At 42.5% G+C, this 72,089-nt stretch overlaps 1 protein-coding gene across 1 annotated transcript; it reads right to left on the bottom strand.

Annotated features, from left to right (window-relative positions):
• Positions 1–2,553: 2,553 nt before the first annotated feature.
• LOC126204116 (odorant receptor Or2-like) lies at positions 2,554–40,458 on the bottom strand. Its single transcript, XM_049938531.1, has 5 exons — positions 39,641–40,458; positions 19,483–19,582; positions 14,864–14,965; positions 14,372–14,527; positions 2,554–2,653 (listed from the first exon to the last, which is right to left on the bottom strand). Exons 1-5 carry the CDS (start codon positions 40,456–40,458, stop codon positions 2,597–2,599), a joined length of 1,233 nt encoding a protein of 410 aa, XP_049794488.1. The 3' UTR covers positions 2,554–2,596.
• Between the last annotated feature and the right edge of the window lie 31,631 nt (positions 40,459–72,089).

Genomic DNA, 72,089 nt, shown 5'->3' on the forward strand with positions numbered 1-72,089 from the left:
AAGCAGGATATTTTGCTGTTGTACGACAATGCACGGCCACATGTCAGTCAAAAAAACCATGGAAGAGATCACAACATTCGGATGGACAACACTGACCTGGCTCCATGTGATTATCATCTCTTTGGGAAACTGGAAGACTCGCTTCGTGGAACAAGGTTTGAAAATGATGACTCCGTTGTGCACGTTGCCAAACAGTGGCTCCAACATGTTGGTCCAGAAGTTTACCGTGCGGGTATACAGGCGCTGGTTCCAAAATGGCGTAAGGCTGTTGAGAGGGTTGGAGTTATGTAGAGAAATGAAAATATTGTTCCTAAAGGATGTATCTCCACACTGTAAAACTTTCAAACATGTAGCATAAAAGATGGATTTTAAAAAAATAATGTGCATTTCTTTTGGAGTGACCCTTGTACACTTGCTTTTGCCACTGCTAAAGGCAGGTCAAGGAGTGGAAGGAAGAAAACCCGAGACGAAACCTGTGCCGGTATCTCTGCTTCGATTGAATTATCTCCATAGAAGTAGACATGTAAATGTGCATCCGACTCGGTATACCAAGGATAACAAAGCGATATTACATGAAAAAAGAGGTTAAGGTCCGTAAAAGAGTTATACGATACAGCACGGAATGAGCGCGTTATAGCATGTTATCTCCATTTCCAAATGCAGTGAACCATACGATGGTTGTGTCATTTATCACAGCTCACGTGCTAGAAAATATATTGTCGTTTGGGTCAAAGAGACACCTCATTACATAGTCGACGGATAACATCACAGCATCCGCTTGTACCACACTTTTTGAAGGGACTGTGGATGGCGCAAATTAGTTGAGCATCTTACAATCATGGCTAGTACTTCAGTTAAAGGAAAATGGCCTCACACAACGCATTTGGTTGCTGCAAGACGTAGCGCCTCCTCACTATGCTCTTGAAGTGCACGAGTTCCTAAATGAGCATTTTCCACGACGGTGGTTGGTCGTGGTTCATCAGCAACACCAGCTCCCTCGAAATGGCCACCAAGAAATTCTGACGTCACCGTACCTGACAACTCATTATAGGGAGTGATAAGGTGAATGTATCTGCATGTCATTATGTTACAAACGAAGAACTGCGCTGTTCTGTTGAAGATGCTTTTTGCACTATATCGCCGGACGTGCTCAAAAATGTCAAGAAGAACTTGGAGGCATACGGGCATGTGTTTACAGTGTGGTGGAGAACACACTGATATATTGGATACTTAAGACGTAAGTAAGTACTTCTGCAAAAACAAATCAAATCAATTATCATTCGATACTAGGGGGACTTCTGGCACAGCCTGTACTTTTATGGTGGCGCAGTAGAGGAGTGAGAGAAATTCGGAAGGAAATTTAATGATTGAGTTCTATTAGATGACATGACGTGGCACGTTATGTCATAGTTTAAGTTTTAACTGTGATGCGTGGATTTTTCGTCAAATAGCGGTTATATTGCAGCATTGAGTCAAGTCACTGATGGCTGTTTGTATTTTTGGTGGACATCTTATATTGGGGCGCCTGTACATCGACTACGTGTTTGTCAATTTGTATCCAAAGAGTACTTGGCTCTCCTTCTTATATCAGTCCTTATATGAACATGCTCAACACATCAGTCTTCCTAAACGGTATCACAGAATACCAATTAACGAAACGTATAATGAAATATATACCGTTATGGAACTAAGGAAACGCAAAACGACTTTAAATTTATAATCTTAAATACATAGAACTTGACACAATTTACAGACAGGAGTACCAATCTCTACAGCAGAAAATAAATAATTTTACGAAGAACGAAAGCTGCAGTTAATTATTGGACGCATCCGTTGTTTTTGTGAGTGGTCTCTCCCCAATTTAGGAAAGCCAATAATTAGAAAGGAAACAAAGCTACTGAAACAATTTATCTTGCTTCTTGGCCCTTGAATGATATGCTGGTGTGACGATTGCAATTAAAAACAAGAGAATATCTACCGTCTTAAGTGATTCAGGTTGAATTTATACATGATCTACATTTCAAAACATCACAGAGAAAATTAATGGACACTCAAGTATTTACAACAGTTTATTTTAAAATTTCAACATACAGTTGGGCTAGAGAAACGCCCTATAGTGGAAAACGATCTGTTAACACATATCAGCGTACAACTGAATTCAGCATTCCTTCACATTAGAAAAACACACATAAACGTATTACCTACACGAATGTTCACCCATGGAGCAGCAAGAACTTTCAAGAATAGGTCACACTAGATTACTTAAATAATGTACTGATTATCTATATGCAAATTAAATTCATTAGGCATGTGATAAACTTACTTTCTTATTTTATACTTTGTAGTGACACAGCAAACTATCACTTTAAGAGTAGGGATAATTCTCCTTCCTACTGTTGCATTTATGAGCACTACTGTGCTAAGACTTCATCTGCAATTATTTTCATATACAGTTAGTGGAACAGCTTCATGATATTTACAATGGCAAGTACTTTAACGTTTATCGTTGTACATTACGGTAGCGAAACCAATTCAAACTCATGAGGAATATCACTGCTAGAGACTCATTGTTGACATAGTGAGGCACATTTCGCATCTAGCGGTTATTCATTTGGCTGAGTAGTGCGTAGTATGAATAAGAGGCATTCACCAGCTGGAACGGAAAGGAAATAATATTTCAATATACCAGTAATATTACACACTATAAAACTGCTCTCTGAAACTTAAATGTAATTAAACTGGCAATCAGCTAAACGCAGGTTTATGAAGTTATTAATTATAACATACATCCAACTATAGTTTTTAGAATAGAATTATTATTTACATAAATCAACCAGAGCTATATAATTTCAGTAATTTTTTCATATTTTTATTAACCTGGCTAAGTCTTAGGAATGTTTCCCTAATCGCCGAATCTACATATTGGTCCTGAGACACCAACGCCTGCACTGTTGTCTCACCACTGGGAAAGTCATCACAGACAAATCTGACAAGTTTGTGAGGCAGTGTTTGACATCGGTGCTTGTGTCTATTGTCTCTTTATGAGTGCTACACAATCTCATCTACAGCAGCTACGTATTCCCATTCAATTTGAAAACAAATATGCCTGCTTACTGTAAGTATATAGAATAATACTGAATTGGAAATAACACAAACGTAAATCTTTAAGATATTTCATAGGCGATACTACATCGACATTTAATTTCTTCTTAGTACTTACATATTAGTACATATGTTTACTTTTATAATATTTGTCCATACTGAGTGACTACATGCACTTGTAATAACAGAGAACATCAGAGCACGGCAGGCAACATAAGTGATTAGGAAATAATTGATGCAGATCACAGAAATGACGGCAACATCTCTCACGTAAGTGCTGTGAGGCTACTAAATGGAAAACCGAAAAAAACGTAAAATTGTGCGTCTTATTTTTACATTTTTACTTATTTCGTTATAATTTTACATATGAGGCCGGTTTTACAATGATGTAGTCTAGAAAAATTTTGGAAACTTTATTATTACACACAAACCAATAAACGTGAGTCAAAGTGCCAGTTTTGTAAAACTTCTATGTAAAATTTTAATTTGTAAATAGTAGGCACAGAATTCTCTGCCAAAGGTAATAGAGACAGCCTTCTGTGAAACAGGTTAAAGTTATGTTTAGAGTCCGATCACGCCTGGTTTCCATGTCAGAGATGTGGAATTTTTTATAGGATAAAACTGAAATTAGTTTACAACGGGACAGTGTGAATCTGCAGAGAACACTCTGAAGCGAAATGCAAGATCACATAAGTGATTGACGTACAGGAGTTTACGTCGATAGTAGCGCACCAATATGGACGAGAGCGTGTACGTTAGGTTGACGCAGTTTGACATGCATGGTGAGGATATGTGACTTGGTAGGTATTTATTACAAAGAACCAATATGTATCTTTCAAAATCTGCGTTTTCGTGTCCGATAAGATCTTCACGTGGTCAAATAGTTGAGGTCAGCTTAGCGAATGCCCTTGAAGTATGCCTTCGTTAGTGAGTTAAATAATAATTACACAAATAATCAGATATCCTACATGGTATTTTTACTCCTTCTAGACCGAGTCTTCCAATACCGCAGATAATTTGGTATGTGGATTTCTAAGCGGCTGGAATGTCAAGAATGGTTTTTACAGTAATTTAAAGTAACGATAATCTCGTCGGCACAGCGTTGTGTTCCGAGACTTGCACATCGTAGAGCATCTTCAAAGATATCACATTCCATCAGCTGCATATCAACGCAAGAAAGGACAACGAAACATTAACAATGCTTTCCTACTGAATGTTGACGACAGTGGACACAGGGGGAAAAGGGGGAGGGGGAGGGATATAATATCAATTGAGCCAAAAACAAATTAAAATTATTAACGAACTCCCGGTTCCGACCAAGGTTATGTACTAGTTTATATAGTCTGCGTAGCACTACACATGTAAACGGGATTAGGACTTATTTCTTTATTTTAGCCAAGTGTGCAGATCAAGCCGGCCGGTGTGGCCGTGCGGTTCTAGGCGCATCAGTCTGGAACCGCGTGGCCGCTACGGTCGCAGGTTCGAATCCTGCCTCGGGCATGGATGTGTGTGGTGTCCTTAAGTTAGTTAGGTTTAAGTAGTTCTAATTTCTATGGGACTGATGACCTCAGATGTTAAGTCCCACAGTGCTCAGAGCCATTTGAACCATTTTTTTTTTTTGTGCAGATCAATTTCCTCTTTCTGATAAACACTGTTTTACTGATATCTATAAAATGTCCTCTCTACGTGACACTTGTCGAGACTAAAGTCGATGTCTCACTAACTGTGTCACTGAACAACAACGGAGTTTCTATCTTTGTTTTATTAGCATACTATATAGGCCACACCATATTACATCTGTAGTTCGTATGAAGATTAGAACAAATTTATGTGAGTAAATACTGGGCTAGTAGAACTGGTAACACATCATAATTACACTTCATGTTAACGGAAAACAGATACAATCCCTTTAAATTACTAATGAAAAGAAAAACAGTACAAGTAGACGAGATTGTTATGAAGTGAATCTGTAACTCTAATTATGGACATACTACAATGTCAAAAAGGTGAAGTTTGAACAATGCTTAGATATGACACTATCGTCTGACAGACTTTCTTCTCGGAAACATACACTAAGCTATATGCGCAGGTCATGGCCTCTGAAACAGGTTTCTGAAATTATCTCATTTCCGCTGAAATTTCGATTCTGTTTTCGGATCGAATATTTCCTATCTCAAACTGATATACTTATCGTTCTATGTCTTGACTGGAAGTTACATTATTTTCGTGGAAGTAGTTGGATATGATTAGAATTTCCAATGTGAGTATTCACTATTTACCAAAAATTTGTGCAATGAAATGTCTGACAAATAATCAATTTGTATTCACGGTGTTTAGAGCAGCTTTTTGCTTATTCATTCTCGGCGATTGGATCAGTATACCTTCACGCACAACTTTTGTCGCAGACGTGCTGTGACGCACACATACTGAACTCTCCAAAACTGCCTTAGGGTACTTGCTTTTGCTATCTTAACGAATCCAGTATCTCATTATCATTATTGGCAGACAGTGAGTGACTAGCTCAGTGACTAATCTTGAAAGCAGCTGGAAGATTCTCACTGGAAATATCATCGGAAAGAAAGGTACTATTTGTACACATGAAATATAGTGGAACCATGTGTAGTATTGTGAATCGTAATGATGGTATAACCTAATGCTTCCTTGGCGTACATCCAAAGGAAGTTCAAAAACTTATGATTTGACCTCGGTAAATACGTCTTGCTAACACATATTTTCTTGGAAATTTTCAGATTCCTAAGCTCATATTTTTACATTGGATGACAGCGCGAAATTTTTTAGGACGCCTTCCAAACATCAAGGAAACGACTCTTTAGTGCCATCAGAATGTCATGGACGAACAGAGTGATCTGAGTTTATTTTGTCTTCACACAGGTCATGATGTTTAAATAAGAAATTTCTTCCACTATTCTGCGAGGATCACTCCAAAAGAAATGCAAACTATTTTTGTAAAACAACAGTTTTCATTCTGCATGTGTGAAAGTTGTACAATGTGTGGATACATCCTTCCCGCTTGTTTTCAAACTTAGTTCAACCTGTTGCCGTGAGTAACGCCGTCACAGCATGTCTTCAAGATGGCTGCTACACTTGAAGTTCATCATAAGCAACGTGCTGTCATAGAATTCCTGTGCTGTGAAAACGAGACAGTGGGAAACATCCACTCGAGGTTGAAAAAGGTGTATGGAGATGCTGCTGTCGATCGCAGTACAGAAAGTCGGTGGGCAAGCAGCTTGCGTGATGAAAGCGGGCATGGCAAATTCAGGGATTGTCCTCGCAGTGGCAGGCCTCGTACTGCACACACTCCAGACAATGTTCAGAGAGTTTACCAATTGGTGATTGCTGACGGACGCATCACAGTGAACGAATTGTCACGATACGTTGGGATAGAGGAAGTGTTTGCAGAATACTGAAAGTGTTGGCGTTAAAAAGGTTTGTGCCATGTGGGTTCCCAGGATGTTGGCCGTGGCTCACAAAGAAACAAGAAAAACGGTATGCAGTACGAGAATGGTGGAGATGAATTTCTTGGAAGAATTGTGACAGGTGATGAAACATGGATTCATCATTTTTTACCAGAGACGAAGAGGCAATCAAAGGAATGGCATCATGCAAATTCACCCAAGCAAAAAAAAATTCAAAACCACACCTTTTGCTGGAAAAGTTATGGCTACAGTGTTTCCGATGCCGAAGGACTCTTGCTTGTGGACATCATGCCAAGTGGAATCACCATAAATTATGATGCGTATGTGACGACACTGAAGAAACTTCAAGCTCGACTGAGTCGTGTTCTACCATATCGACAAAAGCAGGATGTTTTGCTGTTGCACGACAATACATGGCCATATGTCACTCAAAAAACTATGGAAGCGATCACAAAACTCAGATGAACAACACTGAAACACCCGCTTTACAGTCCTGACCTGGCTCCATGTGACTATCTTCTCTTTTGGAAACTGCAAGATTCTCTTTGTGGAACAAGGTTTGAAGATGATGACTCTCTTGTGCACGCTGCCAAACAGTGGCTCCAACAGTTTGTTCCAGAATTTTACCGTGCGGGTATACAGGCGCTGGTTCCAAGATGGCGTAAGGCACTTGAGAGGGATGGAGTTATGTGGAGAAATGAAAATATTGTCCCTAAAGGATGTATCTTTACACTGTAAAACTATCAAACATGTAGAATAAAATATGGATTTAAAAAAATACTGTACATTTCTTTTGAGTGACCCTCGTACTAGATATTGACGTCAGTGATATACACTTTGCACCTACCTGAATTCTGTTTTTCGGTCATCCCTTTGCCATCCTTCGTTTTGTTGCCATTATGATCTATGACTGGCTGGACTCATGATTCCGATACACTCACAAATTTACAGATGGGTATAGGGCATGTTCCTCTCAGCTCCATTAGGAGTTTCTCACATTGCTCTACTTATACGATTTTACCATTTTTTAGCTTTTGTTCATTAAGTAGTTTTGGTTTCTTTTGATCTGTAATGAAGGTCACTTTTCTTACACAGCAGTTGTCTATCACGGTTGCTGAACCACGGAGGATGTTACTCAGCTTTGTTCAAGATAATTGCCCACTGACGTTGCACATTGTTAGTCGTTGGGTTGACGTTTTCTGCCCGCTTCGCTAGCTCAGTTAGCCAACGCACGCTTATGCAAAGGCACTTGACTCGGAGAGGAGGAGACGTGGCGGTGTTGAGTTCCTGATCACCAGACTTCCCACCAATGTCCTGGATTAAATATCAAACCTCTCAGCAATGTATCCTGTCTGTAACACTGTTGATGGTGATCAGTCAGTCGAATCGGACAGTAAGAAAGCAGGCCCCTTGTTGGTACTCGAGAGGATTCGGCAGTAGCGAAGCGTGGCATTCTTTTTAGCATAGGCTGAGAATAACGAATTTCGAAAAAGAATTTTAAAAAAAATTTGAAATAGGAACACTGCATAAATAATTTAGTTACATTTTTCTAATAAAATTTAAAGTAATACAGGAATTGTTATACATAAAACATAAAAATATTAAACAGTAGAAATAGTAGAAATATAACACATAGTAACTCACCCTTAAATAATTTTTACAAACTAGTTCTATCACCGATAACACGAGAGACGAAATCCAGCAGTTTGGTTGACGATTTCACAGTTCCCTTCTCTGTAGCCAAAATCGTGAAGTTCGAGAGCCTGTCATATGTCATCGTGTTGCGAAGCTACGTTTGAAAGCGTTTTAATGTACTCATGCTTCTTTCGCAACACGCAGTGGCTACTTGAACAGCAACAAACAACGACTGTAATTTCACACATTCATAGAACTTTTTAAATCTATTGTTTATAATGGATTTTAGGAGCTCCTCAGGCTTTAGAAGTTTATCCATACTGCTGTAAGTGTATGCAAGTCCTTCCAGTTTCTCACCGTCAAAGAAACCATGTATTTAAAGTAGTTAGTCTAGTTCACGTATGGGGAAATTGTTTGGCCTACTAAAACCACATGAATTTTTCTGAATTAAAAGTTCTGTAAAATCTGTTTCATGAAAGTCCAGGGATCTAGTTTTCAAGTTTACTACTACTGTATCAATTATTAAGAATGCTATCCTTTCAATGTGTGCATACTTGCCTCTGTTTCGTTATAATTAATATCAGACACTCCTAGTGAATTTATAGGGCTTTATCTTCCACTATGCGTTTCAGAATAATTTCCTCACACCTTACTCTTTCAGCAGCCTCAATACAGTTTTAAATTTCGAGCTTACAGCATCTAATTACCACAGTTTTACTTGCAAGTCGTCAACCAAGATACTTGTATGTTGGAAAATCGAACTGCGCAGCTGCAATAGAAAAAGATTTTGGTCATCCAGTATGCTATTTAGCCCAATTGCTTGATGTAAGGAATAACATCCCAACTTTCACTGTTTATCACAACATTAAATGCTGCTCTCGTATCTGTATATGAATAATGGTTTGTACAACGCATGAATGAAACTTCTACGTTGTTTCACGCAGGCTTTGTATTTTGAATCCCATTTCCCTCAAAAGTTCATTTCGTTCACTGGAACAGCAAAAAAAAAAAAAAAAAATGGTGGGATCCTGGTAGATATGCCACAAAAATTTTTACATGCGTCATTTTTTTACATGTGTAGAGGAGATTCAGCAGATGTGAGTAGCAGTGTATAAACAGAACGTGAGGATATGCACGTTTCGCAGTAGAATGGACATCACGATTTTTCCTGCCATTGCACTGCAGCCATCGTACGTTTGCGATACTAATTTGTTTTTATCAGTATTTAACTGACGCCATCCTCAGTTCTTACAGGCGGCTGGTGGAGGTGTTGAAAGACTCGCTCGCGGAGTGGAAGCATAGGTCGTAGTTGGCAGCATCAGTCCCACAGTTGATAGAGGCCAGTTGGTTTGCAGCTGACGAAGGGTCTCAACCAAAGGCTTCGTCGTTTATGTGATGGCCTTATCTGTCAATTTCTGCACCTGCGTTATCGGTTCGGGATTTGTAGGACTCCCCCTGATAGTTCAGGGGTGCACTACACAAAGGAAGCAGCTACTAGTGTAGCAGAGTAATTGTGGGGTGCACATGGTGTTTTTTTTAGGATGATCGATAGTCTCAGGTTCTCTCATGGACACTCGTCAGTTGATACGCATATAGGGAAATCGGACAGCGCTCTGTGTAACGAGAGTTCGATTGTAAAAAATTTGTCAGTAAACTATCGAAGAATTTGCTACAAAATTCCTGAATTTCCTGCCCTCCAGGGAAGCTCTCAACTTCATTTTATTCTTGAGATTGACAACTGGCTATAGCCCGAAATAAAAAGCTTTGAGATATTTGTAATGTATATCAGAAATACAAGTTAGGCGCCATACGAGGAGGGATAGCCACTTAAGTGGGCGAAGTTTAAACAGATTGTAAATCGTGCTCTGGACAAGTATGTACGAGGTGCATTCAAGTTCTAAGGCCACCGATTTTTTTTCTCCAGACTGGAAAGAGATACACTCCTGGAAATGGAAAGAAGAACACATTGACACCGGTGTGTCAGACCCACCATACTTGCTCCGGACACTGCGAGAGGGCTGTACAAGCAATGATCACACGCACGGCACAGCGGACACGCCAGGAACCGCGGTGTTGGCCGTCGAATGGCGCTAGCTGCGCAGCATTTGTGCACCGCCGCCGTCAGTGTCAGCCAGTTTGCCGTGGCATACGGAGCTCCATCGCAGTCTTTAACACTGGTAGCATGCCGCGACAGCGTGGACGTGAACCGTATGTGCAGTTGACAGTCTTTGAGCGAGGGCGAATAGTGGGCATGCGGGAGGCCGGGTGGACGTACCGCCGAATTGCTCAACATGTGGGGCGTGAGGTCTCCACAGTACATCGATGTTGTCGCCAGTGGTCGGCGGAAGGTGCACGTGCCCGTCGACCTGGGACCGGACCGCAGCGACGCACGGATGCACGCCAAGACCGTAGGATCCTACGCAGTGCCGTAGGGGACCGCACCGCCACTTCCCAGCAAATTAGGGACACTGTTGCTCCTGGGGTATCGGCGAGGACCATTCGCAACCGTCTCCATGAAGCTGGGCTACGGTCCCGCACACCGTTAGGCCGTCTTCCGCTCACGCCCCAACATCGTGCAGCCCGCCTCCAGTGGTGTCGCGACAGGCGTGAATGGAGGGACGAATGGAGACGTGTCGTCTTCAGCGATGAGAGTCGCTTCTGCCTTGGTACCAATGATGGTCGTATGCGTGTTTGGCGCCGTGCAGGTGAGCGCCACAATCAGGACTGCATATGACCGAGGCACACAGGGCCAACACCCGGCATCATGGTGTGGGGAGCGATCTCCTACACTGGCCGTACACCACTGGTGATCGTCGAGGGGACACTGAATAGTGCACGGTACATCCAAACCGTCATCGAACCCATCGTTCTACCATTCCTAGACCGGCAAGGGAACTTGCTGTTCCAACAGGACAATGCACGTCCGCATGTATCCCGTGCCACCCAACGTGCTCTAGAAGGTTAAGTCAACTACCCTGGCCAGCAAGATCTCCGGATCTGTCCCCCATTGAGCATGTTTGGGACTGGATGAAGCGTCGTCTCACGCGGTCTGCACGTCCAGCACGAACGCTGGTCCAATTGAGGCGCCAGGTGGAAATGGCATGGCAAGCCGTTCCACAGGACTACATCCAGCATCTCTACGATCGTCTCCATGGGAGAATAGCAGCCTGCATTGCTGTGAAAGGTGGATATACACTGTACTAGTGCCGACATTGTGCATGCTCTGTTGCCTGTGTCTATGTGCCTGTGGTTCTGTCAGTGTGATCATGTGATGTATCTGACCGCTGGAATGTGTCAATAAAGTTTCCCCTTCCTGGGACAATGAATTCACGGTGTTCTTATTTCAATTTCCAGGAGTGTAGAAACATGCGAATTGTTTTAAAATGAGGCCGCGTTCATTGTCAATACGTCCCAGAGATGGCAGCACCGTATGGCAGATGGAATTTTACCGCCAGCGGCGAGAATGAGAACTGTTTTAAATACTTAAAATGGCGTCGTTTTCCTTACTTGAACAGCGTGCAATCATTCTTTTTTTCTGAATTTGCGTGGTGTGAAACCAATTGAAATTCATCGACAGTTGAAGGAGACATGTGGTGATGGAGTTATGGATGTGTTGAAAGTGCGTTGGTGGGTGTGACAGTTTAATGAAGGCAGAACATTGTGTGACAACAAACCGAAACAACCTCGGGCTCGCACAAGCCGGTCTGACGACATGATCGAAAAAGTGGAGAGAATTGTTTTGGAGGATCGCCGAATGACTGTTGAACAGATCGCCTCCAGGGTTGGCATTTCTGTGGGTTCTGTGCACACAATCCTGCATGACGACCTGAAAATGCGAAAAGTGTCATCCAGGTGGGTGCCACAAATGCTGACGGGCGACCACATGGCTGCCCGTGTGGCATGTTGCCAAGCAATGTTGACGCGCAACGACAGCATGAATGTGAATTTCTTTTCGTTAGTTGTGACAATGGATGAGACGTGGATGCCATTTTTCAATCCAGAAACAAAGCGCCAGCCAGCTCAATGGAAGCACACAGATTCACCGCCACCAAAAAAATTTCGGGTAACCGCCAGTGCTGATAAAATGATGGTGTCCATGTTCTAGGACAGCGAGGGCGTAATCCTTACCCATTTAGTTCCAAAGGGCACTACGGTAACAGGTGCATCCTACGAAAATGTTTTGAAGAACAAATTCCTTCCTGCACTGCAACAGAAACGTCTGGGAAGGGCTGCGCGTGTGCTGTTTCACCATACAACGCACCTGCACATCGAGCTTACGTTACGCAACAGTTTCTCCGTCATAACAACTTTGAAGTGATTCCTCATGCTCCCTACTCACCTGACCTGGCTCCTACTGACTTTTGGCTGTTTCCAACAATGAAAGACACTCTCCGTGGCCGCACATTCACCAGCCGTGCTGCTATTGCCTCAGCGATTTTCCAGTGGTCAAAACAGACTCCTAAAGAAGCCTTCGCCGCTGCCATGGAATCATGGCGTCAGCGTTGTGAAAAATATGTACGTCTGCAGGGCGATTACGTCGAGAAGTAACGCCAGTTTCATCGATTTCGGGTGAGTAGTTAATTAGAAAAAAAATCGGAGGCCTTAGAACTTCAATGCACCTCGTATCTGGTGATTGGATTAAGGAGGAAAGACCCGCCGTGGTTTAATAAAGAAATTCGCAAAATTCTGAGAAAGCCAAGGCTGTTGCAGTCTTGTTTCAAAAGAAAGACGCGCAAATGACAACGGGAGAAGATTAGTAGAGATTCGTGCGCCTGTGAAAAGATCTATGAGCGAAGCATACAACAGCTGTCACCGTCGTACCTTGGCTAAAGGTCTGGCGGAGAAACCGAAAAAATTCTGGTCTTATGTAAAACCTCTAATCGGGTCTACGGCTTTCATCCAATCACTCGGTGACCAGTCTGGTTTGGCGGAAGAAGATAACAAACGGAATTCCGGCATTTTAAATTCGAAGTCTCAGAAATCGTTCACGCAGGAGTATCGTAAAAACGTACCGTCGTTTGACCGTCGCACAGATTCCCATGTGGATGACATAGTTATCAGCATCCCTGGCGTAGGGACACAATTGAAAGAGTTGAAAATAAGTAAGTCCTAGGTCTGGATAGAATCACAGTTCGGGTCTACAAGGAGTACTCTACGTCATCGGCCCCTCTTCGTCAGCCCTTTATCGCGAATCTCTCGATCAGTGCAATGAGCCAAGCGACTGAAAAAAGGTGCAGCTGGAACCTATACGTAAGAGGGCTAAAAGAACGGATCCGCAGAATTACAGATCATTTACCTTAACGTCGGACTGCTGCAGAATTCTAGAGCATACTCTGAGTTCGAATATAATAAATTTCCTAGAGACCGAGAAGGTCATGTTGACGAATCAGCATGGCTTTAGAAAGCATAGCTCGCGCGTAATCCAGCTTGATTTTTCTTACATGATATACTGCAAACTACAGATGAAAAGCAACGGGCAGATTCAATATTTGTAGATTTCCGAAAATATTCGACTCTGTACCCCAATGAAGACTGTCAATAATGGTAAGTACATATGGAATGGGCTCCGAGATATGTGACTGGCTCGAAGACTTCTTAAGTAGTAGAACCCAGTATGTTGTCCTCGACGGCGAATGTTCATCGGAGACAAGGGTAATATAAGAAGTGCCCCAGGCTAGTGTGATAGGACCGTTGCTATTTCTTATATACATAAATGATGTGGCAGACAAAGTGGACAGCAATTTGCAGCTGTTCGCTCATGATGCTGCAGAGTACAGAAAGGTGTGGAAGATAAGTGACTGTAGGTTGATACTAAATGACCTAGACAAAATTTCTATTTGGTATGATGAATGGCAGCTGGCTCTTAATGTAGAAAACATAATATAATGAGGCCGGCCGCTGTAGCCGAGCGGTTCCAGTCACTTCAGTTCAGAACCACGCGACTGCTACGGTCGCAGGTTCGAATCCTGCCTTGGGCATGGATGTGTGTCGTGTCCTTAGGTTAGTTAGGTTTAAGTAGTTCTAAGTTCTAGGCGACTGATGACCTCAGATGTTATGTCCCATAGTGCTCAGAGCCATTTGAACCATTTTGGCCTCAACAAAAACAACATATTGCGGACACCGCTGCTTTATACGAAATGTCACCCTAAATAGCTAATACATATTCAAGGATACTACTAGGAGTATTACGAACGTACCGAAAGAAAAGCTTCTCTATCGATGGGATAGAGATGCCCAGCGGTGAGGACCAATGGTTTCTGGGCGCGACTGATGAGGATCCTCAGGACGCGTTTGAAACGTCCACTCGCCTCCACCCACGAACAGCTGTAAGCTGCCATCATTACAGCTTCTGCCTATAGACACGAATACAGATACATGTAGCTATTAGCGTGAACTTATATTCTTCATGGTGCAGGCAACAACAGAAATTGATTGTGTATGCAACAACAAAATATTCGACTGTTTGTGCTTCCACCATTAAATGCATATAATAAGGTTTACTGTTCGTGTCCAATGCCATGAAATCTCATTGTAAAAGAGATAAGCCAATTTCAGTCAGACAGGACATTTGTGAGAAATATATTCCATGCATTACGAAAAGCGAAATAAAGTTGAGCCATTAGCAAGAATAAGAAAACGCCATGCAGAAATAAATTTGTCTCATCAGTCTTGGTTGCACTTCCACTCACCTGCTTGGTTACGTTGTTTGCTGCCCAACAATAGAGATAAACTTGCCCGCAGGGAATGGGGAGAAAAGACGCACATTTCAGCACTGCGCTGAAGTCCTCACTCTGCAAAAAGACACCGACGAGATTTCTGAACAGGGAAATAATTTCAATTCGTTACCTCCGATTACAGTCGTCGTAAAATAGACAGACTAAAAGGCGGATTCAAAATTAAACCGTTACTTACTGGAGAATACATGAACGAACACATCGAAAGGGAAAAAGTTTGTGAATCCCGGAGGGGAAATATGTTAGGTATGACAAAGCTATTCACTATATATACGTCCACAGCTCACAAATGCGTTCTGACTTTTACAATGGCACTGTTAATCGTTAATTTTACAAAGAAGTAGATTATGTCAGTTATCAGATACATAAAAAATTGCTTATATCACAAAATTTTTTGTGGCACAAGATGACAGTAACTTTACGTAATGCAGGTGTGGGTCAATTTCGCTGATTGATACTATTAATGCTATCGAAACTTGCCTTTCAACAAAAGTTGAGTTATACTGCAGTTTCCACGCCGCCACTTGCTTCTTTTACAAAATAATTTTATGTTTAGTACTCGACTATTTTTGGAGACAAAGTTCCTGAAAACATTACCTGAACGGTAATATCAAGCGATAGGTATTACGATTATTTACCACCCCTTCATTTCATTATTCATTCTAGTACAGGGTGGTCCAGAGAAACAGGAAATTTGAAACTTCCTGGCAGATTAGAACTGTGTGCCGGACCGAGACTCGAACTCGGGACCTTTGCCTTTCTCGGGCAAGTGCTCTACCATCTGAGCTACCGAAGCACGACTCACGCCCGGTACTCACAGCTTTACTTCTGCCAGTACCTCGTCTCCTACCTTCCAAACTTTACAGAAGCTCTCCTGCGAACCTTGCAGTACTAGCACTCCTGAAAGAAAGGATATTGCGGAGACATGGCTTAGCCACAGCCTGGGAGATGTTTCCAGAATGAGATTTTCACTCTGCAGTGGAGTGTGCGCTAGTATGAAACCAGTTTTAATCTGCCAGGAAGTTTCATATCAGCCCACACTCCGCTGCAGAGGGAAAATCTCATTCAGGAAATTTGAAGTTTTCATTACAGAATTATCACGAACTGTCTCTTTACTTCTTAAAGATGACATCGGTCAGATGTACTCCCTTCAGGCGTTTACATTGTAATAGCCCGTTACGGAAACTCCACAATGTTCGGTGTAGGAATGGCTGTGAATTCGTCTTCAGTCTTCTGTTTCAGTTAACGGATAGCTGCAGGTTCTGCAGTGCACATTATTATTAAGATGTCTCCAAAGGATGAAATGACATAAACTAATACAGTGGGTCACATAGACCAATTCCAAAGGATTGGCGAGCGCCTTCCACCGACTGTCGAGCATTATGTGACGTGGCTCCATCCTACTGAAATTAAATATTTTCGATGTTTGGATCATGTAGTAGGGGTTTTTAGAAGCTATCCTAGCATATCAACATACCGAGAAGATGTTACTGTTGTTGAAATGTCATTTTCACGTTCGAAAAGTACGGACCAGTGGCACCATGAAGTAATACAGAATACCATAGTGTAAGCTTAGCGCTATGTAATGGACGCTCCTGAAAATCCCAAGAACTTTCCTGTGCCCAATACCGGAACTGTGCTTGTTAGCGTATCGTTAAGGTGGAATTGGGCTTCGTTTGATAGTCATATGTTGTTAAATAAATTGCCGTCCACAATGGATTTAGCTAACACTCGTTAGCTAAATTCCCTATGCAAAACAAGTCTCGGGATTTATTTTCTGCATTATGTAACTTATAGCGTCGAAATATTAATGCGTGAAATATTCTCTGTGCACTTCGTCGTCCCATCTCTAGCTCAGATGATTGTTGTTGAAAAGAGCGCCGACTCCAACTACTGAGATATCTCTGGGGTAGCACCGTTCGGAGACCAGCTGGAAGCATATTTTATGGAGGGTTAACCTGTATCTTCTAAATTACGCACCAGTAATCACGCGAGCAGATGGGATACGTCCAAGACGTCCTGCCTGGTAATGTTGTCGAAATACCCTTTGCGCAGCACTCTACTATCACCCCGCTTATGAAACGTTTTTATAGCGATAGCGCCCTATGCACCACACCTGTGTTACGTGATTACTAAATGGCAAGCTGTTTATAATATGTTACGTTAACCGGGGACCTAGAAACGACGGAGAGGCTCCGTCCCCGCCGCAACCAACCGCAGTGGTCCACAACCCCACGACGACTACCGCAGTCCACTTCACCCCCCCCCCCCCCCCCCCCCGCCGCCCCACACCGGAGCCAAGGTTATTGTGCGGTTCGGCCCCCGGTGGACCCCCCCCCCCCCCCCCCCCCAGGGAACGTCTCACACCAGACGAGTGTAACCCCTATCTTTGCGTGGTAGAGTAATGGTGGTGTACGCGTACGTGGAGAACTTGTTTGCGCAGGAATCGTCGACATAGTGTAGCTGAGGCGGAATAAGGGGAACCAGCCCGCATTATCCGAGGCAGATGGAAAACCGCCTAAAAACCATCCACAGACTGTCCGGCTCACCGGACCTCGACACAAATCAGCCGGGCGTATTCGTACCGGGGACAGGCGCTCCTTCCCGCCCGGAAAGCCGTGCGTTAGACCGCACGGCCAACCGGGCGGACTGTTTATAATAAGTACGCATCGGATTCGAACAACTGCAGACATTACAGCGCTGAAAACATTTAAGTTCCGAAAATTCCCGTGTTCTCTACGCCTCCCTGTATTAAATATTGTTATTATTTTATTATTATATCTTAAGTACTGCATAAAGACAGCTTCGTTTTCATTAAAATGTTTTAACTGACCAGGAGAAAACGGAATGAAATATGCACGTTGATTCGAAGCCGCAACTTCTCGGGCTGTTGTACCATCGTTTAGGTTGAAAGCAGGAACAATATTCAGGTCAATAGGCTACAGTCGTCTGTCACAAATAATTTTTGTGAGAGACTAATCAACAGAACTGTTTTACATGCTTTATCCTTGATTCATATCCAACGATAGACCAGAGCTAGAGTGTCTCTCGCTACCAGGTCCGTTGATGTATTCGTACACTGTTCTCTCTAACAAACTGATATACTAACAAGCATCATTCTTTCAATTACTATGGTACATAAACTACTTACATACACTCCTGGAAATTGAAATAAGAACACCGTGAATTCATTGTCCCAGGAAGGGGAAACTTTATTGACACATTCCTGGGGTCAGATACATCACATGATCACACTAACAGAACCACAGGCACATAGACACAGGCAACAGAGCATGCACAATGTCGGCACTAGGACAGTGTATATCCACCTTTCGCAGCAATGCAGGCTGCTATTCTCCCATGGAGACGATCGTAGAGATGCTGGATGTATTCCTGTGGAACGGCTTGCCATGCCATTTCCACCTGGCGCCTCAGTTGGACCAGCGTTCGTGCTGGACGTGCAGACCGCGTGAGACGACGCTTCATCCAGTCCCAAACATGCTCAATGGGGGACACATCCGGAGATCTTGCTGGCCAGGGTAGTTGACTTACACCTTCTAGAGCACGTGGGTGGCACGGGATACATGCGGACGTGCATTGTCCTGTTGGAACAGCAAGTTCCCTTGCCGGTCTAGGAATGGTAGAACGATGGGTTCGATGACGGTTTGGATGTACCGTGCACTATTCAGTGTCCCCTCGACGATCACCAGTGGTGTACGGCCAGTGTAGGAGATCGCTCCCCACACCATGATGCCGGGTGTTGGCCCTGTGTGCCTCGGTCGTATGCAGTCCTGATTGTGGCGCTCACCTGCACGGCGCCAAACACGCATACGACCATCATTGGCACCAAGGCAGAAGCGACTCTCATCGCTGAAGACGACACGTCTCCATTCGTCCCTCCATTCACGCCTGTCGCGACACCACTGGAGGCGGGCTGCACGATGTTGGGGCGTGAGCGGAAGACGGCCTAACGGTGTGCGGGACCGTAGCCCAGCTTCATGGAGACGGTTGCGAATGGTCCTCGCCGATACCCCAGGAGCAACAGTGTCCCTAATTTGCTGGGAAGTGGCGGTGCGGTCCCCTACGGCACTGCGTAGGATCCTACGGTCTTGGCGTGCATCCGTGCGTCGCTGCGGTCCGGTCCCAGGTCGACGGGCACGTGCACCTTCCGCCGACCACTGGCGACAACATCGATGTACTGTGGATACCTCACGCCCCACGTGTTGAGCAATTCGGCGGTACGTCCACCCGGCCTCCCGCATGCCCACTATACGCCCTCGCTCAAAGTCCGTCAACTGCACATACGGTTCACGTCCACGCTGTCGCGGCATGCTACCAGTGTTAAAGACTGCGATGGAGCTCCGTATGCCACGGCAAACTGGCTGACACTGACGGCGGCGGTGCACAAATGCTGTGCAGCTAGCGCCATTCGACGGCCAACACCGCGGTTCCTGGTGTGTCCGCTGTGCCGTGCGTGTGATCATTGCTTGTACAGCCCTCTCGCAGTGTCCGGAGCAAGTATGGTGGGTCTGACACACCGGTGTCAATGTGTTCTTTTTTCCATTTCCAGGAGTGTATGTTGCCTGAAATAATCCAAAACATATGACAAGAACGGCGAAAGTAAACTGCGTCATAGCGATGGGGCTCATCGTGTCCTGCAAATGGGCCACGAAGCTGAAAGAAAAATGACGGTTTTTATAGTGTTAAGCGAGATGGTACCAGTTATTTATGGATTTAGTGAACACGTTTATGAGAACACAAATAGACAATACATAACATCAGTGAAGTTACGACAAGAGTAGTTTCCGCGATATGTACGGTATTGCAAGTGCCTGTTTTATTCTGATTACGATCCAAAGTTCCTCTGGGCATGCATGCATGTCCAAACGAACTTTGCTTAGCAGTCATGTTAACACAGACACTGCAATATCGCATTTATCTGCCGATACTGAGCAAGCGACTTTCGAGTACAACGTCTGACCTGCACGGCAATAAAACATAATGGATGTATCAGTATATGTCGTAGACGCATGGTTGACCACATATGAAAGTTTGGGACTGGCCGTGAGTCGTGCACAGATAGTGACGTCGGTACGGCAGCTAAGCATGTTTGTTCAGCTGCCCTCTGTAAAATATATATTCTACACAGAACATTCATAACCATCTATGCCGGCGACACTGCTATCATGGCTCAAGAGTCCCAACAGTAAAACATAAACTCAAGACTAGAAACAGCACCAGAACAGTCGAGCGTCGTCTGGGAAAGTAACTTGGAGCAAATGCCGACAAGTCCGAGACATTTCTGTTCCCATTTAGACCAAAACAGCTGCACATTCATAAACATACATGACCACAATCCGCCCTCCAAGAAAGGCCTTCCACTTTGACTAACTGGAGCAGTCTGATTTCGGCGAAACCTCTTACAACACATCGTGAATAGCACTGGAGAAACTAAAACAGCTACGTTCCAAGCGCACAAAATAGGATGGCACCGAGGTCCATGTTCATAGCTCCCATTAGACTGCCAACGACATACGCGGTTCCAGACTAGTTATACGCATGTGGAACATATGTGCATCATTTGCTCATCAAATAGAACGAAGTTCTGCCTGTCATAGCAATGTGCCACACTCATGCAAATTTATATCAGTAACAATATCCGTATTAAGATTTTCTCTGAGGCTCTCACCTCACCACACAACTACACAAGAATCGCAGATATTCGAAAAACCCCTTTATTCCTAATCTTGGAAACTACGATCACAGCTATAATGATAACGTGTAACGTCTAGTAAGAAACAAAAACAACATATTATGTAGTAATTAGAAAATTAGATGTATCATATTGTATCATTGTATAAAATTATGTATTTTTTTATTATTTATTTTTGAGAACGTCTGCGTCGGCGAGTAATGAAACCGCCACAGAAGATAAATGTCAAACAGAGATTAAAAAAGGAATTAGTATATAATACGTGATGTATATTAATGTCTTTGTCTTCTTAATCTGGAAGTTGTGCGAGTAAGATCTCCTGTGTTGTCGTAGAGAACGCTAATGTAGCATTCTTTTGTCGAGACTGAGCAATGTACGCCATCACGTGTGAATTCACAAAGGTCTGTAATCAATGAGATATTTAAATGTTTTAATAGAGTTGTTTAAATGAAAACTTGTATTATTAATTGTTAAAGCTTGCTTGCCTATTATCCCATCCTGTTGAGACATTTTTCAGTTATATAAATATTATCTGTGGTGCTGAGCTGCGTGGAGAACGAAGAGCCGCTGCCGCGGCGTATTTAAACGACTTACAATATAGTCGAGCATACCGCAAGGAAGCGGTAAAATAATAGTAAAATAATATTATTTCTTTAGCTCTGTGTTGCAGGTTGACGCGGGCTGCTGATAGGATATAATTCACAGTACCAATAAGTTAATGTACCTTCAAAATCTGATAGGAATCTTGCTGTGCTCCGTTCTGATCTGGCAAACTTTATAGTGACAACGTAAATTTTTTTAATGAGAGTATCATGTTCTTGGGCTAGTCGTGGTATGAAATAGTATCTTATCGAGAAATAAAATCCACTGCAACCTTGTGTTTTTGAACGATCATACGAACGGTAACATCAGTGTTCATAACAAAATAATTTCAATTTTCAATAATTATGAAGTAGGGAAGATATATTGATTCTTAGCATGAGTTACAGTTACGAAAAATCGTTCCTTAAATTGTAGGCCTGATACAGGACAATAAGACTGCAATATATATATTTTATTTTGCTAAAAGGTAATGATGATAAAGAAATGCAAAGCACAGCATTGCTGAAAGTATTTCACGTAACTCTTTTCTTATATGCGTTGTTACGCCAATAATCATAATTAAATAAACGAAAGAGCAACAATTTATACAATTCGCCAGAGTTTACGTGAAACTGTCGCCCAAAAACGCGGGGCACGAATTTGCAGTGGCCACAAATATAAAATTTTATGTATTTTTCTTTCAGTGTCTATTGTTATATATATATATATATATATATATATATATATATATATATATATATATATATATTTAGTGATAAATGTATGTATGTATATCATGATCAATGCCATGTATTAATGAATGTGCAAACACTCTTTCATGACAAAACGTACTACTGCAAGCGAGTCAGAGAAGACGATCCTGATAGTACTGAGAAACTGTAACGACTACGTAATCCGGGGGCAGCCGAACCCCGAGATCAGATAAACTAAAGGTAAGACTACAGTGTAGTTGTCCTGTTTGTAGAAGTTGAGCTCCAGTGAAGTGATCTCATATCGCTAGTGGTGTGCATATTGTGCGTAGTTTGATGTTAGTGTTTGTGACAGGACAAAGTTGATGGTAGATAGTAATTTTTAGTGTGCAGTGTAGTGTAGATGAATTAACGTATTTTGTGTGCAAGTGGTAAAACTGTCAGATTCTGTGTTTTAGTAAGCAATTTAGGAATATGGTTAAGTTGCGTAGTCAGCGTCCGAGCAATATGGATACTGAGGAACAACAATTAGTTAGTGCAGGAAATGTGGAACCGGGTACTTTAAGCAGTTCAAGTACTCTCTTTGAGGATATAACATGCGAAAATGTGGGGGCAGGGGCACAGGAGGTGGTGCCACCGCCCACTAGTGCTCAAGGAGATGTCGATAAAGAAATTGTACCACCACCAGAAAAGCAGGAACCAGAGAGTGGTAATCTGCCTGGTGGGTATTCACTTCAGGCTATCTTAGAGCGTGTGTTAGATTACCAGGCAAAATTTGCGCAACAACAAGCTGAAAAGGACGAAAAAATTGAAATCTTTATTGCCCAGCAAGCCGAGCGAGATCGCCAGCAAGCTGAGCGAGATCGCCAATTAACAGAAAATTTACTTGCCCAGCAAGCCGAGCGAGATCGCCAGCAAGCTGAGCGTGACCAGCAACTTGTGCAGTCGTTAGAAAATATGAAAAAAGAGATTGCAGATATGAAACAGAATTATGAGTCGATACCTAAGGCCGTGCAGGAGCTGACTGAACAGGTCAACAACCTGCAAGTAGCAAACACTAACATGGTAGATGAAATAGGTGTATTAGCCAACCGAGTAGAAAAGCTAGAAATAGATTCCACGCAGCTTGTAGAGCAGAAGTGGAACGAACAAGCAACTAAAATTGAAACAGAATTCAACTCATGGCTAGAAGTGAAGGAGAGTGAGATTGACAAAAATATTAATTCTAAAGTACAAGCAGCCATAGCAAATAGAGATTCCGAATCGTTCAGTGCCGTAGTAAATAGTCAGGTACAGAACGACGTGCAAACCATCAAACAAATACTCAGTGAGGATATTCCGCAGTGGCAAGTGAATATGAACAAACGGATATCCGACCTGGAGAAGGGTTTAGCACAAAGCAGAAAACATCTGGAACAGGAACCTATATCGCCAACAGCCCATGGTTTTGGCAACGCACAAACTTATACGCGATACAACAATGGGGAATCTGTAGTCGATAATGCGAAGAGCTGTAGCTTCAGTTCGGAGCACACAGCATATGTCCCAGGAGCAAACCCATGTAGTTCAAAAATATTAGTGGAAGAAAGTTTAATCAAAAATAGGCAATTTCAAACATTTACTACTGAACGGAAATCAGTACACCCAGTAGTATTCATAAAAAGCTTTAAAAATATCTTGCCCAGTGTGTGGAACGAAACACAGAAAATTCAATACGTAATGTCATACATACAAGGTGACGCAGCGTTGTGGGCTACAGAGGTAGCAGACAGCTGCAGGACATACGAACAGTTCGAAAGGGCATTTCTGTCGAAATATTGGTCGCCTTGTATACAAGAGCGGCTAAGAAAAGAAGTATATAATCCCGAACCGTACTCACCCCGTCTTGGGAATTTGAGGCGGTATTTTGAAAAGTATATAAACAAAACGCGCTACTGGGACGAGCCTATATCACCAAGAGACATAATAAGACTACTAAAATCACATTTACCCATTCATATCAAAGAGAAATTAATACATGTACCAGAAAGCGACATGGAAAACTTCCTGTCTGTTCTAGATTCTATAGACTTGATACAGGAAGACGTAAAATCAGCGTGTGATCACTCGCGGAATAATGGGTCAGGATGTAAACATGACAGAAATAGTAGTGTACAAAACCACAACCATGGAAATGGTGGGGGTGGTAACAAGCGGCAAGAACATTTGCAAAATGGTAGTAATGGTAGAGGCCAGAACGGGTATGGACAACCAACTTATAACAAAAAGCGTCGATTTGACGACCGGTACGAATCCGGAATGTCAGGGACCAACCGCTGGAAAAATGCGCGAGGTCAGTGGAAGAGCAATTATAGTGATAGTAATCGAAATTGGCAGCAGAATCAGCGAAGAAGCCCAGAGCGACAGGGGAATGACCGGTATGACAACAATAGACCACCACCGCAAAACGCGCCTATTGCGCAGCCGTGGCGGCCTACAAATCAGAGTGTACATATAGTGGAGGTCGCGGACAATAGCCGTCCAAGTACCTCACAAGTAAACAATCCAACAAACTAGAATCGGCCTCGATATGCTCTCCATCGCTGGCCGAGGGGTGGAGTGAGAGCAACACGAGTCATAATAATATACCTGGGATACGTATGCTGCGATACAACGACGGTGTCAGTATGGATAAAGATCTGCTGAACGAACCGCACGAATGTAAGAAAGATAATAACGAAAATGTGCAAGCTATTATCGAAGCGAAAATCAATGATGTTTCAGTGAATACAATCATCGACACAGGTGCCTCAGTAAGTGTAATGAGTATGGAGTTATTTAAAGCACTGGGAAAAGGACATAGCATTCCGACTTTCCCGGTTAATAATTGTAAGGTGTCTGGAGCCATTAGTGCACAGAGCCAGTTAGTTAAGTACCAGGTGCAGGTGGAGATTTGTAAGGAGGGCGAAGCCATAGTGAGCTCGTTCCTCGTTGTTAAAGGATTAAAGGTGGCCTGCATTCTGGGAGTAGATTTTCTCCGTGAGAGGGACGCATTGATCGACCTCTCCGTGGGGAAATTAAGCATAGTTAATAGGGGTAGGAGGATTGAGTTATCTATGATGAAATCGAAGGAGGTACTTGTGCCGTGTTGTAATCGAATCAATATCAAAGGTAGGAACCCTTGGGTACTACACCTCGATGATTTTTCACATGTAGCAGACCTCTATTACCCGAATTTAGAGGATCGAAATTTTGAAACAAATGTTGAGGCATTTCAAACCAAAGTGCAGGAATCTGAAGGTTTAAGCGATACACAAAAGCAACAGTTGACGCAGCTGCTATCGGAATATACTATGGTATTTACCGACCGACCAGGAATAGTTAAAGGGTACCAATATCACATAGAGGTGATGCCCCATAAAACATACTGTCGCGCAACTTACTCCATCCCTTGGTCGAGGAGGGAATTAGTAGCTAAAGAGATTCGGAAGATGTTAGAGTGGGATATCATTGAGCCCTCCTTCTCTCCATACAGTAGTCCTCTTGTAGCAGTGGCGAAAGCCAATGGAAAAATCAGGCTAGTGTTAGATGCGAGGGACATTAACAAAATTATTATACCTGTCCGGACTCGTCCAGAGAATTTAGATGAGCAGATACAAAAATTTCATGGAGTGCAGTACTTGACCTCGGTCGATCTTAAAAGTTCATATTGGCAAATCCCACTTACACCGGAATCCAGGAAGTATACAGCTTTCATATTCGGAGGAAGAAGTTACCAATTCAAGGTACTTCCCTTCGGATTGAATGTGAGTGCTGGAGTGTTTATTACTGCACTAGACACGGTACTGGGTCCAGACTTATTAGAAAAAATCACTGTATATGTTGATGATCTGGTAATCGCTACTGCTACTTGGGACGAACATATGGAATTGTTGCATAGAGTACTAGAGAGATTTAGGCAAGCGGGTGTGACAGCAAACCTCGAAAAGTCAAAATTTGGACGAAATAAAATTAAATTTTTAGGCCATCTTATTACACCACTTGGTATCAGCCCAGACAACAAAAAACTAGAGGCGATCCGAGAATTTCCAAGCCCCCGCACTAAGAGACAATTGAAAGCGTTCCTTGGGCTTACGTCTTTTTTCAGAAGGTTCGTGCCCAATCAGTTGTTAAATGACGCGTCACTACTAAATCTACTACGAAAAAATGTGCAGTGGGTTTGGACTGACAAATGTCAACAAGCTTTCGAAGCGATTAAAACCGCCCTACTGAATGCGAATATTTTGCAGCACCCAGATCTGTCAAAAGATTTTTGTCTTGCGACGGATTCATGTTCCTATGGCTTGGGAGCGTGCTTGTTTCAGTGGGAGGAAGGAAACGACCCGACAACAATAAAGATTATCGGCTTCGCCAGTAGGACTTTAACTAGCTGCGAGAGAGCCTACTCGGCAACCGAACTGGAAGCGCTTGCAGTAGTCTGGGCTGTAAAAAAGTTTAATTATTATCTACAAGGGAATGAGATTAGAGTGTATAGTGATCACCAGGCGTTAAGTTTTTTGATGTCATGCAAACTATTCCATACTAGACTGAGGAGATGGATGCTTGTCTTACAAGAATACAGGATAAAGATTATGTACATAAAAGGCCAAGATAACGTAATAGCGGATGCTCTGTCGCGACTGCCGGTAGGATTACCGAAGTTAGCAGAATTGTTAGAGCAATCCGCGGAGTATAAAGTGCTGTTAGTACGTGATAATATTTACATGAAGGATTTTTTATATATATGTAAAAACATGTTCGAGTTACAGAGGTCAGATCCGATGTGGAAAAAAATCATTAATAATATTGAAGAGGGTGTTAACAATAGAGATGAGCAAGGTTTTAAAATAGTGAACCATATTTTGTATCATAAACTTAGCACGAAAGAAGACTGCTGGGCAGTATGTATACCTAACCAGTCGGTAAAAGTTATGATATGGCACACGCACTTGGCATGGGGCCATGCAGGGATTGGAAAGTGTGCAGAAATCATGGCGAGATACTGCTACTTTCCCCGTATGAAACACCAGATTCAGGCAACAGTTAGAACTTGCGTGATATGTCAGAAAGCAAAACACTATAATAGATCCACTAAGTTTGAACTACATCCCATAGTTCCACTCAGGCCGCTTCAATTAATATCTGTGGATGTAGCAGGTCCCTATCCCATGGCCAGAGGAGGTATGAAATATATTCTGGCCATGTACGATATTTTTTCCAAATACTTGGCAATTTATTGCATAAAATCAGCTACTGCCAAAACCATGGTCAGGCGGATCAGTCAAGAATACTTGCCTCAAGTGGGAAAACCCGAAGCCATAACGACTGATAATGCCTCTTATTTCACGGGTCGAACTTGGAAAAATTACCTACGGGAACAAAATATACAGCATATTCTGGTATCCCGGTTCCATCCAGAAGCAAGTCTAGTTGAAAGAATATTCAGAGAATTGAATAAGTTCCTTAGAATCTACATAGGGAACCGACATACAAAATGGCCAGGGTTAGTACCTAAATTTGTAGAAATACACAATTTAACACCCCATTCAAGTACAGGCTACCCACCGGTAGAGATATTGAAGGGAGTTAATGAGACACCGAATGAATGGCTCACGCCTTTACCGAGGTTACCAGACAAGGCAGAAACAAGGGAGGAAAAGATGAAAAAGATATGGAACAGACTAACCAGCTGTGCGGCAAAGAGGAAAAGGAAGTACGACCGAAGTGTAACTAACGAGCAGAAATATAATGTAGGAGACCTAGTACTTATTCGTAACCACCCTAAATCCTCAGCCACCTTAAAACAGAATAGTAAGTGGCAATTGCTATATTCAGGGCCCTTTGAAGTAATAAGCGTGCCACACGAATGTAGCTATTTGTTAGCACATCCCCATACGGGGAAGATCAAAGGATTGTATCCACGTAAAGATGTGAAGTTATTTATTCAGTGACATCTCACATATAAAGAGTAATAGTTGTAAGAAGATTTTAATTGTGTTTTAGAATATAAGTATGTTAGTATTAAGGAAGAAATTTGTGTGTAATTAAACTTGGAGGAAGTGGAATCAGAAAATGAACAATAGCTTACACAGGAAAGATTTTGTTTAAAGACAATTAGAGCCATTAAAATACTATATGCTCATTAAACAACGAACAATCTTCTTGTTGATAAAGTGAGGATTAATTTCTTGAATCATTTTACAAAGGATTAATTTCTTGAACCATTTTCTATGTGTAGTATGTAAGTGCAATTAATGATGCAATCTAATATAGTAAGGTAACAGTTGTAATTGTATTAGAATAAGGAACCCTGAGAGAGAGAGTCTTTACTAGCCAAAAATTGACTTTGTAATATGGAACAATTATGTGATGTGATGTTTGCTGCCAGTAGTGATTTGAGAACGACACTGGAGCAGAAGCTAATTAAAAACAAGCCCGTTCCGTGGAAACTCCGCTTTGTATGTAGCAATGCTTCAATTGAAGCCTGTGTACTTGGTACACGCCCTTGAATATTCACTACGCGATACGCGAATTAAGTCAACCAATGCGGAACCTACACTGTAGTCATGTAGAAAAAATCACTAAAAATAATGCTAGTGCTAAATGAAGTATTTATTGAGCAATATGCCCAAGTCAAGCTGTCATGCACATGGTAAAATCTGTTTGCTAGATGGGTGATAACCAGGCAAGCTACACTGAAAGGAGGAAAGGAAAACTATGTAAAAAAAAAAAAATCACACACCTTTAAAAAATTTACAAAAGGGCCATATACGCCTAGTAACAATATGAAAAGTGTGTTGTGACAAGGTAAAAACAAATAGACGCCATGTAGATGAGAGTGATTATGCGAAGAACAGTTAAAAGGTATTAAAAAATAAACTGTGCGCATAAACAATTAAGGACGGAATATTGTGTGTAGTAGGGACAGAAAATGACTGTTGTATCTGCACCAATATATACGTCGATAAGTCAAGTGTTGAGTGACAGACTGTCCTAGTGCAGTGCTCAACGAACAATAGACAGTGTATAAAAACAGTAGTTATTGATCCGTTCGGAGTCGATTCAAACAAACATCGCTCGACGGAGGCATTTAGTATGTGTGTAACGAAACATTTTCGCGTGTTGAAAGACGCTCTGGCAGTGTATCAACCGTGGGAGTGAGTGAAAATGTGTAGTACAATGTGCGTGTGACGAACCCTGAATACCAGTGTCACAATGCTACAAGAAACCTGTTATCACGCCAAAACATCCTGTGCATACCAGTGAAGCGAAGGCTTACTGAACAATAAACGCTTTTAACAAGTTGCATTTTCTTCCACAGCTAGTAATCTGTGTCCTTAAAAGACAGTACACCGTTGTGGAATGTTTGTTTCATGCGCTACGACGGGGAGCCATGCGGAGAAGCAGAGACGAGTGCCGTGCCGCCAGCCAGCCGGTCGCGGTAAACCACTGCAACTCGCCGACATCGGCGAATGGTTCATCGCGGTTCGCGACTGCTTGGGCGCCACGTCAGCACGACGTCGCTGTTACTGAGAGCCGGTCGTCGAACCCAGCGGCCGTCGGCACGCGGCGTTCCAGACGACGCTACTCAACAATTGCTTCGCGCCGCCAGCTCCGTACAACATTGTTGTCATCCAAATGAACTATCAAATATGTGTTTAATGCACTAAAATGAATAGGGTTTAGTGGACACGAAATGACGTGACAAACATTTGTTTTTTTCTTGAGTTATTCAATACAGACTCAAAGTATTCATTGGTTCAGTGATGTATAGATATAATATGTTTTCGTCATGTTAAAGAAGTATACTCGCACGAATGCTAGACATTTTAAACCAATTGTCGTGAGTAAATGCAAGGACGATTCATTATACTACTGTAAAAATGTGTAATAAGTGACTTTCATTACAATCCAGAACACAAATATGAAAAAGGGTAGAAAGTATATTGGTAACAAAGAGACTAAAAGGTTAACATGCTCTCACAAATAGCCTTTGTTATATGTGAACATTGGATAGAGTCTGAACTTTTTGTGATCAAACTGGGTATTAAAACAAACCAGGCGAGATGACCATGGCTCCGGAGCAGTTTTCCCAGGTTTTCTGATCGCACGTAGCCCGAATGGGGGAGCCAAATAAATGTAATGACCCTGGGACTAGGTTTACGGTCACCTCGCAAAGTGTAAGAACAGTATAAAAAGTGTAATTAAACCTACAGTGTAAAAGAACTCAGAAGTGTAAAGTGAATGTTCCAACCAAGGTAACAGACAATAACCAAACAGACGTTAGTGGCAGCATATTGCCGAACATTTTCAACGTTAGTCAATTGCTGCCAGGGGGCATTGTAACGTCTAGTAAGAAACAAAAACAACATATTATGTAGTAATTAGAAAATTAGATGTATCATATTGTATCATTGTATAAAATTATGTATTTTTTTTTATTATTTATTTTTGAGAACGTCTGCGTCGGCGAGTAATGAAACCGCCACAGAAGATAAATGTCAAACAGAGATTAAAAAAGGAATTAGTATATAATACATGATGTATATTAATGTCTTTGTCTTCTTAATCTGGAAGTTGTGCGAGTAAGATCTCCTGTGTTGTCGTAGAGAACGCTAATGTAGCATTCTTTTGTCGAGACTGAGCAATGTACGCCATCACGTGTGAATTCACAAAGGTCTGTAATCAATGAGATATTTAAATGTTTTAATAGAGTTGTTTAAATGAAAACTTGTATTATTAATTGTTAAAGCTTGCTTGCCTATTATCCCATCCTGTTGAGACATTTTTCAGTTATATAAATATTATCTGTGGTGCTGAGCTGCGTGGAGAACGAAGAGCCGCTGCCGCGGCGTATTTAAACGACTTACAATATAGTCGAGCATACCGCAAGGAAGCGGTAAAATAATAGTAAAATAATATTATTTCTTTAGCTCACAGACTGGCAGTGAAGATCAGCAGATTTTATGATGTGTTGCAGGTTGACGCGGGCTGCTGATAGGATATAATTCACAGTACCAATAAGTTAATGTACCCTCAAAATCTGATAGGAATCTTGCTGTGCTCCGTTCTGATCTGGCAAACTTTATAGTGACAACGTAAATTTTTTTAATGAGAGTCTCATGTTCTTGGGCTAGTCGTGGTATGAAATAGTATCTTATCGAGAAATAAAATCCACTGCAACCTTGTGTTTTTGAACGATTATACGAACGGTAACATCAGTGTTCATAACAAAATAATTTCAATTTTCAATAATTATGAAGTAGGGAAGATATATTGATTCTTAGCATGAGTTACAGTTACGAAAAATCGTTCCTTAAATTGTAGGCCAGATACAGGACAATAAGACTGCAATATATATATTTTATTTTGCTAAAAGGTAATGATGATAAAGAAATTCAAAGCACAGCATTGCTAAAAGTATTTCACGTAACTCTTTTCTTATATGCGTTGTTACGCCAATAATCATAATTAAATAAACGAAAGAGCAACAATTTATACAATTCGCCAGAGTTTACGTGAAAAACGCTCACAGCAGTAATGTCGCTGAGCTCCTGTGAACCAGTCGTATGATGTCGTCTAGCACCTGGCTGCAATAGGGAAACCTACAAAACACCAAGATAAAACAACCGTGAGATCGTTACACTGAGGGGACGATTTTCAAAACAAACTGATTTTTCCTACAGCGACTTTGGAACGTTAAAGGAGCTACTACATTTCGGTAGCCTCCAGAAAGATCGTCGGAACACAGCAACAGTTGAAATTATCCAGATATTCCTACTAACAAATCCTTGCATCCATGTATGAACTGTCGTAGGTGACAGTTATAGTCGATCTGTTGCACAAACTTCTGCCCAGACCGTCAAAAAGTTTATTTTCCCCATGACAATGACTTAAAATGGCTTTATTCCCACTCCACAAAAACTGCTAGTTTTCTAAATGGGACGAAATTAATCTGTGTGCGCATTCAGATACATGGACAACATCCCAGATTACATTTACGACGGGAGCAGCATCCGAGCACTATCAACAACTAATATTGGTACATCCAAAAATTAACATACCGAACCTGTGACGTTATGGGTTAAAGGCCAGGGAGAGAAGAAGAACGATAAACTAAAGACCGCAAACGATACAGCAACGACAATACACATTCAGACAGTCCAAGATACATTACCAGACAATACGACATTGCAGAGACTTCATATTTTGTAGTCATGTTTCACAGCCGGAAGTTGCTTAGAACTTCGTAACAGTGGACTTGAAGCACATCTTCAAAGTGTCATGGGAATAGGCATGAATGAACCAAGAAAATATGTCGTCTTAGTGGTAAATCATTAACTCAGAATCACACTTTTACGGTTGAAAGGGAAAGGGTACTGGATGCAGTTACTATAGTTGACAATCAACATAAACAGGTGTAACGAATTGGGAATAAGTAGACTTAGTCGCCCCGACGATCAATCACGGAAACCATTCACCAATTTTAAAAAATTTGGAGTGCACGCCTTAAGCGGTATCGTGTGTAATGACCGCATAAAAGTAGCTGCATGGAGGACAGATGACAGACTGAGATGCATTGAGAACGTCTTAAGGAAAGGCAGTTCCACTCCGACAGATATACCTTACAAAACTTATATTTCACTGTTTCTTGAGTATGCATCGTCAGTTTGAGGCCCTCACCTGGTAGGATTGGTCTATAAGAAAGATAACAGCCAAAGAGGGGTTGCGTAATTCGTCACAGATTCAGTAAGAAAGCGCGGCATCAGCGGCAGACGTTAGGCTACAGGAGTTGTAAATACGGAGATGTTTACTGTTAAAATTCTGAGAGCGTACGGTACAATCACACATTACAAGCAAGTCACAAAGTAAACACTACTGTAAAATCAGACAAATTCGAGCTCATACGGAAGTATTACCTACAGTTATTCTTCCGAATCATTAATCACGAATGAAACACAAGATGGTAAGAAAAAGTGGTACACAAAGTTCCCCCGCCACACACGCTGCAACAGTTTGTGCAACAAGACGTATCTCTGTCTACTTTCGACGGGGTAGGTGATTTTCCCTTTATCCAATATTTATCTTCTGAAATATCTGATAAGATCCAGTATTTCATGAACGAAGTGAACTATTCAAGTTATTCCGAGTTATACTTGCAGAATTCTGCAGTCGGCAAGTAAATAATCGGTCCATGTAAAAACTAACCCGTCTTCGTGGACGAGGTCTCTAACACACGTTTGTGTGGTGGCACTCTACTCGGGGATAAGCCGGTTCGAATGCTGGCACTGGAGAAATTTTGACTGCCAATAGCTGGCTGGCAAGGGAAGGAGTGGTGGTGGCACAATATTCCTGACGACTGGAGTTTGCACCAATGTCCTGGTTTAAATACCAAACCTCTCTGCGGTGCCTCATTAAGTGAGGGCATGTGACACTGTTGATGATGATCCGTCCGTCGGATGGAGGACGTTAAGCTTGGCAGCCCTATTGATACTATTCGCGAGAAGTAGACTGTGTACCGGCACGAAGTATCACCCTCTTATAATCATCATCATCATCATCATAATCATCATCATCATCATTATGCAATACAAACATTGTACCACACTTCACACACACACACACACACACACACACACATACACACACACACACACACACACACACACCACAAAATGTACACGCAGTACAGGGTGGAGTAAATAAAAAATACCCGTAAGAGTTGGCACTGTTGGACTTGAATGTCTGCATATAACCACGCCTAGGAAGACGAAAAGACCTAAAATTACTTCCAACAGGTTGGAACAACTGCCCATACATACAGACGATCCTTGGAACACATTTACATAATCTTCACGCCTGACAGAGTTGTTAACATAGGTCGATCTGGTCGTGGCCCTAGCTGGCTACCCATGTCATATGATCTGCCAGTGTGCGATTACTTTGCGTGGGGAGCGCTTAATTCAAAGGTGTATCGCAACTACCTGCATAGCCTTCAAGAACTGCGGCAGAACATTTAGGTTAAAGGCGCTTCAGTCTGGAACCGCGTGACCGCTTCGGTCGCAGGTTCGACTCCTGCCTCGGGCATGGATGTGTGTGATGTCCTTAGGTTAGTTAGGTTTAATTAGTTCTAAGTTCTAGGCGACTGATGACCTCAGAAGTTGAGTCGCATAGTGCTCAGAGCCATTTGAACCATTTTTTGAGAACATTTAGGGTGAGACTGCAGCAATTCCAGCAGTACGATCGATCCGCCTTCAGTAACTTGCTGACCAGGGGTCAAAAGTATCAAGAGATGAATACTGGTCACTTTCAACGTAAAATTAATGAAATTAGTGCAGTATTTCCTCTCCTGTGCTATTTCTTTTTTACCCTGAAACTCAGTTCTCCAGGACACTTTTATTTGCCCCAACCTGTATTACTAATATTGTAATGGAGCATGTTGCAAATAAATAAATATACGAAAACTTTAGGTTAACAGCTTATGACTGGAATATTATGTGTTTTTCGCGAGCCTCAAAGAGAACGCAAAGACTACCAACGAATTTGCATTGGAATGAAATTTATGCCGAGACTAAACAGGTTGTTTTGAAAAAAAGTAGCGCGTATGTCTACAGTATGTAGTATTGGTCAAAACTGCAAGAAAAATTCCTATAATGACATGTCAGAATACCATTACCTAGTGAGATATGGGCCATTATGACGTACGAGTAGTGTTACGTAAAAGTAGGCACAATAGGTATTGCAGCATGTTGTTACCTCGTATTCTGACAGATGTCTCAGCCCTTCTTCTCAGTGAATCACGCACGCTTTCAAATACACCTTATATCATTCGGAATGCATCATATGCACTGGCTTCACAAACTCATGTAACATATGAGCGTGGTCAACGGTTTGGTCATACACCGATGCCTTTAAATGTCTCCATAGACAAATATTGCACGGATTCAGGTCCGGTGAACGTGAAGACTATGCTACCGGATCCGCTGGACCAATCCACCGCCTGTGAAACGTTGTGGTGAGGTAATTTCACATGCTCCGTAGAAAATTGGGTGGCGGCACACTGTGCATAAATCACAGTCGTTACATTTCTGCAAGAGTAACTTTCTCCGATAGCACTGGTAATTCAACATGCTAAAATCTGTGATACAAGTCACCTGTTAATCTTGTAAAGTGTATGGTCCTGTCACCGATAATTGCTGTCCACACATTGATACTGAAGCGATCCTGATGCCTAACCGCCATGTTTGCTACGGCACTTGTTTATTATAGTAATTTACTACGCCACCCCACGTGGATCCTATCCCATACTATTCATTAAACACGTCAACTTAAACGGTCCACACCTCAACAGGTATAGGTTCCGGAAATTTAATTATAGGAACTTTTCTTCTAATTTTGCCCAACACTGTCTCTTGTACGAATATGAGATAGGTTTTTTAAACGCCTAAGTTTAAAACGTGACTATCATTAGTCCTCTCACATATTTTGCGTGTCTTAGGACGAACAATGTTTTTCAGTTATTTTGAGCGTATTCAGAAAAGCACTGAAAACCACCAGAGTTGTTCACTTGTTTTGGTATTTACTATAAGGTTCATCTTGCTTTTTCAGCATTGCTAGCGCCTAGTATCGCGTCGATTGTTGGATACCGTAATTCAATCTTCTGTTCAAGAATTGTTTGCAACATTAAAGCACATATGTGTACTCAGTCATCTAAGATTTCACACCACTTGGTTACCAGTAATCCCGCAAAAAGATTAAAATAAACACTAGCCTTCATGGGGGTCCGTAAAAATTTTCCCAATAATGGACGAGATTGGAAACGTCCTAGTTTTTGTATTAATTGTTCCGCGAGTTTGAAAACGTTTCGTTCCCCCAAGAACTAAAATGACAAGATATACATGAAACTTATTATACGTCAAAAGATAAATAGTTATCTATTTCTAAGGTTCAGTACTTCGGTTCACCGGCCGGTGTGGCCGAGCGATTCTAGGCGCTACAGTTCAGAACCGCGCGACTGCTACGGTCGCATGGATGTGTGCGACGTCCTTAGATTAGTTAGGTTTGAGTAGTTCTAAGTTCTAGAGGACTGATGACCTCAGAAGTTAAGTCCCATAGTGCTCAGAACCATTTGAACCATTTTGAACTTCGGTTCCTTACGGTAAACATTTTTCAAATGCATATCCAAAGTAAACCTTTTCATGTTATTAACATGAATGTGGTGCGACATTTTTGATGCAAATACGATTAAATCCTGGATATCCAACAAATTACTAAATAAAGCTAAGAAGATAATTTATTCGTACCTCCACGAGGATTGGTTGAAATTGGATGTCAGAATGACTGAAAAAATCAAACTGGACATCAACAGAAATATCACATTAATATCCCTCGTAATGGAGGAACAAAGGATAAACAAAGCTTATTCGAGTTTGATATCATCGATAACACTTTGTTTGCGTATAAAATTTCACATTGGTTCACATTAATATGTTTATTGAATTACTTTTAAGATTTTCATTTTTTATCGTCAAATGACATATGTGAAGTGAACAAAATGAGTTTGATACATACAATTTTACGTTTGATTTGGTAAAATGTAGATGAGACCCAATAAACAACTAAAGAAAAGAGAGACTCATTCCGAAACTATTCTGAACTCGCCCGGTAGAATCGAGTTTTAGCAGCCTACGACTGCGCCGGCGATAAACATCTCCTTCGTTTGCCACATTATTGTGCAACATACCAACTGGTAAGCAGAATTCGTAGCTCTGTGAGTGCGTATTTTGCTCTGTTGAACCCTTAGATATTGAGAAGTATCCCAATTCTGGAGAGCATACGATTTTTACCGTAAAATTTCACACTTATATCCTCTATTCTAACACAGCAAACGCATTTTCCTTGTTTGAATGATGCGTTTGGGACCGAATATAGATGAAGACATCTACAATGTAGCGTGACTGTGTTCTTCCTAGTGTACTAGGGTAGCTCTGAAGTGTAAAACTGAATGAGGAACCAGGAAATCAGAATGGGCATTTTTATTCCGCAGAAAAATTATGAAGTGGTGTTTTTATTCCATTATGCATCAAGAGGGTGTGTGTGGGGGGGGGGGGGGGGGGTGTCTCTCTGGAATTCGGAACTGACAAACAGTGAGGGGCAAAAGTCATGGGATACCTTTTAATATCATGTTGGACCTCCATTTGTCCAAAACAAAGCAGAAACTCGAGGTGATATGGACTCCACAACTCGTTTTAAGCTACCAGTAGAACTAGTGAGCCATGCTGCCTATAAAGCCCTTCATAATTGCGAAAGAGTTTGCGGTGCAGGATTTTGTGCACGAAGTGACTTCGATTACGCCGCATTAATGTTCGATGGGATTCACGTCGAGCAATCTGGGCGGCCAAATGAACCACTCGAATTGGCCGGAACATTCTTCAGACCAGTATAGAACAATTGTGGCCCGGTGACATGGAGCATTGTCGTCCTTAAAAATTGCGTCCTTTTTGGGAACTTGAGGTACATGAACGGCAGCAAATTGTCTCCAAGTAGCTGAACATAACGATTTCCAGTCAATGAGCGACCGACCTTCCTAAGTTTTTCATGAGTTTCCTAAGTCCCCCAGGCAAATCTCGGGAAAGTTCATTTGAAGGGACACAGCTGATTTCCTTCCCCATACTTTAAATCATACCAACTTCTTGTCCAGCCCTAATCACCCCGAAGTATACCGGCCCGTACACCACTGTCTGTCTTCTTCATTCGCTTTGAATGTCACACGCAGATTCGCGTGAAGAGACTGCTTGGGGGTTAGTTGTTTGAATGGGAAGCCGTTTAAAGAAAAGTAAAAAACTGTCTGATGTGTGAAAGCCACAGTAATTTACTCTTTTCTGGTAAACATTTCATTTGTTACCATGTAAATATTGTGATAACAACGCTCAACACCCATATTTTCTGTCTTTCATCCTGCACACAAGTCAGGGGAGATAACATAGTATTTCCATGTTTGTTTCCGTAGAAAATAGACAATTCATGTCCAGTCGTGAGTACCCGTTCAAATCAGTAAACTATTCGATCCCGGCTACTTGTTTTGAAATCTCTCGGCTGTAGAAACATTCTGGGTAAGCTACGTGGAAAATTTCTGTGAGCTGTAAAAATACTGAAGTGTCGTACGTAGAATGTCATTTTACTTCTGACTGGTGCACGCCTTTAGATTTGACCCCACTTCAGCGTCTTGTGTGTTAATTCGCTGCTTATTCCGTTCAGCAGTTTTTTTCATTTCGTCTCTTTGCACTACAAAAAACCCTGAAGTAGTCATGAGGAATCCAAACCGGGACTTCTACGCTAGAATTCAGTAATGCTAGCTACTAGACCATTGATGTATGGTGCTTTTAACACTAAAGCATCTGTTAATAAAATTAGTACATCATTCATGAAACGTCCTATATGGGGCATTCGAATGAAAACAGGGAAATGAAAAAAAGTAAGTACACTGTTTATTTTTCGAAAAGTAATCGGCATAACTGTTAATTCATTTATCCCATTGTGAGGCAAGACTGTCAATGCCGTCATGGAAAAATGTTTGCATTCTCCTAAAAGACCATGATTGTACCCAGGCGTGACCTTCTTGTCCGATGCAAACCGACGGCGACGGATGTCTTTCTTCAGGGGCTCCATAATATATTAATAGCATGAGGAGACATTAGCACTGTTTGGAGGGTGTTTAAGAGTTCGCCAGCTGAACTTGATTAGCGTGCCATCAAGTCGAAACGCCCAAAAATGTTGACAGACAGCATCATTTTGTTACAGGGTAATGCTCGACAGCATGTTGCCAAGGTTGTTTCGATTACTCTGCGGAAGTTTTGTCATAACGCAGTCATGGTTCCTTAGACAACCGCAAACATTTTTCCATGAAGGCACTGACCGTCTTGTCTCCCATTGCGATAGATGTACTAACAGTTATGGTCATTATTTTTGAAATAATAAACAGTTTACAAACGTTAATTCCATTTGTCTCATTTTCATTTTACTGCACCTTATACTTGCAACATGTCAGCATACCACGCTTTTTGGAAATGAAATATCTTTATCTGTATCACCGGATTCGGAACATAGAGTTTCGTCACAAGTGGTGTGTGTGTGTGTGTGTGTGTGTGTGTGTGTTTGTGTGTGTGTGTGTGAGTGTGTGTGTACACACGCTAATGTTGTACTCCTTTGTCCAGACTCAAAATAAATAATCATAGCCGGCCGCTGTGACCGAGCGTTTCTAATCGTTTCAGTCCGGAACCGCGCTGTTGCTACGGTCTCGGGTTCGAATCCTGCCTTGGGCATGGATGTGTGTGATGTCGTTAGGTTTAAGTAGTTATAAGTCTAGGGGACTGATGACCTCAGATGTTTAGCCCCATAGTGCTTAGAGCCATTTGAACGATTTTAAATAATCATATACACATGTAAACGCTCAGTTTATAGGTGACTGGATGCTACAGTCAATAATGTCTCGTTTATTATCATCAAAATCTGTGCACTTGGTGTGGGAGGGGGGGGGCAGGGGGGGGGGGAGATAGGGTAATGTTTTAACCGAAACGAAACATACGTAAGTTATGCTCATCGTACATCCCAACAATGATAAAAATGTAGCTCGCAGTACTCTTGATAGCGTCAACTAGAGTAATATAAACGTTTCCACGATGCAAAGTACTACGCGCTGCCATTACGTACCTGAGAACTTTTTGGTGACTCTCGATGCAGAGGCGGATATCTCTGTACATTGTATCTGCGTGTTTCGCCGTTGAACTCTGTTTGTAGCCCTCGGCTTTCTCCTTTATCGGCGTGCTGGCTTCGACTCTGATCCCCATAATACGTTCTGCGACGATCTCTAACTGCGCGGCCAACAGAATCATGACCGATGCGAAGAGACAGTCCATGCCGAAGCTGATCTGGGTCATCCACAAACCAGCAGCGCACTGGGCGAAGTACGAGAGTAAGTAGTTTCCAGTGTTGTTGTCCCACACGTGTTGAGCGAAGGGCAAGCGCCGCTCTTCGGTATGAGCAACCAGTGGCATGGGGAACCATATGAAGCACTGCGAGAACATGAAGAGCAACATGCCCAGTGTGAGGCGAAAAGCGCGCCTCTCCGAGCCGCGCAGGATGTTCCAGAGGACAGATTCCCGGCAGCAGAACTCGCTCTGTAGCGACATCAACGCGTCCACCCGTCGCACCATAGAGTAGTACAGGCGCCTGTCCCACAGGAAAAAGCCCATTTTAACGAGACCGTTGCAGTTGGTGGAAATGGCCATGAGCACCAGCGTCGTTTGCTCCATATCTCCCCATGTGAAGTACGCAGCCAGTGCACCCTCCACTACGTTCCAGACGCCCAGAGAGAAGCCGTAGGCAGTGTAAATGTGGAACATCCGCGATTCATAAAGGGGCCACAGACCGAAGAACCACAGGTGGCGGATGTTAAATCTGAGAACGGACTCACCGCTCTCGGTCCAAGCTACTGTTCTTTCCATGTTCTCTGGCCTTATTTGTTGCATGTCTGCCTTCATAGTAACACGAATCACCCAACGCTCGATGCCTATCGGCCCGTTACACACTGAGAATAGCAAATACTGAGTTCGAAATCCGCCAGGTTACAATAAGTTAATGTATACAGACAGGAACTCCTAGACGATTAAGCAGCCCAGTCGCCCCGTAGCGATACTTACGCTGAAAGCAGCCTTTTATATGTACCTACAGCTGGCACAAATTGCAATTATAGCGGTAAGTTTTAAATTGTCGAGTAATAATTAAAAATGTTGTGGGTCAATAATTCATGTTTATTTGCACGTTGGCCCGTTGAGTTACGTAATGCAAACAAACGTCAATCAAACTAAATAATAGAAACCACCTACTGCGTTCGTGCTGCGATAAATAAATTGGAACTGATGTTTGGTGATATAAAAAAATTACGTCTCGTTTTGTTGTGTAACAGTCTGTGCGTCCCTTTCATTGCTTCATAATAATCGAAGTTACCGTATTTTCGCCCTAAATGCATTTATTGCAGCTCAAGGACTGTATGTAAAGTATGTGCAACGTGTGCTAATATTTTGCGTTGCCAAATTTCTTGAGTATCTCCACAGACAAATAACGCCGAACAACAACAGTGTATCTATTGCTACAGAAGATTTATCCCGTTTCTCTTAAACAAGACGAGTTATGGTGCTACGTGTAATAAATGACAAATATACATTTAATAATAGCAGAGCATTATTTCGACTTATTTACTTTTATTTCTCTGGACTTACGCAGTTAGTCTTTGTATGACAATTTTAATACTGATAATTTACTATGTAAGATACAAACAAAGCGATAGATTCACCTCAAATTCTGACGAAAATGTGATTATTAAGTGTACGACAGTTGTTACAGTACACAGCTTTCAAATAACACGGAACTGTAAGAATGAAAGAGAACAGCGTTCTCGAAGATATTTTAAGAAATTGAGAAATTACAGTACGTGCCAGTAACTTGCCAGAGCGTTTATACGTAAGTTCTGTTGTGTGGTTACCTTTATTGGTATTGGGGAAGGGAAATTGAAATGTAAGGAGTCACTGTGGAGACAAAGTGGGCCTGATGTGTTGCCAGCTATAAGGAAGTTGCCCTAAGAGACGAGACAACATTGTAAGTAATAATGAATAACAAACTTTGGCAGCTAGGAACCCCTCCTGAGCAGAAAAGAATCTAGTGTTGAACAATAACTAGCTCTGTCCATCTGGATGGGAACTACATACACAAAAAGTCCCAACTATTAAAATTCCTTAATAGACCATTATTAACATACAATATCGTGAAAATTTTGTAGAAAGAATATCCCTTCCACTACTATCAAGGCTTACATTAATTCAGTATTAACACACAAAAATCAATAGCGATAAAGCATGGGAACATGCTTATAGCCAACAAGAACTCCAAGGAGCGTCATCATCAACATATACAAATCAGTCAAACGACAGAGTTTAGTAGAACATTTTCCCTAAAAGGCAGAATTATCTGCCGATACCTTTAGTTGTTAGTAGGCTATTTCTACGCACAAAACTTTCAGTATGCCCATCCTCTTCTATCTATGCTTCTTTTCCCACTTGTTTTTCCTACAGTGATTTTTTTCTCTCAAACAATTTTTCCTTAGAATTTGTGCGAACGCCTTCATTTTCCTCTTCCTGATACACATAAGAGAAATTCTAGTTTCCTAAACTCAGTCGAATACCTCTTCATGCCTTACTTTCTATTCGTTTGTCCTCCGCATATTGCAAAGCTTTCGAAATTGTGTTTTTCCTTCTTTCTTAACGTATGTTATTACACTCTAGACAAGTCATTTTACAAACTCTCTTCTTGTACCAATATCTGCTACTGGTGTTGTCCGTAACGCATTTATTTTTCCTAATGTTTCCTTTGTACGCTACCCATCTTCTTAGGTCAATCATGTGCATTAAAAATTCTACCGCTACAACCGCAGAATCATCTGCGTATATGATAACCTGCACTCTCTCTTCTCCTACTTTTACTCCAGCTAGATTCATGGTTACATCCACAATTCTGTCACCATAGACATTAAGTAATGCTGGAGACATTCAAGAACGTTGCATATGCATGCTACAGTAATAAACGCTGCTGAAAAGTAACTCAGTTAATGTTTCACAAGCTGGGACATTGTTGGTCATGCACTGTTGAAGAATTTTATCATTCTTTCCTTGCAACGGAGTGCCGCAGGGTACGAGAGGCCCTCTGGCGGTCACGTTCCTCCAACCACTTCTCGCCTATGCGTAATTCTGGCGTTAGCGATAACAGAGGGCGCTGATTATGTGCAGCACGATGTTTTCTTTCATTGTGGCTTCTTTAGCGATTTGTTTTATAGTTTTTTAAATATAATCCTGTGCACTATCAAAGGTGTTTATTACTTGTAATTATCTAGAATATTGGAACTTGAGCGTATGTCAACTACTGTCTCTTAACTCTTCCTCTTTTTAACAATCTGACTTTTGTCGTCTTCTATTTCATCGCTTTTTATTACTGTAATGCCTTTTATACGTTGAAAACTAGTGTATACCGACATTAGCGACATATGGTAAACTTACAACAAAAACATCTTGTGGCTACTGTACGGCAGCTTGTTTTGAACAGTACCGTGGTGCTATTGACAACATGACTCGTGCATATCATATCTATATATATTTCACTATTCTGGTGCAGATTTTGTATTTAATATTTGCCGATGCCACTATGGCTGCAGTACATTAGGACTTTGTTTTTATAAAACAGGTATGCCTCTTCATACTTAAAGCGCACAAATGCATGTATATGTCAGTAGTACCTTTCATTATGGTCTATTTATTATTTTTAGGCAGTAGACAATCTGCGAGTGCATTTATTTTTTCCCTGTTTTTTTTTTTTTGCTGCAGATCAGATGATGGTCATTATAGACCGAAACCACTAATCTGTTAACAAAAAGTTTGTGCCCATAGACGTAAATTAAAGGAAACTTATCAGTTAATGTTATATGAGAATGGCGGAAAATGTATAGTACATGTGCAGCCCAAGAAAAGCAATACACATCTTCACAAAACAAAAAAATTAATACATAATTAATTAAAAAGCACTCACAATAGTATTAGGCTGTCTCATTTTTTGTTGCAGCATTTCGGATAAGAAGAATTAGCAATCCTGGTTGTAGTCCACAGATTAATAAACTGGAAAATCGAAAAACACATCTAAACGCCCTTCCTTCTTCAGTGGCACCCTGCTATTTGCCTTTGAAGTAAATGAAGATCAACAGAGAATAGAACGGACTCCACATCTCTATTCGTTACAGATATTTATCAAGAACGGTCTGTAACGCGCCTGTATATCGCGATGTGATGTATCGGTAGTCGCGCAGCAATATGTAGTTCGGCTGTGCCCGGAGGTAAGTACTCTTCGTCTGCCGACCACGGGTTATGAATTTTCATTATTGAGACTGTGCACGGACATGGTTTGAATTAGGAACAGCTGGTAAATAGCGTTCGTGACGTGCGAACAGGAAGATATGTATGTCATGGAACATGAAAATTGTAAAAACGCTTCAGCTGTATGAAAATGATTTTTATTAGTACCTGCAGTCTGCAGGTAATAAGTTGAGCATCACATTCGTCATCGATTTAAAATGATAAATAAAGTACTAAGTAGGCGTTATGTGAAGATACAAACATTGCACCGTAGCGATCCTATCCCAAACTAATTGGTAAGAACGAAAGTTCTACTGACAACACAAAACACTCCGCCTCCTATTACAGTATACTATAGTATAGTATACTATACTATATTCAATACATAGAACTGTATGTATACTTTTGATCAGTCAGCGCATGTTACAACAACTTTGTACATTCATGAAGCAAAAGATATAAACATAAACTATGAACAACTACTGTGATGGAAGTTACACACAATAGATCTTTAAAAGCAGCACAAATGTCTTCAAAATAAAGGATCACGGCTTTAAACATCCTGGATTTGCAAACTTGGATCGAATATACACTCCTGGAAATGGAAAAACACTGGTAGCATGCCGCGACAGCGTGGACGTGAACCGTATGTGCAGTTGACGGACTTTGAGCGAGGGCGTATAGTGGGCATGCGGGAGGCCGGGTGGACGTACCGCCGAATTGCTCAACACGTGGGGCGTGAGGTCTCCACAGTACATCGATGTTGTCGCCAGTGGTCGGCGGAAGGTGCACGTGCCCGTCGACCTGGGACCGGACCGCAGCGACGCACGGATGCACGCCAAGACCGTAGGATCCTACGCAGTGCCGTAGGGGACCGCACCGCCACTTCCCAGCAAATTAGGGAGACTGTTGCTCCTGGGGTATCGGCGAGGACCATTCGCAACCGTCTCCATGAAGCTGGGCTACGGTCCCGCACACCGTTAGGCCGTCTTCCGCTCACGCCCCAACATCGTGCAGCCCGCCTCCAGTGGTGTCGCGACAGGCGTGAATGGAGGGACGAATGGAGACGTGTCGTCTTCAGCGATGAGAGTCGCTTCTGCCTTGGTGCCAATGATGGTCGTATGCGTGTTTGGCGCCGTGCAGGTGAGCGCCACAATCAGGACTGCATACGACCGAGGCACACAGGGCCAACACCCGGCATCATGGTGTGGGGAGCGATCTCCTACACTGGCCGTACACCACTGGTGATCGTCGAGGGGACACTGAATGGTGCACGGTACATCTAAACCGTCATCAAACCCATCGTTCTACCATTCCTAGACCGGCAAGGGAACTTGCTGTTCCAACAGGACAATGCACGTCCGCATGTATCCCGTGCCACCCAACGTGCTCTAGAAGGTGTAAGTCAACTACCCTGGCCAGCAAGATCTCTGGATCTGTCCCCCATTGAGCATGTTTGGGACTGGATGAAGCGTCGTCTCACGCGGTCTGCACGTCCAGCACGAACGCTGGTCCAACTGAGGCGCCAGGTGGAAATGGCATGGCAAGCCGTTCCACAGGACTACATCCAGCATCTCTACGATCGTCTCCATGGGAGAATAGCAGCCTGCATTGCTGCGAAAGGTGGATATACACTGTACTAGTGCCGACATTGTGCATGCTCTGTTGCCTGTGTCTACGTGCCTGTGGTTCTGTTAGTGTGATCATGTGATGTATCTGACCCCAGGAATGTGTCAATAAAGTTTCCCCTTCCTGGGACAATGAATTCACGGTGTTCTTATTTCAATTTCCAGGAGTGTATATACTATTAGACATCATCAGAAGAATAGTAATAACAGTCATGCCACTAATTAAGTATCGTACATATACATGCACTGTTTATGAAAATGCTAATATTAAATATGATCTAATGGTGTAGCTGCCAAATCAGTAGTAATAAATGATAAACACAAGCCGATAAAAATATTACTATTATCTCAAGTGTCACATCCGTGACTAATGATCAAAAAGTCAGTTTCTGTTTCCCAGAACGCTTTAATTTTGTGATTTTAATCTTTAGTCTGTACATAAGGAAAGTATAGGAAATGAATACGAAATTGCGAATGAGAGCAACCATTCGCTGTGTAGGGGAATGACGACAGTGAATATTTGTGCTGGACCCGAACATGAAAGTGAATTTCCCGCCTTACGTCAGCCGTTACCATAAGCGATTTGGCTTTATGCATGCTAGACTCACGGCCAGACACAAACTGCCATATGTCATCGTTTTTCCTGCGTCACAACCTGTACTCGTTCACACATTATTATGTTTCAGGAGAGCTCAGTACGTTCGAAAATGGACTGGTCTTGAATGTTATCTGAGCAACCAATCCATTAGCGACATTTCAACGCTTCTACAGCTGCCAAAGTTGACCATTTGTGATGCGACCGTAAATGGAAACGCGAAGAAATAGCTACAGCTAAACCGAGCCCAGAGAGGCTTCATGCACTGACGGACAGGGGAGCACCGGGGAGGGAATTTTAACTGAAAGTCGCTGCCATGTATCGGTGAATAAACACAATATTGCAGTGTCTACGTTTTTAAGAAGAGTGATACAATATTCCTTCAGACATAACATGCATTTAATTACATATTTATAATCGCAGAACCCAGGCACGATAAATGAAAAATCAATCGATATCAATTGATAATGGTCTCAGCTCGCTGACTGAATGAATTGACAAGCTTCTTGAGGTATTCCATATTCAGTTTAAGCCATATTCAGCTGAAGCCATTCACTGATGATTACATTCCGTACGCTGACGAACTGCTGGTAATGTATTACATATTGGAGGAACCATATACGATGATGGAAAAAAAATCGCAAAGCCAAGGAATTGTGTGACATGAACGGAAGTTGGTAGGAGTGTTTCTACATTTGAAAGATAATGTCTATTCAGATTTCGTGCCAGTTGCATAAACGACGATCTAAAGCGTCATAATGAGGATGCGAATGAGCCTCGTTTTAAATACGCCCTACAACTATCATGACCGTAAGTTACCTATGAGATAGGAGGTGTGTGATGTTAGTCAAGAATGCCTTTAAGGCAACAAAGACGCCTTTATCAGCATCTGACTGAGTTTGAACAAGGTTGGGTAATAGGGCCACGAGAGGGTGAATGCTCCTTCTGCGGTATTGCAGAAAGACGTGGAAGGAATTTAACCACTTTTCATGATTGCTGGCAGCGGTGGTCACGAGGACATAGGTCGTAAGAACACCGGGCTCTAGACGGCCACGTAACACTAACGACAGTGAAAACCATCGGTTCGGTGTAGAACTCTGGCACATTGTACTGCTTCTGCAGCAGTACCTTGAGCAGCAGTTGGCAGCACAGTGAGACAACGAAATGTTACAAAATAGTTACTACAAGAAAAACCCCGAGCCATATACCCTGTAGTGAGCATTCCATTTACACCAAACTGCCGCCGTTGTCGACTTCAGTGGTGTCAAGCGAGAGCTCATTAAATGGCAGAGTGGAGTTTTCTGATGAAAGTTGGTTCTGCCTCGGTGCGAATGATGGCTGTGTGTTCATTAGAAGGCCAGTTGATTACCTGCAACCATCCTGTATCCGTGTTAGACACACTGAACCTACACCTGGAGTTATGGTCTGGGGTGCGATATCGTATGGGTCAGGAACATTCTCGTGGTTATGCTATACTCCCTGACTACAAATTTATACGTCAATCTGGTGAAGCAACCTGTTGTGTTGCCACTGAGAACAGCGTTCTGGGGGTGTTTTCCAATAGGATAACGCTCGCCCACATACCACTGCTTAAGCCAACATGCTCTATACTGTGGCGACATGTGGCCTTGGCCTACTCGATCGCTAGGTCTGTCTCGAATCAAGCACATATGAGACACCAAACAGCATTAACTGTCCCTGTATTGACGGTTCAAGGACAACAGCCATGGAAATCTATCCCACAGCCTGACATCCGGCATCTGTAAAGCACAATGCATGCATGTTTGCTCGCTTTTATTCACCATTCTGGCGGTTACACCGGTTATTAATGTACCAGCATCTCATATTTTCAATGGCTTTTCTCGTAAATCACGTAAATATGGAAACTAAACAAGTGTATTTCGGAAATTTCAATGCTCTACAGCAATCGTTTTTGGTGTTGCTATTTTCTCCCATCAGTTTACTTTCGTTAGCATTTGTAAAGAGTCAGTCTCAAGTACATATGCTTTTTTTCTGTAATAGTCTCAGTGTATAATAATAGCCGTTTACAGTGACACTGTAGTAGAGATTTATCGATGTTCAGTGGGAATGACCTGTTGCTGAAACAGAATAGAGTAGGGAAAAATGTTGTCTTGATTTTGAGAATAGCGCGAGTCGGTCTCTTTTATTTTGTCTTTCTCTCAAAATCTGTCTTAGCAAGCAGACGTTCTGTGTAAGTTGCGTCATGATAACTACTTTCTTTGCTGGTTTGGAGTGATAGGAGTCAGCAGTTGTTGGGAAGAGGCGCAATGATCGAATGTGTATAGGATTCAGTCATCAATTTGTACTTGCCCATAGCCGTCAGCGATCCTGAGATCAATATCCGATTGTTTTACTGTATCTTGCAAACATTTGGTGCAAGAGGTATTGCAAGTGATTCCGTCATTCATCTCTGAAGAATGATGTAGTCTGTCTTTGCCTGAGTCATACACTGGCTCCTTGTGCAGTAATTAAGTGGTTACCCATCTTATAATGATACGTTTATATCTAGATATTTTATAAAAATGAACTAAAAACAGAAGGTAAAAATTGAGGTACAAGGCGGTATTTAGGCGCCCAGCGTGAGCACGGTAAAAAACGTATGTGTGTTATATATTTGTTATTGTTACTTGCGTGACGTATCTTATCTAACTGAAAATGGGAGGACAAAACTGGTAAAAACAGAGAATGACACTTCATCTCAATGTCAGACTTACCAAAATTAGAATTGAATGTTTTAGATCAGGAAAATCTGGTACAACGCGACGCAACGTTGTAAGTGAAAGAGAAGGGACTAGCTAGCCTGCCTTTACATGTTGAATCTTCTTAAAATTTTCCTTGAATAGCTTTCGGCTCATTTTGGGTTTACGAGTGATAAACTTTAGTATTCCATTTTGCAAACTGTTGAAAAGAAGTCATCAAACATGGCGTCTACTGCATCACTCATTGGCAAGATGGAGTCCTAGGCAATCTTCTAGCACTTAAATGAGCATCCACTTTGTCTCCCTGGCAAGGAGGCAGCTACGTATTCGAGATTATCTCATGCTACTGCTCATGTCATATTTCGCTAATGACAGCACCAGCATTTCCTTGTCTCCATAGCCATACCGGTAGGGACCATGCCCCCCACCCTATTCTTCTGCAAATTTTGCATGAAGCACCCCCCCCCCACCACCACCACCCCCCTCCGCAAGTTCCACAGAGTGGACCCCCTCCTGCATACGTAGGAGTGAGACTCGACCGCAGTTTGCATGCATGGCATATTTCACTGACGTCAGCATTCAGGTACAAGCACCCGAACCTCTCACGAACTGCGCTTCAAGAACTTGCATAAAGCATACCCCGCCCCGCACACACACATTCCGGAGCAACTCATACCTCCACTCCGCTGGCGCAACGATGCTATAACTAATATATATATGAAGTGTTGCGTATGTTGGAGGTGTCTAAAATGCCTGTCAGTGACTGTAAATATTGACCTACTTATCTTCATTATGTTTCGTTACTATTACAGCAGCAGCAGGTTTTTTGAAGACGTTGACTGTGATATGGGAGCGCTGATGATGAAGATATTAAAGCAGCATGCTGTTGTTGCTGTAGTATTTCAGAAACTGCAATGACAATATTGTCGGGAGTTATGTAAACAGCGATCAGCGTGCCACGTCTGGTTCTGAGGTGCTTATCGGTCACCCTGCCTAAATGTCCTGACTATGTGAGCATAGATATACATAAGATAATAATAATAATAGTAATAATAATAGTTATAATAATGTTAGTAGCGGTAGCGAAAATAAATTTATAGAAAATGATAAATAGATCACTCACTCGTGAAAGAAACATTAAAGGATAACGATGTCAAGACGTGTACCAACACTCCCTGCTCCGAGGTATTGTAAGTATGAACGCCGATGGCAATGAACAAGGGGAAATAAAAGCAAATAAGCTTAATAATACATATTTTCCATGCTGGTGAGGTGAAGTCGCTATAACAGAAGGCACCTAACGTGAATATAATGCTGTTCAACCAAACCTACTGTTAGAACACCAATGGGTGTAAGCGTGCCAGTGTCGGTATCTTATCGAACAGGAAGCTTTACTCATTGGTAGAATTTGTTGTATTTGAAAACTCTCGATTTAGTGACATCAGAGTAATATTATCCATGTATGACTGGTGTCGCCTATGCGACGTGTCGGTGCAGATTTTGGCCTCCTTCCAAGGAAACGTTTACTCTTCGAATACGTAGTTCCGCTTGGGACGCGACAGCGATCGGACGTGTCGGTACTTCCAGGTAGTCATAGCGCCGCAAGCCGTGTTTATAGAAATTCTTAGATTGTGACCTGTGATATTCTCAGTGCTTCTTCACTACCGTCGTACACACGCTTCTTAGTTAACCCACAGCGGTCTCGGCTGCTCATATAGTGCAGTTATGGCTCCCAGTGTACCTCGTAAGAATACCCTGTGATTTGCATTTGAGAAATCTTCCAGGAATGTGAAACCGAGTTCTCTAGAAATCCACGACTGGATAGTAGATATTACTGGCATCACATCCGATCAGATCCACACAGCATATTATGACATGGCGGAATACCGTTTCTTTGTGAAGTTTTTAGACCAGATACAACTGGAGAAAATTTTGGTGAATACTGGTGGGAAAGCAGAGTTCCGACATCGTGATCAGTCGGTGAGTACAGTTTCAATAACTAACGCTGACATTGAGTATAACAAGTGCGAGTGTTCAGTTTGCCACCTGAGATTGAAAATTGTTTTCTTAGAGATGTTCTCGCCAAATACGGTGACATCCGACAGATTAGAAACGAAAAATGGTCGAGCCAACTCCAATGTTATAGTGGGGTTCGCTCAGTTGACATGGCCGTTAAAGTCAATATCCCATCTTGTAAAATCGTTTGTGGTTATAAGGCTCATGTCATTTACGAGGGACAAGTAGGCACTTGTTTTATCTGTAACACGAGTGGCCATTTACGAGAGGATTGCCCACGGCGCGTTGTCGTACTTCGAAACAATCTGCAACAACGACAGAGATTAACATTGATGTCCTAACTCAAAATCAGACGCCTTCTGTGACTGACTCACAACCGAATGCATCTGTGTCAGAGGACAACGATCTCGGTAACGGTACCTTCCCACCCTTGCCTCAAAACCCCTTGGCCAGTCACCCCTTCGCCACCGGTCTTGCATTATCTGTCGGTAACAAACGACGACGTACTAGGGACGGTAGTGGTTCCGGCGACCAGGTAGTAAAAAATCAAACCAATGACGCGGAGCCACTGGCCTCCACATAGGACACGCATGTGTCGGATGGCACAGTTACGACCCGCCAAATTCCCATTCAACCGCCCAACGCAGAAACTGACAATACGAGGACAATCGAGTGTTTACAGCAGTCCGTTCCGATGCCGCTTATCGACTCGCCACAGGTGGCCAACACACAAGAGGCGGCAGTCAGTCAACTGCAATTCATAAACACAGCGGAGGAAGCACGCGGCGTAGAGCATAACATAAACAGCCGCCACCTCGAAACTGCTTCCAAACAACACGAGGACACGGACAGCTGTATACAAACAGCCAGTGCGGCTCCAAACAAACACAGTGAGCCTGCTGAAGCCGCATCTTCCGACTTGCCGTCACCCGTTCCGAAGCAAGGACTTTCACATACTGCTTACAGCCATGACTCGCCGACTCCGCCGTCTTCTATGACACTTCGGACGACTGTGCGACGGCAAAATAAAGTTAAACCAAAGGACTCCGTGGCTGGAAGTAACTCAAAAAGTAAACTCAGCGCAAAAACTGGTACAAAACCTGCGGATGTAGGTTCGAAGTCCGACGGTGAGATGGACTGGGCTTCCTACGCTTCCCATCACCCACAAGTCTCGGACGATCATGAGTCAAGCTTATAAGATTTTGTGCCTGAACATTAATAGAGTTAGGACAGATTTAAAATTAGCAATGCTACGGCAGTTTATCTATGAGTCCGAGCTGATATAGTTCTGTTATAGGAAGTGTCTATCTTAAGTTTTATCAGGATTTGCAACAATCGTAAACACCTTGGCGGACGGGGGTACAGGTACGGCCATTCTATCATGAGACGGAATCCCAGTGAGCAATGTCGAAATGTCGGACTCCGGTAGAGGCATAGCTTGCCAAATTTTTTCGTCACCTTCGTCAATATCTATGCTCCATCTGGAACGCCTTAAAATCAGAAAGAGCTAACTTCTTTAAACAAGACATCATATACTTGTTACGCCGCACCCCAACCCAGTTGATAATTAGTGGTGATTTCAACTGTGTGATCCACAGGAAAGACCAATCGCCAAACTTTAATTACTGTAGGGAACTACATGATCTGGTTTGTCACCTGCAGCTGAAGGATGCGTGAGAACTAAAATTTCCTACCCTGGTAAAGTACACGTACCTGACCACCACCGCATGTAGCCGTCTAGCCGGTTTGTACATCCCTGAGAACATTTGCCAACATATTCTGGACGCCTATGTCAGTCCGGCTAGTTTCTCCGACCACTGCGCCCTCTGTGTCACGATAAATCTGGCCAAACAGCACACTAAATGGCATAGGATTCCGTGGAGCCTAAATGTTTCTATCCTCGCCGATGCCTTGCTACAAGATGTCATCTCCACGACATGGGCGGATTGTCTCAAGCAATGCTGCAGATATCCGAGCATGATAGCCTGGTGGAATGCTGTGGTCAAACGGAAAATCGATTATCCTTAAGAAACTACAGTTGGCAACGGGCGCAAAACGTCAAACGCACGATTGATTTTTACCAGACAGTTCTGCGAGAGTTGTATGCGACTACGACACCAACCAACACACAGCTGACGACCATCAAACAAATAAAGGCGAAGCTTATAGGCATAAAGCGAACGCAGCTTGAAGGACTGAAGATCAGATCTAAAGCAAAATCGCTTCAAGAGGACGAACTTGCATCGCTGTATCACCTCATAAAACATCGTGCCCATCGCAAGCGAGCTTTTATCGGGGAGCTGGACACAGATGATGGACACCGTTTGACCCGACAGAGTGATATTCTTACTGCAGTTTACCGGTACTTCACGGATCTGTACTCGCAATGCGATACATATTGTGATGACGGCGGCGATATCGTGCACGCTCTGCCCACCGTAGGCACGCCTGCGGACAACTCGGAGGTCGTACACGATTTTGCTCCAGACGGAGTCCTTGAACTGATTTCTGGCTCGCCATCGAATAAATCCCCTGGCCCTGATGGTTTGCCACGGGAAATTTATGTGCGTTTCTGGCCCATAATCGGACACGCATTTACAGATGTTCTCAAAGAAGTGATGCGAGTGAGTGACGTGTCGGCCGAAATGAAGGAAGGCCGAATTGTATTGATACCAAAAAGCAAACACCGAAAAACCTTAGATAACTTCCGACCTATTATTTTACTCAGTTTTGATTACAAAACCTTTGCCAGAGCACTCAACAGCAGATTGTCTCCGTTAATGAAGCTAGTGATTCACAACCATCAATCATGCTTCCCTGGTCTCACTATTATGACGCCCCTTTCGGAATATAGAAATGTAATAGCCATAGCGTCAGTCACTAACGTGAATCTCGCATTGCTGTTTATCGACTTTTGCAAGGCTTTTGATCGCGTTCGCCACGAGTATCTCCTACAGCTACTGCAGCGGTGTGGTTTTGATCAACGGGTTATTAATGTCGTGCAACATTTCGTCACGGGCATTACAACCAGAATCAGTGTAAATGGACAGCTTACTCAACCCATCGATGTCCAAAGAGGAGTGCCGCAGGGGAGCCCTCTCTCCATGATGTCATTTGTTTTATCGCTCGAGCCGCTCTTACGCTCTATTCATGACAAACTTGCAGGCCTTTCGATCGCCGGGACGTCCTTCGTGGTTCGTGCTTACGCCGACGACGTCGGAGTGTTATTGCGCAACGACGGAGACGTATCAACCCTCAAGACCGCGGTTGACGAGTACTGTCGTGCTTCCGGTGCTAAAATCAACGCCGGTAAATGCACCTTTGTCAATATTTGAGGATTCGACGCAGTTATTATACCTTGGGCAAAGCGTGTCGAAGCCCACACCACTCTGGGGATGATTATCGACAAATGCCCTCTAAAAATTAATGCAAAAAATTGGAAGCAGGTCACCAATAAAATGCAAGGTGCTGTCTATGAAAACAATTGGCGGTCCGTTAACATTCTCCACCGCATACGACTCCTCAGCAGTTATATATTCAGTATATTCAGTAAACTATTTCCATTCCCCAAGATGCAGTTCAAACACGTGATGAAACTCTCTAATAGATTCATCTGGCAAGGGCATCTGTTCAAAGTGAAATACACCACGCTGACGTCTTCCAGACAGGCCGGCGGACTCAACATGCCTGACATTAACCGAAAGTGTACTGCTTTATATATTAAACGAATCACATATTTGTTGGACAACGAACCTCTCAGCGTAACCAGTTGGCTCTTCCGAACCTTACAACCCACCGATATGCACCCACCCATTGATGTAGGTAACATGCATTACAAACTACGACATGTCAAACAGTTTTTCTTGAAGTAAGCTAGACTGATGGACATTATTTCACGCAGGATTTACCGACGACGCACCTGTTATTAAAAAGATGGACGTCTCCAATAGCCCTGAATCCCATTGAACTTAAATACCCGAGTGTTCATTGGAAGACAGTTTGGAACAACATAAGTTTAACCGTCCACACTGCTGAGGTGGCGTCCACACGGTATAAAGTGGTAAACGATGTTATACCCACTAATGAAAGGTTGCATAGAATCGGCTTATGTGACAGTGATAAATGCGTCCGCTGTGATCTGGTCGACACCTTACGCCATCGCTTCACTTGTGACGGTCATCTCATTAACTGGAAATGGGTGCAGCAGAGGCTGGGCCTGATTACCCGCAGCAGCCCAGCCAGCCACTGCACCGACATCCTGCTCTGGCCGGACGCGAAACATATTCCCGCCACCAAGAACAACATCGTGATGTGGATGTTAGGACAGTTTGTGACATATATCGTCATCCACAATAGAGAAGATAATCATTAGTTTCGAGGCTTACATGAGAACTGCACGTTGGAAGATGAAACGTTACCCAAATTTCAGGAAGATGTTTGCTAACATGTTAGACATAATTTTTGAAAAACAAGGCGTAGTGTAATTCTCGATGCCGGTAAGGACACAAATCACATGCAAGACTATGTAGCGAACAAAATACACAACGACTAAGTGGTTACACCTGTTCCTAGGACTGCTCCAGACTTCTCAATGGTGTTATTAACTTCACTATGACGTTTTCATTAATTTATGTTTCCTGTGCATCACTTGTTATCCGTTTGTGTGCTCCAAATGACTTTGAGTTTGGATGGTTATGAATCAAATGACAGAACAGCCATTCTAGTTAAGACAGTCAATTATATATATGTTTGCGTTTTGGTTCTATATCTCTGTCTGGACTGAAGAGGCTATTGTCTTACTATTTTTGTTCTACTTTGTAAGCTTACATATGGCAATATATTGAAATGTGTTCTTCAGTCTATTGTAGGATACAATTCATGTTGAAACAGTTCCAGCACTTCATTATTTTGTTTTTGTGCTTATGTACATATATGGTTGTTTTAATAAAGGAAAAAAAATACACAATCTCTGTAGGGGACGTCTGATGTCAGTTATCTAATACAACCTGAGCTAGAGTATCGACAAAGTTGGCAGTCATATTTCCATCGATTCGACGAGACATTGTGCAGTAATCTACTGGAGTTAACTTACCAAACTATCTACCCATCTGAAGAAACCATAGCCCATGTTGTGCATCGGAGTGGAAGCATATGATTCAACATTATCAGATATGGTCACTCAACTAAGACCTTATTTAAGTTTGTTTATATACCCAGCTCTATATGAGAGTTTATAAGAACCCCTGAATTCCAGTGTAAACGAACAGTTACCACCTTGACCAAGTGGACGAAACAACCTCACCATATGGGTTTGCAGTAAGTGACGTATCCTGCAGTGATGAAGTTGGAAGCCAGAACAAAAAGATGAATGAATAATTAGTTCCTGATACTAGAAGTGCTTTGGTTGTTTGTCATTAGGGCTGTGGGGGAAAACTGAACTATAGTTCAATTCTTTTATCTTGGCGGCTCGCGCATGCCCGCCCAGACGCGGGAGATTGCTGCGTTGCCTGTTGCACACGACGCACGCGCCAATAGAAACAGCGCCATAGTATGACATAGTTCGCAAGCTTACGTTTAGGGGGGAGCGCACATTTCATGAAGTAAAGCCACCACGGCCGCATTAACCCTTTCGCTGTTACAAAGATGTGCTCCCTGCATTCCGCGCTGTGCGCGATTTTGTCATTGCAGAGCTCGCCTGTGCAGACATATCGTATTCCGACTGCATTGACACACTTCATTCGATACCACAAAAACTATTTGGCCCAAAAATTAGATTTTTACACATCTTCTTGACTGATACCTTCCCCCCATAAATGACTTAATTTTGTTTCGATGTTCAACGCAGTTATTATGCAGCATTAAATGTAGTAAACCATTGCACGAAATTTTGAAGAGTTTGCAGAGGTAAAAGTCCATAGAGTTTACTTTCCGTATGGTCGATTTTAGTTGCCACAATGTTGAGAATGAAATGTGGACAAGATACCTAAATTTCATATAAAATTTACTGTATGTAATATTGTATATTACTGTATGTAATATTGAGAAATATTCCGTCTTTCGCGACTGTGACAAAAGTTTTATTTACACTGAGCACGTTTGGCTTTATTTTAAAGCACTTCAATCAATCAAAAGGAAGTAGACAAAATTCATTAAACAAAACTGTGGACTTACAAAAACATTAGGACTTGAATATACCATCTATCAGTGAAGTGCTCTGAGCTATGGCAAACATAATTTTTGTGTGTGGCACACACAAACATCATTTATTTGCTAAAATACTGATCAGCCAACACAAACGTTGAATATTGTGTTACCGCAGCACAAAACTACGAAAGGTGACTTGGCAATGGAGGAGACAAAATACTGTCCACTGAAGATGCTTCAAAAGAGAGGAACGCGTCTGGTCTAAATAAGTCGCTGATTACAGTTGCAGAAGAGGAATATATTTCAGTACCATTGGTAAAACTGCGACTGTGGAACAAAAACAAGAAAGAGAACATGAGTACCATTGTGTATGTGCCATACCTTTCATTGATTGATGTGCTTTAAAATAAAGCCAAACGCGTCCGGTGTAAATAAAACTTTTATTACAGTCGCGAAAGACGGAATATTTCTAAATATTACATACGACACCTTTGTGGTACTTAAATTAAATGAGATATTGTTATACAGTAAATTTTATATGAAATTTAGGAATCTTGTCCACATTTCATTCTCAACATTGTGGCAACTAAAATCGACCATACGGAAAGTATACGCTATGGACTTCTACCTCTGCAAACAGTTCAAAATTTCGTGCAATGGTTTACTACATTTAATGCTGCATAATAACTACGTTGAACATCGAAACAAAATTAAGTCATTTATGGGGGGAAGGTATCAGTCAAGAAGACGTGTAAAAATCTAATTTTTGGGCCAAATAGTTTTTGTGAAATCGAATGATGTGCGTCAAAGCAGTGGGAACACCATGTGTCTGCACAGGCGAGCAGTGCAGTGACGACAAAATCGCGCACAGCGTGAAATGCGGGGAGCACGTGTCTGCAGCAGCGAAAGGGTTAATGAAGAGACAAAGCACTAGAAATTTCAAAAAATTACATTCAAACGTATATAATTCGTGAAGTAAGGCACTTCGATATTGTTTTTAAATAACGAAAATATTAAGCACCATACAAGATGTGAACTCATAACCCTTCGCATAGAAGTCCAACACGTTAACTGTTACGCTAACGCAGCTCATCTGACTACAGAGCGCCATTAGGACTGTAACCAGGAACGCAAAATATTGACAAACACTGTTGGTATGACTGAATTACTCACGTTTCGTCGAAGTACAATAGGAAATAAACAATATCCGCTGTTCTTTATTGCGAAAAAGCGGTTCATGAGATTGATACAAACACCTTTCCTTGCTATCGCCTGAATTAGGAGTCTTATTGCTTGTTTGGTTTAATTAATTAATAGAATATGAAGCAATTGGTATAAAGAATGCTTTTTCCAAACTTTCTATAAAATAAAGTCTGCTATCAAGACATTGCTTTTGTTCTATTACTTTATTTATGACTGAACGTTTGTAAAACTGAAGACACTCGTCCATGCTCTGCACTGCAGTCGAGATCTGGCAACGTCGTTCTCTGTTCATTGGCTGACTGTGTTTTGTGACGTCAGATGCGCAGAACGAACCTAAACTCGGCCGCCAACATAATTCCGTTAACACATCCTGAAAGAGTTCTCTTTGAGCATGTACATATTTTTTCAAAAACTCAGTTTCTGCCAAAATATGAGCTATTACAGGAGGATTTGCAGGGCATTAAGGGAGTAATATACCAGAAACTCAGCGAAAGCAGTGCTGTTGCAGCGCCGGGAAAAGCAAAGCCAAGCAGCATACTTTTATTTGGTGACGTCGTATTCGAAAACCAGGAAGAGATCCACAGATATTTCTGCTTTCGTCGGCTTATGCATGTCATCAGAGATAATCCTGAAGCAGCTTGTTCAGAATATTGCTAACCTTATTATCAATTTCGATCAGGATAATCTGAATTTAAAGGATATCCACGAAGCACATGCAGGAACTGACATATCGTTCAATGAATTCGTTACCATACGTGGGGATTGCTGGAATAACTCGCAGTATGGCTTTAAGGTTATAGATAAAACTAGAACAATGACGAAACTTCAATGGGTTTCTGTGTAAAAGGCACTCTATCAAAACGTAACTGTATCAGTATACTGTAGACTGGGGACAAATTTGCACGTGTGTTGCAAATTCGTTCAGAGGGCACATTTCACATGCATATATATGACAGAAATGGCGAGGTTATCAACGCTAAATTAATGGAATAGAAAGTCTTATGAAAATGGGGGCTATAAATGTCGAGCTATTGAATTGTGGAATACAGAAAAGTGAAATACCACATACATAAATGAGAAAATTAAAGAAGTCAACTCAAATCTAACAGATATGCAAGGATGTATGAAGATGATAGCTAAGGCACTTGACTCCCTTCATATATATTGATGGGGTCATCACTTTTTCTATTCTCCCTTTTCTACTGTTTCTACTGTCTTCTTGAAACTATTCCATTGTTAAACGGAAATACTTACGAAAGAAGTGCTCTGGGTTTCAACCTGAAATATTTAGTTTAGGTCGTTTACATTTTTTCATATACAATCGTTGTATTACCGAGTGTTCAACTTTTCGAGTCATTTCACTTTTATGCAAAGAGTGGGCCGTCTAATTTCCTTACCTTTTCGTCCTTCTGAATTTATCCCGTTCATGCGGCCCTTATCTTTTTTGTCTACGCAAGAGACGATGGGCAGTTGTGTCAGGAGACCAGTTGATGACTGTAGGATCTATCTTTAAAGCGTTTATAAGACTTTTTTTGGGCAACAGTCTTTTGGCTGGTTTAATGCATCTTGACTCGAATTACTCTCCTGTGCCAACCTCTTCATCTCAGAGTAGCAATTCCAATCTACGTCCTCAATTATTTGCTATTTATGTTCTAATCCCTATCTTCCTCTATATATTTTGCCCACTACAGCTCCCGTTATTACCATGGAAGTCATTTCCCTGTGTCTTAACAGACATCCTACCATCGTATCCCTTCTCCTTATCAGTGTTTTCCACATATTTCTTTCCTTTCCGACTCTTCCCAGGACCTCCTCATTCCTCATCTTATCAGTCCACCTAATTTTCAACATTCGTATGCAGCACCACATTCTAAATGCTTCGATTCTCTTCTGCTCCCGTTTTACGACAGTCTGTGTTCGCTATGCTATGCTCCGTAGGTACATTCTCAGAAATTTCTTCCTCAAATTAAGGCCTATGTTTGTTACTAGAACACTTCTCTTGGCCAGAAATTCCCTTTTTGCCAGTGCTGGTCTGCTTCTGATGACCTCTTTGCACCGTCTGTCATTGGTTATGTTGATGCCTAGGTAGCAGAATTCCTTAACTTCATCTACATCGTGACCATCAATCCTGATGTCAAGTTTTTCACTGTCCTCATTTCTGCTACTTCTCATTACTCTCGCCTTTCTTCGATTTACTTTCAGTCCATATTCCGTACTCATTAGGCTGTTGATTCCAATCAACAAATCAAATAATTCTTCTTCACTTTCACTCAGGATAGCAATGTCATCACCGAATCGTATCATTGATATCCTTCCACCTTGTGTTTTAATTCCACTCCTGAACCTTTGTTTTATTTCCATCATTGCTTCTTCGCTTTACAGATTGAACAGTAGGGTGAAATACTACATCCATGTCTTACACCCTATTTAACTGAAGCATTTCGCTATTGTTCGTCCACTCTTATTATTCCCTTTTGGCTCTTGTATATATTGGGAATTATCCGTCTCTCCCTATGCCTTAACCGTATTTTTCTCAGAATTTCGAACATCTTGCACCATTTTACTTTGTCGAACGCTTTTTCCAGGGCGACAAATCCTATGCACGTTTCTCGATTTTTCTTTAGTCTTGCTTCCATTAGCAACTGCAACATCAGATTTGCCTCTCTCGTCCCTTTACCTTTTCTAAAGCCAAACAGATCGTTATCTAGCATATACTCAATTTTCTTTTCCATTCATTTGTATATTATTCCTGTCAGCAACTTGGATGCATGAACTGTTAAGCTGATTGTGAGATGATTCTCGCACTTGTCAGCTCTTGCAGTCTTCGAAATTGTATGGATGATATTTTTCCAAATCTCAGATGATATGTAGCATGACACATACCTTCTACACACCTACGTGAATAGTTGTTTTGTTGCCACTTCGTCCAATGAATGTAGAAATTCCGACGGATTGTTATCTATGCCTTTTGCCTTATTTGATCTAAAGTTCTTCAGTGCTCTATTCTGATTCTAATACTGGATCCCCTGTCTCTTTTAAGTCGACTCCTGTTTCTTCTTCTAACACATCAGACAAATCTCGTAGAGGCCTTCAGTGTATTCATTCCATCTATCCTCTCTCTCCTCTGATTTAACAGTGGAATTCCGCTTGCACTCTTAATGTTGTCACACTTCCTGTGAGCGACACCGAAGATCGTTTTGACGTCACTGTGTGCTGAATCTGTGCTTCCGCCATTCATTTCTTTTTAGATTTTTTCACATTTTCCATGGCGCCATTTCGTCTTAGCTTCCCTGCACTTCCTTTTTGTTTTATTCCTCAGCGGCTTGTATTTCTGTGTTCCTCCATTTCCCGAACACTTTTGTATTTCCTGCTTTCATCGATCAACAGAACTATTTCTTCTGTTAGCTATGGTTTCTTCGCAGTTACTTTCTTTGTGCCTATGTTTTTCTTCCAACTTCTGTGATCGCCATTTTTAGAGATATCCATTCCTTTTCAGCTGTATTGCCTTCTGAACTATCCCTTATTGCTTTGTCTATAGCCTTAGAGAACTTCAAGCCTATCTCGTCATTCCTTATTACTTCCGTATCCTACTTCTAGCCCGCATCTCGTGGTCGTGCGGTAGCGTTCTCGCTTCCCACGCCCGGGTTCCCGGGTTCGATTCCCGGCGGGGTCAGGGATTTTCTCTGCCTCGTGATGGCTGGGTGTTGTGTGCTGTCCTTAGGTTAGTTCGGTTTAAGTAGTTCTAAGTTCTAGGGGACTTATGACCACAGCAGTTGAGTCCCATAGTGCTCAGAGCCATCCTACTTCTATGCGTATTGATTCTTCCTGACTAATGTCCTAAACTTAAACCTACTAATCATCACTACTATATTGCGGTCTGAATCAACATTTGTTCCTGGGTACGCCTTAGAATCCAACATCTGATTTCTGAATCTCTGTCTGACCTTGCTCTAATCTAACTGAAATCTTCCCATATCATCCGGCGTTTTCCAAGTATACCTCCTCTGTGTTGTCGTTTCGCTGTCACTGTAGGCTTCTACCATGGGAAGCACGGAGAGGATTTTGTTTGGTGGCAGGCATGTATTAACAGGGTTCTTTCTTCATAAGAACTATGATTACCTAATATAGTCCAGCTGTTGTGGTAAAAGCTCTTCTGGAATAGCCTCACTCCTGGTGAAGTACAAGTCCGCTATGTAAACTACTCTGGTCGCTCGGTATTGACTGACTCTGAGTATAGAGGCTGTGTGAACTGCGACTGCAACTGTAACTACCACTGGGCTGTGACTGAGGACTCGACTCGCTGACTCACTGGATGACTGACTGGAACTGACAGGACCCTCCGATCCTCGGCGGCGATCTAAATACTGGCGGTCGAGAGGACATTGGCGGAACATTTCTTGGCCTCGCTGCTGATAGGCGCGTTGCTTGTGCCTACTATCGATCTTTTCACAACCTCTTTGCCGCCTGGGGTGCTAGTGACAGCTTAACACCAGTGCATCCCTCCCCGACACCCCCCCCCCCCCAAAGAAACACATCGTTTTCGTGTAGTGAGGCTGCTGACGACAACAGGGAAGGAGGCAGGAGGCTAGACGTACAGAGGAGCTGGGAGCCGTGACTGTGGAGGTCGGCGTCCTCCCAACTGTACCCTGCCATCTGCCTTGTGAGGCACCAGAAACATCCTCCAGAAAACTGCTGCCAGGGCACACGTCCAGGCATGAGAGTGTGCTGTGGATCGATGATGGCGACGGCAATGGCGGGTCCAGGTTCATTGAGTTGGCGAGATGTGACGGCAGGGGCGAGAGCGCGTCGTCCATCGACTCCTCTTAAGGTGTCCTCGTGGCACCAGTGGGTGGCTGCAAAGGCTGCACAGCCCCTTGAGAACGTGAATCTGTGGGGGGAAAAAGCAGCAAAATCACTGGGCAAATGACATGCACGAATTTGGTTCTGGTGATGGCGCTGCAAAGCATCGGGGCCTGCAATCAATTACATTTAAGAACAAATGTCTTTCTCAATCACCCCTCTTTAACAGAGCCTACAGTTGCCAAAAACCCTGGAAGGAACAAGATCGCATGACGGAAAGCGATACTTGTTGCAGTGGGTATAGCAAGCGTAGCAGCGTCCGATGGCTGCGGCCATGCAGACGTTACGCCAATGATAGTCCATCTCATGGGTGTGAGACACAGGAGGTGACAAAGAATTCGCCGGTTCCCGTGTGTGGGTGGTGGGAAGCTTGGCCGTCTGTTGCTTGAAAGTGCGTACAAAGCGTTCTGCCATTCCGTTTCACTGCAGGTGAAATGGAGCACTTATTAGATGAGAAATGCCCCTTCATTCACAAACTACTCAAAATCAAGTCAAGTGAGCTGTGGTCCGTTGTCTGACACAAGTACATCTGGCAAGTCTTCCGTACAAAATATGGACAACAACGCTTCAATGGTGATACGTTATGTGGTAGAGTTCATAGGGACTGAAAATGGGAACTTGCTAAACGAGTCTACCACTAGGAGGCAATGAGTGTTCAAAGTCAACGTGCAGTCGTTGCAATGGCGATTGAGTCTTAGGCCAAGCCGAGAATGTCTGTGGTGGAGCGGAATGGTTCTCCGCACAAGACTATGTGCCATCATCTGTTCAATGTGGGCGTCCATTTCTTGCCAAGTACAGTGCCAGGGCGATTCCTAATTGTCCCTGGTAAAGCAACCGCGACACCTCCTTTTGCAACACTTTGTGAATAAGAACCCAGGTTGGTCCACTGTCATTCTGAACTACAGTTACACCTTGTTGAACTGTAAGGTTATGCCGATGTGCAAAGTATTGGTGCACAACTAAGTTCTGGATAATGATCAATGAACGAGGTCTAAATCTTCGAATGTACAGCAACAAAATATTGAGGTCTGGGCCTGCTTCCGTGACCTGTGCTAGTTTTCTGTAGTGCAAGCAAAAAGATTCCAGGAATTCAGAATCCTGCACATCGATTTGACAACAGGATGCGTCAGATCCATCAAAATCAGACTCTGGGCCAATCGGAAGGCGAGACAGGGCGTTTGCATTACCATGCTTTGCCGTAGGTCTGTACACAATTTCGTACCGATACTGCGAAAGCAACAAACCCCATCGTTGCAATATTTGAGCAATGCGTGTGGGAACCAGCTTTTATGGATAAAACAATAAATGCTCGTTGATCTGCTACTAAATAGAACTTACCACCATACAAATAGTGACAGAATTTTGTCACACCATACACAATAGCGAGAGCTTCTTTTTCTATTTATGAGGAAATGCACTGAGTTTCAGTTAACAACTTTGAGGCAAAAGCAATAAGCCTATCTTGTGCTGCAATTCTGTGCAAAAACACAGCGCCGATTCCATTGGAAGAAGCTTTGACTTGCAAATCTACTGGCTTGGCAGGGTCAGAATGCACTAAATATCTGTCACTAAGCAAAGCATTTTTGAGTTTATGAAATGCATCTTGACATTCTTTCATTTACTCCAAAGGTACGTTTTTGCGATGCAAGCGATGCAATGGAACCGCAATCTGAGTGGCATTCGCTATGAACCGAATGTAGTATCACCTTGCCTAGTACTGACTGCAGTTGGGACACGTTGTGAGGAACAGGCAGGTCACAGAGTGCAAGCAAATGTGTTTGAAGGGGGTACACACCATGACTGATTATCACATGACCTAAGTACTGCAGTTCGGTTTGGAAAAAGTCATATTCATCGAGACGATGCTTGAGTCCTGCTTCTGCCAACATTCGGAAATGAGAACGGAAATTGGCAATGTTTTCTTCTGCGGTATGACCTGAGACGACTACATCATCAAGGTAGTTTGAACAAAATGGCGCTTTTGAAGTCAGCTGTTCCAAGTAACATTGAAGAATGGTGTGTGCGGAAGCACAGCATGACGACAAAGGCAAATACTTGAACAATCCAAAGTGTGTGTTTACAACAAACACGTTCAGCGATTCCTCATCCAATGGAACTGGCAAGTAGGCATCATACAAATCTGCCTTAGAAAAGTACTGTCATGCTCCAAGCCTGTCCTTGAGTTTCTCGGGGCGAGGTAAAGGATAAGTGTCAACTACTGTCTGTGGGTTGATTGTAGACTTGTAGTCAACACAAATGCGAATGCGACCAGAAGGCTTAGGCAACAAAACGAAACTTTTCCATTGACTAGCTTGAATCGGAGCATTTACGCCATTATCATCCAATTATTTCAATTCACTGGCTACTTTGTCTGGTCTGAAAAAACTGAGGCTGTACATTGTCTATAAATGTAACATGTGTAAGGTGGCGTGGTCTCCTGACCTTCAATTCTTACATATTCCGAGCTCATAATCGCATTCTGCGTATCAAGCCGTTTCATTCGAGCCAAAACTCGATACGGTAGAGTCAGTTTTACATATTTCCATTTAATCAATATCCAAATCAAATAAATAAATTGCAAGTGCACACCGAGATTAAAAAGTCGAGGCTGGCATACACAAACATTCAAGACATGATGGCCACATGAGTTTTTGTTCGATGGAGGCAACCAGCCGCTGGAAAGTCCGTAGGAGGGTGAGTTAGCACGCAGCTGCGACAACCAGACGACCGCCCACAGACCAAAACAGTTTTTGACAGAGAAAAGGGATAATGGCCTGCATGTTCACCTTCAGAGCAAAACCCGCTGCATTGTTTGGGAGAGCCCCAGCATACACATTTTTTTGATGGGCCTAGTGCGCAGTTACAGTTCTCACAAGTGGACAGTAAACTCCTAACGCAGATGCTATATTTTTCCGGATTGGTCGGCTTAGCCATTCTCCCATTTGTAAGAGTAACGCTGACTGGTGGACTATTTCTGATGCAATGAGCCAGAAGAATGAGGGAAAGACAGCGGATGATAGGGAAGTCGTTCCGTTGATGCTCTTGTAGGGGGAACACGTAGTGGGAGCGAGTGCGCTCGTGCGTGTACGCAGAGAGCGAGGAACAAAGTCTCTACTCAGTACAGCATTGAGAGAGCACCTCTATCGCTAGGGAATCGGAGCGATACTCTATATTGAGTCGATCACGATTAAGCTTTTGTTCACTGTGTTGGCCGCAACAGTGTGCGGAGTGAACACACACATAGTATTAGCTAGCGCCTGCTAGCGAACATTGAGTGGCATCGCGATGGACTGGTTACCTGACCGGTGTACCACGCCAATAGTTAGACTAGGGACACATAGGAGTCCTTAACATCATCCAGGAGTAGTGAGAGTTCGACTGGCGAAGGTCAATACAGATAGAAAGAGATGATAGTTTTGTTACTTTTCAGCGGCGAACGAAGCAGGCAGCAATCATCGCAGCTCACGGTATTGTGCGCCACAGCTTAGAAGAGCCCCATCTTCCCTCCATTAGAAATTCATTCATGTCACTCCATTACATTTCTCACGCGACTGCACATTGAAAAATTCAATCGGTTAATTATTCAAGTTGAGTAGATGTGGCTCTCAGCCATTCTGCTGAGTAAATATCATTCTAAAAGAAAGGGTATATACATCTACATCTACATTTATACTCCGCAAGCCACCCAACGGTGTGTGGCGGAAGGCACTTAACGTGCCACTGTCATTACCTCCCTTTTCTGTTCGAGTCGCGTATGTTTCGCGGGAAGAACGACTGTCGGAAAGCCTCCGTGAGCGCTCGAATCTCTCTAATTTTACATTCGTGATCTCCTCGGGAGGTATAAGTAGGGGGAAGCAATATATTTGATACCTCATCCAAAACGCACCCTCTCGAAACCTGGCGAGCAAGCTACACGGCGATGCAGAGCACCTCTCTTGCAGAGTCTGCCACTTGAGTTTGCTAAACATCTCCGTAACGCTGTCACGGTTAGCAAATAACCCTGTGACGAAATGCGCCGCTCTTCTTTGGATCTTCTCTATCTCCTCCGTCAACCCGATCTGGTACGGATCCGACACTGATGAGCTATACACAAGTATAGGTCGAACGAGTGTTTTGTAAGCTACCTCCTTTGTTGATAGACTACATTTTCTAAGGACACTCCCAATGAATCTCAACCTGGTACCCGCCTTACCAACTATTAATTTTATATGATCATTCCACTTCAAATCGTTCCGTACGCATACTCCCAGATATTTTACAGAAGTAGCTGGTACCAGTGTTTGTTCCGCTATCATATAATCATACAATAAAGGATACTTCTTTCGATGTATTCGCAATACATTGTCATTAACAGGATTCCTATTCATAAGAGGTAACCTCCTAATCCTTAAAGAACCCGGCAATTTGTGTACCAGTTTAAAAATAAAAGTTCCGCCTGATTTTCTTAAATTTTGCAATAAATAATATATTTCGTTCGTTAAAGTTTTTCTTACACTAACTAGCAATACTCTAGTACCCAATTATCCCACTAGTTACGTAGGAAAATAGAATATTTTTGTGTCTTTTCTTTACAGCGGACGACTCCAGAAGATATTTATTGCTGAAAGTTTTTCAGGCATTTCTTTTTGGTACGTTAGGAGCGTCTGTCTGACTTCTGTAGTAGTGTGGGGTGGAAATTGCTTCTTGCAGGAGCCAATGGGTACTTGTCAGATCAATCCGTTGCGCAACTCGTCAGCACAACACCCACACACTGACATATGCTCTACAAACTTATTAGCTTTTCCCAGTTCCCTTGTTTAAACAAGCTAGGAATAGTGTCTATTGGATAACAAGCCGATATGGAAAGTGCGTTGTCGTGGATGCTAAGGGTAAATAAACAAAAGGCATCTAAATCGAAAATGTTCTCACCATCTCTTGATTTCAACACAGTAAAATTCAGTGTCCTAGTGTCAGATTTACAAGTGGCAGACCAACTACATTGTCCAAGCACTGGAATTTCCTGTCCGTTTTAAGGATTGAGGTGCTTGCTAGACTTAGAAAGCCGTGGTGAGCCAAAGTGTTCATACGTGGGTGGCACGAGCAAGCAAAGTTATTGAGGCATCTGTGTCTAACTGAAAGTTCACACGACGGCCAGCATTGCGCAATGAGACAAATAGTTTGTTAGACGTCGCTGCACATCACTAGGACGAGAAGGAGGCTCAACCTTAATCTTACATTTGTCAGAACGTGTTGTAGGTTTTGAAAACACAACGTTCACTGCATGTTCAGGAGCCATTTTCTCTGGGAGCAGGCAAAATTGGCCTGTTGGCGCCGTTGCAAACAAACTGCTAGGACATGGTCTTTTGTTCCACACGTATAACACGTTGCGTTACATGATAACCAGTCCTGTCTTTTGTGGGGAGAGAAACATCTAGGGCAAGACGTTACCAACTTCACAAGTCTGTTTACATGTCTACATCGCTGTCAGCGCGGCTGTGTACGCGCTCGTTGTTGTGACTGCTTGGGGTGGTCTCAAGCGAGGGGCGACACGACCCGACAAATCCGGGACTGATCAAACTTATCCGCCGCTATGGCACCCGAATCATATTGCTCTAAGATGTGCAACACTTGAGGAAGTGACCGATCAGAGTACTTTAGGATCTGTTCCCGTATTCTATTTTATGGGACACTGAATGTTATTGCATCCCTAATCATGAGATCACTGCAAAAGTTGTGACAGGTACACTTATTTGCACTTCCTACTCATGCCCGTTAATTCTGTGTACCACTGAAGGTACGTCTGTTCCAACTTTTTCTGCAATCGAAAAAACTGATGTCTGGCTGCAGTTACTTGTGGTTATTCGTAATACTTGGTTTATGCAGTGATTACTTTGTCACAGCTGAGTGCATCGGGAGACGCAGTTGGGAATAGATTTTATATTAACCTTAACAATGGGAACCCCGCAATCGAAAGAAGTTATGGTAGCTTTGCAGTACCTTGATGAATTTGACAATGTGCTTGGAACCTTCCCAGTTATTTGTGACAAATCTCTCGTTAAATTGCCGGAACGGTGGTATGCTGGTCGGCGGTACGTCTTAAGCTGGTCGGTTTGTTTGTTGAGCTGTTGCCGTTGCTTGTGCAGTCAGAAGTTGTGGTACCGTCGTTAGTAGGTAGCAATTTGTTGGTTCTGAAGCTGAAAAGCTTCTGTTAGATCTGTCACATTGGCCGTCTGCAGTTGAGGTACGGGCAGGGGTTGGAGTGGTATGGGTAGCCATGGTTTACACAAATATATTATAGCAAAAAAAAAAAAGCAAGAAAAGCCTCTGAAAAGAGAAATGGATTAGTTCTGCGACTCCCCTTCTGGAATACATGCATGAACACAACAAAAATTTAGCAGTGAGAAATGAGCATCCCTGCAAGCTGAACACAAGAGAAGCAAGCCAAATCTGCAATAAATTATATTCGTCGACAGTTTTTACGTCGACTCGTTGTCACTGTAGGCTCGTACCAAGGAAGGCAAGGAGAGGATGTTGTTTGGTGGCCAGTATCATCTTCTATAACGCAAACTGATCGCAAGTATTTACAAGGTTCTTTCTTCATAACAACTAGGAGTTACTTAAGATAGTCCAGGTGGTGTGCTACAAGCTATTCTGTACATGTCAACATTAGCATTACTTCTGGTGAAGTACAAGTTCGCTATGTACACTACTCTTGTCGCTCGGTACTGACTGACTCTGAGCTAGAGGCTGAGCAAACTGCGACTGCGACCCCCGCTAGGCTGCGATTGATGACTCATTGGCTCACTGGATGACTGAATGGAACTGACGGGACCCTCCGATCCACAGAGGCGATTTAATACTGGCAGTCGAGGTGACTTTGTTGGAGAGTTTCTTGCGAGTCTGTCTATGGCCTCTCTCCTGACAGGTGCATTGCTTGCACTAACTATCGATCTTCTCGCAACCTCTTTTCGACCTGGTATGCTGTCGACAGCTTACGCCAGCACATCCTCCTCTGGATCCACATCCTTTATTGAACAAATAATTCACTATTACTAGCTGAAACTTATTACAGAACTCAATTAGTCTTTCTCCTCTCTCATTCATTGTCCTAAGCCCATATTCTCCTGTAACGTTTCTTCTACTGCTTCCCCTACATCTCCATTCCAGTTGTCGATGACAGGATTTTCATCTCACTTTTCATTCTGTACTATCCTTTCAATATCCTCATACTGCCTCTACCTATTCATCTTCATCTTGCGACGTCGGCATGTATGCTTGAAATATTGTTGTCGGTGTTGGTGTGCTGTGGATTGTGATACGAACAACCCTATTGAAACGTCCCCTTTGAAAAATTTATGAATTACTGAATTACTGTGCTGGCAAACCCCATACGTTATTTGATTTTCAAACAGCTGAGGAAAACTGAACGTACTCAGACATTTCTCTCTGTACTTATTCTGATCATCACTAAACTGACACAAAATATTTTTAGCGCAACGCAATCTGACTTTCAATAATCCCTACAAAAGAATGGCCGTGACTAACAATAACCTACACCTTTCATGAACCACTTACCTCACAAAAATCTTCGTTACTCTTACTGCATTACAGCGAGCGCCAATACTGCCAGCTAAATAAAGGATTCTAATTACTGAAGGTACTAACTACGCATAGTTAGCAAATGAAAGATTTTGATAGAGTACAAACAATGTATTTAACATATATATATATATATATATATATATATATATATATATATATATATATATATATATATCATCCAGTCTTACAATTTTCGTTTTTGTGACGGACACACGTCCAGATCGTCAGCTCTCAAAACTCCGCCATCTCTCTTCCCACATCCACCACTGCTGGCGGCTCACCTCCAACTGCGCATCGCTATGCGCTGTTCACATCCAACTGCCCAACACTACAGCAGCGAAAATTCCAACAATGCCAACCAGCCACAGACTGCACACAGCACAGCCAGTGATTTTCATACAGAGCGCTGCATGACGTTACCAACATAAAAACCTAAAAAGCCTACTTACACTATCACTGAAGTTTTCACAGTAACACACTCTCTGTCCTACCTTCCTATTCGTAGCCAATCCTACTCCCATTATACCATTTTCTGCTGCTGTTGGTATTACCCTCTACTCATGTGAACAGAGATCCTTGTCTTCCTTCCATTTCATTTCGCCCTACTATATCTAGATGGCCTTTGCAATTCCCTTTCAGATTTTCTAGGTTCTCTACCACATTCAAGCTTCTCACATTCCACGCCCTGACTGGTAGAACGTTATCCTTTCGTTGATTATCCGGTCTTTTTCTCATGGTTACCTCCCCCTTGGCAGCCTCTCCCAGAGATCTGAATGGGGGACTGTTACGGAATCTAATCCAAATGGAGAGATAATCATGGCACATTTTCAATTGCAGGCTACATGTCCTGTGGATACACGTTACGTATCTTTCATGCAGTGATTTTCATTACCTTCCGCATCCCCATGACGTTGTTCATCGCTGATTCTTCCGCCTTTAGGGGCAGTTTCCCACCTCTAGGGCGAGAGAGTGCTCAACACCTCTGTTCACTCCTCCGCCCTCTTTGACAAGGCCGTTAGCAGAGTGAGGATGACTTCTCATTCCGGAAGTCTTGTGCTGCTAATAATGCTGGTTATTAATCAAAATTCGAGCAGTGGCGGGTTTCGAATCCGGAACAGAGGACGTTTTGATTATTAATCATTAATCAAAGACGTACCTCTAGACAATGGGTGCAGATCCTCAAAATATATAAAAGTGGTAAACTATCTCAAAAATCGCTTAATATGCAGCAGCATGTCCTCAACAAAATGGAAAGTTATCGAGGCACAGAAGTTACGATTGCTGAAGTCAGGGTAGCTGCAATGAGATCAGCATCTCTCGGTAACATTTGAGCCAGTAACCAACAGTCTGGAAGGGCTGTCACGCCATGTGGAAGTAGGCAGAAATGAAGAATAAACAGAAGAAATAGAAGATGAGGGAGTTAACGCTGTTACTGACTTTATTAATCATTGCGGTAACGCT

Source organism: Schistocerca nitens, chromosome 9 (assembly GCF_023898315.1).
Source record: "Schistocerca nitens isolate TAMUIC-IGC-003100 chromosome 9, iqSchNite1.1, whole genome shotgun sequence".
Taxonomy (NCBI): Eukaryota; Metazoa; Arthropoda; class Insecta; order Orthoptera; family Acrididae; genus Schistocerca; species Schistocerca nitens.

Coding starts and splice junctions, on each gene's coding strand:
- LOC126204116 (XM_049938531.1), bottom strand. CDS start 40,458: ATGCAACAAATAAGGCCAGAGAACATGGAAAGAACAGTAGCTTGGACC. Junction 19,583..39,640: donor AGTCACCAAAAAGTTCTCAG/GTACGTAATGGC, acceptor TTTTTCTTTCAG/CTTCGTGGCCCATTTGCAGG. Junction 2,654..14,371: donor ATAGAGAAGCTTTTCTTTCG/GTACGTTCGTAA, acceptor TTTCCGTTCCAG/CTGGTGAATGCCTCTTATTC.